The sequence below is a fragment of the Chrysemys picta genome, chromosome 3 (genome assembly GCF_011386835.1).
Source record: "Chrysemys picta bellii isolate R12L10 chromosome 3, ASM1138683v2, whole genome shotgun sequence".
Lineage (NCBI taxonomy): Eukaryota > Metazoa > Chordata > Testudines > Emydidae > Chrysemys > Chrysemys picta.
The window spans coordinates 202,353,876-202,414,823 of NC_088793.1; the positions used below are offsets into that span (position 1 = coordinate 202,353,876).

The window sequence follows — 60,948 nt, forward strand, 5'->3', positions numbered from 1 at the left end:
AAGTGAGGGAAGTACCAAGTGGTGGCCTTGTGAGTCACGGATGGGAACAAAGTAACTACCTGGAATAAATCAGGGAAGAGACGATATTTAAGGTGGTATATACAAAGACTAGCTGGACTCAACCCAATGACTTGGCAGGAATGCGTGTGGGAAATTTGGGCTTGGGAGCTTCTCAGGCAGGTGATACACATATTCATTAATTATAATAGAGGTGATTTGTGATGATCTCGCCTTTCTCCTTGTATCTTATTTTGATCAGTTCAAGGTGTGTCATTCTTGTTGGCCTTGGAGAGAAATTCAGGATCCAACCCTGCAGCAGGAAAATCAACAGTGAAATGTTGTTTCGCAAAAGCCAATGGGAGCTGCTGGAAGCGGCGGCCAGTAAGTCCCTTGGCCCGCGCCGCTTCCAGCAAGCTCCCATTGGCCTGGAGCAGCGAACCGCGGCCAGTGGGAGCCGCGATTGGGACCTGCGGATGCGGCAGGTAAACAAACCGGCCCGGCCCGCCAGGGGCTTTCCCTACACAAGCGGCGACCCCAGTTTGAGAAACACTGTTCTTTAGGTTTATAAAATAGGAAGAGGCTCCTGTCTGAACACTCTTAGCAACTCTGACAAATGCTTAAAAACACGAGTCAAAGCAACAGCACCATAAAATAAAAATAGGTATCCAGACAGCACACACACAAAGCAAATCCCCCATTTATCTCTAAACATCCCCCCCAACAATGATCCCAATTCAGCAAAGCACGCAAGACCATGCTTAATGTTAAATATACGAGTAGTCCCATCGACTCCAGTGTGCTTAAAGTTAAGCGTGTGCTTAAGTGCTTCCCTGAATACAGGGCGATGGTTGCTCTTTCAGCAGGGTGTGGAGGTGGTGCTTGGGACCCTGGATGAGAGGGGAGATCATCAGTGAGATAATTTCTCTATTAATATGTGGTCCGTGCCAGGAACACACTTGAGAACCCCGCATTATACGCTGTTCATTTGCAGTGAAAAATAAAACTACCATTATCGGGTAACAGAACAAATTAAAGCAAATCCCTTCAGATACACTTAATCAACGGCTGGGAAGTGCCCCTGGGCATTGCAAAATCAACCAGATATTCCCATTACACTGAGACATTCCAGAAGGAGCTGCCTTCTTCTTGTCCTGTTTTGCCATTGCAACGAGTCCAGCCCGAAGAACCGAGCATTGCTCAAGGCCTTGGCGATGCATAGTTATCTTTCCACATGTTATCATTCAAAGATCTCTTACTTAGGCAAATACAAGTACCGCATTCCCTTTTATTCTAACAGTCCTGGGTAGGCCAGGACTGTTGTAATTCCCCCTAATCTATTCTTCCAACTAGTACTTCGGGTGGATCTTTTCACATACTAGCTAGAGAAAAGCCAGCCATAGCATTGCCAAACAATCGAATCACTCACTGTGATTTCATGCCTAATTAGCACAGTAACCTGGCAGTCACCACAGATGAAAGAGAGGCATGTCTTGACTGGAGTTCATTAGCTTGGCTCACTTGGCGGCTACTAAACCTGGGAAAATGTATCAAGCCAAGGCTTCAAACCTTATTTGCATTTGTGCTGGTGCATCTTTGCAAGCAACAGTCACCTGAGTGAACAGTTTCTGTCGGCTGCATAAACGTCGTCATTCAGGATTTCAAGCTTTGTGCAGGTCGTGGGCACAGGGGTGAATTTCACCCGCACTGAAAGCAGGCAAGCACAAGAGCGAAAGGATGATCCAGTGGGCAGGGTGCTCGCTAGGGACTTGGGATGGCCTGGGTTTATTTCCTTAGTGTGATCTTGGACACGTCGCTGTGAGTATGTCTACACTGCAATAAAAGACCTGTGGTTGGCCCAGGTCAGCTGACTTGGCTTCATGGGGCTCAGGCTGTCCAACTATAAAACTGCAGTGTAGACGTTTGGACTGGAACTGGAGCCCAAGCGCGGAGACCCTTCCCCCTCACGGGGTCTCTGAGCCCAGGCTCCAGCCTGAGCCCGAATGTCTTACACTGCAATTGTATAGCCCTGCAGTCCAAGTCCCGCAAGCCTGAGTCAATTGACCTCGGCTCTGAGACTCGGTATCATGGGGTTTTTATTGCAGTGTAGATGCACCCTTGAGTTCTATTAACCCTGGGCTTACAGTGCAGTGTAGACACACCCTTAGCGTCTTGCATCTGAAGAAGTGAGGTTCTTACCCACGAAAGCTTATGCTCCCAATACTTCTGTTAGTCTTAAAGGTGCCACAGGACCCTCTGTTGCTTTTTAGCTTCTTTGTGTCTCAGTTCCCCATCTGTAAAATGGGGATAATAGCCCTGCCCTACTTCACAGGAGTGTTGTGAGGCTAAATACAGTACAGATTGTGAGGTGCTTTACTTAGGTACTTAGGCCTTGGCTACACTGGCAATTCACAGCGCTGCACTTGCTGCGCTCAGGGGTGTGAAAAAACACACCCCCCCCCCCCTGAGTGCAGCGAGTGCAGCGCTGTAAAGCGCCAGTGTAATCAGCACCTGCAGTGCTGCACTATTCCCCTCGGAGAGGTGGAGTAGTTGCAGCACTGCGAGTGGTAATACACCCACACTAGATAATACACCCACACTAAGGTGTATTAACCTGGTGTCCTGGCTAAATTCCAATGTGAGTGACTGAATTCCACTTTCCTAAATCTCCCTCTTCAGAACCAAGTAGAGCATTATCGTTTTTATTTTTGTTTCTCCTCCTAAACTTTACTGTGTTGGGTTGCTAGCTGCATCAGCATATCAGTGGGTAGGGGCTCCCAAATACACAAATGCCATGGGACCGTAGTTAATCTCATTCCCTTGCTTTCCTTTCTAAAATGCTCTCAGCTAAAATTTGCTTGGTCTGTAAGAAATTGTGTTGAGATCCTGTTATCAAACTATTAATACGCTACTCAGCCCATTCAATATAGCATGGTCAGCAAACGTAACCCATCAGTTTTAAACCATATCACTGAACTTTCATATATAAGAAACAGATTGGGGAAAGCAATCACTATTGTAATAAACGTTTGGGACAAATGGCTGTGTAACAAAAGTTAATATTAGCTGGATTAAACATTTATATGAAATGACATTGACTTTTCTCCATATGCTTCTGATTCTTTCATCATTCAGGTCAGCTGTTCGTTTCAAAGATGGTGTCGGCTTTTAATTCTTGATCAGATGGTTGTAAATATATTTTACCAAAGATTCAGCAAAATATACACATGATAAGTGGGATTTTCAAGAATACCTGTGTAATTTGGGGGCACACATGCCATTGAAAATCAGTGGCACTCCTCCTAAATAACTTAGGTTCTTCTGGAAATCTCACCTGATTAGTTTATGATGCGTTGTTAATCACTATGGGCCTCAGTATATGCCAATATGGTAAATGAATCCAACTACTGCAGCAAAACACAGAGTCTGAAATCTAAAGTAGATAGTAAGAACTCAGTTGAAATTCTGTATCCACCCCGTTTACTGGTTGGTTGCTCTGTAGCATTTGTCCAAACTATTATTATTTGTATGATGGTAGCACACAGGTGCTCCAGCTGAGACTGGGGCTGCATTGTGCTAGGCATTGTACACACACATAGCAAGAGACAGTCCTGGCCTCCAAATAAACAAATCTAAATAGACAAGACAGACAAAGGATTGGAGAAATGAAATATTATTGGCCTAATTTCACTGATGGGGGACCTGAGGCAAGTGTTGAAGTGCCTTGCTCAAGATCAGACAGGGTGCCTGCAGCGGAACTGGGAAGCCAGATCTCCTGACTCCCGGTCCAGTGCCTTAACCAAAAGGCCATCCGTCCTCTCTGACAGAGGAAGATTCAGAGCCCCATGGAGCATTTTGCAGTTCAATGCGTTTAGCTCATTTCATTTGCAATTTATCTGTGAACAGACTTAAGGTGAATTCCTGGCCCTGTTGAAGTTAATGGCAAAACTCCTACCGATGCCAACGGGCCAGGATTTCACCCTTAATATTTTAGGCTTTTATTCCTAACTCAAAAGTATTCACACATTTCACCCTACGTATTGTTCCAATTGTTTGCTGCACCTATTGCTTCCAGGATTTTTCTACATAATTAGCAACGTGTGGCGTGTGGTAGTTCACCTAAGTGGCACATGGTGCTGTTTTTGCTCTAGCTGGATGACTCGCATAACCCCACAGGGTTTTCCAGATGACTGTGTGAATACCTCTACAGTGACCGTTTCTGCCAACACCCTATTTTGACAAGGTTTCACAACGCTTTCCCTTTCCACTAGCATCTTTGCAAACAGAAAGGTGCCCCCGTGCAGCGTTGCTAACTCTGGCAATTTTCTCATGAGCCCTATAATATTTAGTGTTTTTCTTAAAGCCCCCAGCTCCTTTAGTCAGGTCATTTTGTGAAAATATATCAGCTTTCAAGGAAGTTTCATGGTGGTGAAGGAAAGCTTGCAATGTGACCCAGGTAGTTCCTATTGGCTCAAAAACCAAAACAAACAACCCTCCCTCCACCACCAAACGGAACATAAATAAAAAGTGTGACATTGCCCTCTATATGATTTTATGAAAGTATGTTGATGAGTGTGAATATAATGTAACTAAAATGTGCTTCATGCAAAAGGTCTCTTGTAAGGTCTCATTACAAAGCGTATAATATACGGAGTGTGGTCATCCTATTTGTATAAATGTATCACTCTTGTATCTGAAACTAGAAATATGAAATATAACTCTGAGGGCCATTAATGGTGGTCTGGAATTTTAATGGCTCCCATTAACCAGGACAATTGACTGTAGATGGCTCTGTTTTATTTGTAAGTCTTCCTGTATATGTGTGTGCTGGCAAGTGCGTAATGAAGTCTTACACACCAAAATCGCTAGGGACGGCCCTGAGCCCAGCATTCCCATTGATTTCAACACTGCTGCATGCCTGCCTTGCACCATCCAGAATTCAGGATACTCTTAAGGGGATGCCTCCAGCTTCCGCTGTTATTCCTACAAAGTCTGGATTTTTGGACTATCGGCGCGAACAGCAAGAGCTGTCTGTTTACTCAGGCCTTTCCTGAGTGAGCAGCATACGTTTCTTGTGGAGGCTGGAGACTCCTATTCCAAGTTGATTTTTGTCAGCTATTGTTGCTGCTGTTACATGGGGGTGATTTATTGCAAATTCAGCTAGAGATGGGCACATGCTCTTTACAAAAATAATAATGATTACATAAAAAGTCGTCTCAGGAAAGCAAAGAATGGGCCCCAGGCTAGAGATAGCGGTAGGGCCAGAGCCGTAGCTGGTGTAAGTCGCTGTAGTGCCGTCAACTTTAATGGAGCGCTGCTGAGTTTCACCAACTGAGGATCGGCATTTGGAATATAGTTCATGATTTTCAAACATAACAAGTGGCTGGCAGGATGAGTGTAGATGCAAGGAAATAGATCAGGGGTCGTGAAATGGGGCTGTCTCGTGGGAAGGAGTGGGCAAAATAGCTGAATGCCCACTGAAGCCCCTTTCCAAAATCCTTGTGCTGTGCATGCATCTAAAACCTGCATGCTGGCCCTTAGCCTCACCCTGGTGTGAGCTCATTTCCAGCCGGCTTGAGTGCCCACACAAATAAACACCATCCGGTGCATGCAGAAGGAGTGGGCATTGGTCTGTTATTAATTCGGATAAAACTAAGTTCCTGGACATTACCAGCAAACAGTCTCCAGCTCCAGACTACAATCGGCTCAGTATTAACTTGTCCAAAAGGGACATGGAGCAGGTGGCAGCTGTCACGTATTTGGGCAGCATCATACACAGTGCTGGAGGGTATTCGAGAGATGTGGACATAGTGCAGCAGTAGCTGCTGTCACGGTTCACACCCTTTAGTGGCCTCTGTGGGGACACTGGAACATCAAGCTTGCTACAAAGCTGCGTCTCACAGTTATACCAACTGGAAATGAAACGTGGCTGCTGAGGAAGGCTGAAGAATGCCTGATTGAGGTTTTTGATGCTCTTGGTTCCGTCAGCTTCTCCATATCAAGAGGCATGATAAGATCAGAAACAAGGATGGTTGAAGCAGAACCCAGCAACCACCTCTCAGCACTGGTTCGGGTTCGGTGGCTTTCTTGGTATAGGCATATTACAGTGGAAGAGTAACAAATATGGAAGCGTTTGTACTGCAGAAGGCTTCTATGCAGTCGGCGATCATATGGTTGCTAAAACCAACAAGATTGCCAGCAATGGACGTGAGCTGGATATACAATCAGACCACCTTAAGCACCTTGCCAGAGATGGAGCCAAGCGGTGCTTGATTTGCAAGGAGGCCATGTCTGTTTGGAATTTGCCATGGTGCTGACGAGTGCATGCAGAAAAATGCATACACAAAAGATTTACTGTGCCCAGGCACGTTTCTCTGGAAATGAAACCTTGAGTTTTAGCCAGGATCAAACCGGAAGCTTCCATGACATATGGAATCACAGCAAAGAGGAAAAGAGTCCTGTGGCACCTTATAGACTAACAGATGTATTGGAGCATGAGCTTTCGTGGGTGAATACCCACTTCATCGGATGCATGTAGTGGGAATTTCCAGACAAAGCAAAGAGGAGGCGTTTATTAACAAAAAACAGCTATTGACCCTAGACAAACAAACAAATTTCCATACAGCGTGAGTTCCTGCTTGGTCTTTCTTGTTTGCCATGCTGTGTTGGACCTCCATATAGCACGTCTAGTGACTGAATAATGTGCTGCAAGTAAGCATTATGCAGGAGGAACTATAGCTTGGAAAGTATTGCTCTTATGCAATGCAGTTGGTTTGCTCCACTTAGCAGATGTTTCTGCTGCCGTGTACTCTGTCAAGTGTGGCCTGTGGGGCAGCTCAGAGTAGAACACATGAGAGTCCGCTCTAGCTTCAAGGTCTTTTCCAACTCCAATTTCTGTTGGCTGGAGGCTGATCCCCTTGTCCACATTGGGTAGCATCTTATTCTTCAAGTAGTCCTGTTGAAGCCAATGGGATTCCTCATCGGATTAAGGTGCTGCTTGCTGTAACTACAGGTAACGGGATTTGGCCCTATAATTCATTGTTGTTAGCAAAGGTCCAGAAGCAGTCCCTCTCTGCCAGAAGTCTGGCGACTAGCCCTCTGCCGAGCAGTATGCTTTACTTTGAAGGAGCCTGATTACTGACCACTCTGACCTAAACTTGGAAACGGGTGTCCTTGTCTGACCAACAAAAACATGTGTTATCCATTATGATAGCTGCTCCTAAAGCACTATGCATCAGCTTCTTCCTGAGTGTGAGCTCACTAATGTGAGCTCACTAATGGCTGTGAGCTCACTAATGTCCAGGCACATTCAGAAGCCGAGCGTGCCTGTCACTGATTTCTTCAAAATCGTACTCAGAAAGTCAATTGACAGCATCCCAGAAGTCCAGCAGGCTGGGAGTGGGACATGATGACGGCATATGATTCAAACTCCCCTCCCATATCTAACACAGGGGTTAAGGGATGTGTGACGCATCTGGGTAATGACAATATCCTAGCTGGCATAATGGGCAGGGTGTCTCAGTGCCCGCACAGGCAGATGACAGTAGTTTGTTGGAAATGGTCCTGGAAACAGAAGCCCTGCCGAGTGATCTTGGTGGCTTGGGAAACAGACTTAGAACATCTTCCTCGGATCCCTCTGTTAGGCCACCAGCTCCGTGTCTGTGTGTGGAGAGGGACCTGTCCCCACAGAAGAGGGGTGAAGTATGAAGTCCCCTGGCTTTCCCCTGCCCAGGGTGCTCTGTGGATTTACAGCTCTGTGCAGCTGGAAGGGGAGGCAAGCCAGGGGCCAGATGGGCATGAGGTTCTATGAACCTGTGCTGCTTTCTGCTCAGTAGTGTGGAACGCTCTTTAAGGGAGCAAAGAAGGTAGGGGAAGCCCAGGAGATGGCCCCTTACTCGATGAAAAGTCCTGCTGGGCCAGATAGCGGGCCCTTACTCAGCCTGGTGGCCATGAATACTACTTATGTGGTGTGACTAATTGCAGACTAAGTGTGTGTAAGGGCTCCACGGTCTGGCTCGTTGACTTCAGTGGGGCCTGATTTGGCAACCCTTACTCACGCTGAATAGTAGCCTACTCCCTTGAGTAGTCTCACTGATATCAGTAAGGCTGCTCCTGGAGTAAGGTGCGAAGTTAGCACCAATGGGAGCAGGTCACCATGACCCGGAGACAGTTCCGCTGACTCACTGACATGGCTTCCATTTTGTCTGCTTGTGCTTCAGTCACCTTGCTCTCATCCAGGGCCGGCTCTGGCTTTTTTGCCGCCCCAGGCAAAAAAGCCTCCCGCCGCCCCCCGCCCCACCCAGCGCGGCAGGGGAGGGCACCGAGCCCGGCCGGGGGCCGCTCTCCCCGACCAGAGCGCCGGGTGGAGGGCGGCGAGCCCAGTTGCGGCCCTGCCCTCTCCCCGGCGGCCAGAGCGCCGGGGGGGAGGGCGGACAACCCGCCGCGGCTCCGCTCTCCCCGGCAGTCAGAGCGGCAGGGGGACGGCGGAGTGCCGGCCGGGGCTCCGCTCTCCCCGGCGGCCAGAGCGCCGGGGGGAGGGCGGAGTGCCGGCCGGGGCTCTGCTCTCCCCGGCGGCCAGAGCCCCGGGGGGAGGGTGGCGAGCCCGGCTGGGGCTCCGCTCTCCCCGGCGGCCGGAGTCGCCCCTCTCCAGGTGCCGCCCCAAGCACAAGCTTGGTGGGCTGGTGCCTGGAGCCGGCCCTGCTCTCATCCAAGCCACTATCTCGTTCTGGCACTGAGAAAGCAAACAGCGCCCCTGAGTCACAGGGATGCCATCCCTCCAGAATTGTCCTGGGGTCCCCAGGAATGAAAGATTCATCTTGAATTAAACCACAACATGTGAGGAAACCTCCAGGAAAAAGCTGGCAACCCTGCCCTGAGAGGGTGCATCAGAGCAAGGAGGCCAACAGAGAGAAGAAGGAATCCCTCATGGTTAGTGCGCTAGACTGGGGCTTGGGAGGCTCAGGTTCAATTCCCTGCTGTCTCACTTCCAGTGTGACCCTGGGCAAGTCACTGACCACCCTGTGCCTCAGTTCTCCATCTGTACAATGGGGAGAATAGCACAAGGGGGTGTTGTGAGGATAAATACATTGCAAGATTGCGAGGGGCTCAGATACTGTAGTCATGGGGGCTGCGTAGGTGTGTTTGTACAGCACCTCGCACAGTGGGCTCCTGGTCCACGACACGGGCTACGGTAATACAAATAATAATAAAAGTAATACCTCAGGAGAAAAACATTTATCTTTGTGGGGGAGGGCCTGATTCTGATCTCATTACTCCATCTTGAACCTAGCGTACCTCCACTGGCTTCAGTAGGATTACTCATGATTTATATCGCTGCACAATCATATTCACAACCTCTATGAATAATATAAATCATGGCATAATGAAATCCGATCACAAAACGTTTGAGGTCAGAGCCTCCCCTGGGGTCAGCTGATGTACTCCGTTAATCTCGTCCTTCAGCCTTAACTGCAAATGTAAGACTACCACCAACCAAAAAGGACAGGAGTCATTTTGTCCTACTCACAGCAGATCTAAATGACTTGTTTTGGTAATGCAGTGCTGCCGGTGCATTCTGTCTACACGTAATGGTGATGCATGGGTGTGCGAGGGAATCCTTTGGCTCGGACCAGGATTTCATAGAGTGGCTGGATTTTATTTTGTTTATGAGAATGGCTGTTTAGTTTGTGAAGAGCAAAAGGAGCTCAAATCAATATTCTGCCCCCTATGCTGACATTGAGTAGGACTGTAATTGGCAAACAGCCCCATTGCAATCAATGAGGCTACTTGCAGAGAAAGGTGCTAGTCAGCATGAGGAAGGTTCTCAGAGTCTGTCCCTAAACTGAAAATTATTCAGGCCTTTTGCAAAACAAAAGCCCACGTACGTCATACGAACACTGGAACTGTCTGACTGATCAGACCCAAAGTCCCGGTAGTCCACTGTCTCTAACAGAGACCAGCGCCAGATGCTTCAGAGAAACATGTAAGCGGATGTTGGGTAATCTGCCCCCACCTTAGGGCTCACCCTGATCACGAATAAAAAAAGATTGGTTTAAGTCCTGAAGCATGAGGTTTAAAATCCCTTCCACAATTGTTATCATTAACAATATTGACTCGGGATATTCTTGTTATCCTTAGAAGCGTCCAATCCCCCACCCTTCTGTCTTTTAAATGTCAGAATATTAAAGTGACAGTGCTACGTTGTAAAAAGCAACAGAGAGTCCTGTGGCACCTTTAAGACTAACAGATGTATTGGAGCATAAGCTTTCGTGGGTGAATGCCCACTTCGTCGGATGCATGGCAAAGTGGGCATTTACCCACGAAAGCCTATGCTCCAATACATCTGTTAGTCTTAAAGGTGCCACAGGACTCTCTGTTGCTTTTTACAGATCCAGACTAACACGGCTACCCCTCTGATACAGTGCTACGTTGTGTTGATCTTAAACGAACAGAATACCGAGGTGGGAAATGATTTCTCCTTCTGTTACTCATCTATCATCTATTACTCTTCAACCAGGCAGATTTTGGCTTATACTAGCAAATGAAATGCCATCACCATCCAATTACACTGGTATAGCATGTCTAAATTTAGCACGTATTTACTTCAGTAGGGATAGGGTGGAACTGCCAGGTGTGTGTGCTATTATTTGAATTACATTTAAAGGGGCTCTGCAGGTTGAAATCTAGGTAATTAAAAAAAAAAAGAGTTGAAATAACATCTGGTTCTACACCTGGCCCTAAACTGTCCTCCTGCTGTGTGTAGTTTTACAAATCACATTTTCTTATTTTAAAAAGTGTTTCTCTGTCTCCCAAAACTATGGGACAGACACACACAAGCCACAGGGAAACTGAACAATGCTACGGGGCAACAGAGAGCTGTCATATGTAAAAAAAAAAAAAAAAAAAAAAAGTGTACAAACTAAAAAATAATACAGTGTTTTCCCCCTCAAACCTTTTTCAGTAGTCGTCCCCTAAGGTGTTACTTGTAATAATAGGAGGTACAAAAATTGCTGACGTAAATGTGATTTTTAAGTTGATGGTCACTTAGGACAGATCTTTTGGGTAACATGCAAATGCAAACAATTCTCAGGACTTTTCACGTAATGGGCCTAATGCAGAGCTAGCCGAATCAGCAGGTACATCTTCATTGAAGTCACCAGCAGTGCACTTGTCTGGGAGGCAGTGCTGGCTAGTGGCTATGGGCAATGACCAAGACTCTAGAAAGCTGGGTTCTGCTCCTGGCTCTCAGGTGACCTGCTGGTAACCTTGGACAACTCACTTCTGTACCTCAGTTTCCCCATCTGGAGATAGTGACATGCATTTCTTTGTAAAGCACTTCAAGATCTACTGATGACATTGTTATTTTATATCAGATCTAAATTTGACCCAATTACTTTATATTAATTTCAAGCTTGCAAGGACCAAATAAAGCGGAGGACTGTACACACACATTCTTGCTGATTTATCCCCGATGAGCTCAGCTCTTTTGCAACCTAGACTCCCTGGCTAGGAGGAGTGCTGGACTCTAACTTAGACTCCTTTGGAAATTCCCAACATAAATCTCTTCCCAGAAGTTAATGTCAAGTTATTTCTGGTCTACGACACCCAAGTTCTCATAATCCTAGTGCTGTTTACTCTATCACACTTTTCTTTCTGAATGTATGAATCAAATTCTGGGCCTCATCCTGCAGTCATCATTCAGGCAAAACTTTCGCTGCCTTGTTCGGTGTCGGTGAGGAGTTACTGCGCAGATTCACACCAGCTGAAGATCTGGCCCCTTATGTTTATGTAGCCATTCGCTTACACGATTACCCAGTGTGTACATACGACCATGGCACCTACGTGTGCAAATCAGACAAACAACTGCGGGCATATTCTTGCATGTTTGATTGCATGTGCATGTTAGTTTCATTGTCCAGATGAAATTTGGATTGCAAAAAGTGCTGCTTATTTAGGGCCCAGTCCATAAGCCCTCACTCACCAACCTAGTGACCCATTGGAGACAAGAGGCGGATTCATGGGAGTAAGAGTTTGCAGAGTTTTGCCTGAGCAATGAATGCAGAATTAGGCCCTGAGTTTTGAAGGGACCGATCCTGAAAACCTCTATTGTCTTGCACTGTGTGTTAGTCCTTTGCACCTGTGCAATGAAGGGATTAAACGTTACCGATCAGAAGAGTAGTGTTTTATACCCATTTTACACTAGCGTAAATGACTACTCATGGTACAAGGCAATGTGTTTTAAAAGGATGTGTTTAAAAACTATGGCCCAAATTCCTCCCAGGAAGTGAATGAATAGAGTGAATTGAGGACGATTTTATCTGAGGACTAAATCCATGCCGGGAATGGAAAGCCAACGTTGATGGGGATACATTGACTTCAGCGACATACACGGGGACGCGGCTGCTAGTCCAGCTAGGGGGACAGACTGGCAGTCCCAAAGGATGCGCTGTAGGCCTGTGTTCAGCCTCAGTTGGGAGTGGTAGAATCCATTTAAGGCAGTGGTCTCCAAACTGTGGGGCGCACCCCGCTAGGGGGGCATGGCTGGGCCTGGGCCAGCCCCCACAGGGGGCAGGGAGGGAGCACCACGCTGGCTGTGCCCTAGCATCTGGCTGCAGCTGTGGCTCCAGCCCCACTCCCAGTTGCTGGCCTGTGGCCCTGTTCCCGGCCGCAGCTCATCTGAGGCTCAGCCCCCAACCAGCTATGCTCCCAGCCCTGGCCCCGCTCCGAGCCCCAGCCCTGGCTCAGCTCCCGGAACCTGGCTGCGGCTCAGCCCCCACTCTCCATCCCCAGCTATGGGCCCGCTCCCCGGCCCCTGCTGCGACTCCAGCCATTGACCCGGCCTCCAGCCCCATTCCTGGCCCCCAGCTGCAGCTCGGCCGCCAGCCCGCAGCCCTTCTCCCGGTCCCTGTCCGCGGCTTGTGGCTCAGACCCTGGCCACAGCTTGGACCCAGCCCCGCTCTCTGCCATGGCCCCAGCCCCTGGCCCCACTCCCAGCCCCCAGCCCAGGGAGGAACAGACACATTCCATTACTGGTAAGGGGGAGCGCGAAAGGAAAAGTTTGGGCACCACTGATCTAAGGTGACTATTTAGCATTGATGTTGTTTTTCAGTTTCTCTAGTATCATTTGAAAGAAGCCGGCCAACTTGTGAAATCGAACAGTGCCAACCCCCATTTCTAGGAGAGTCAGTAGTTAGCAAACAAGAAAATTAACTCGGGAGCTGTCATTTCTCTGGGATCTGATGCTGAGTTATTTGTGGTCCCAGTGGCAGAGCTAGCACAGGAAATTGTGTTTTTCTGCCTTTCCCGAGTTTTCAGTGATTGAGTAATACAATTCTTTGACCCTTTACCATCTGGCAGAGGTGCCGATGAAGCTTGGTTAATTTAACACAGGTTTTGTAAAATGTTTCAGTAACACGCCCACATTTTCTGATTCTAGAACAAGCACTTTTCCTTATGCCTGTTTCACAGTAATCAATTGAATCCAGTGTATTCAGAAGGAAACACATATCTGATCAACAAACAATTAATATTGCCTAGCTACTGTAAATGCCTGACTTAGTGCATGCAAAATCCTGAATATTTATTTCAGTTTTTGCCATCGCCTGGTCTTCCTAACAAGAATCATTTCAGATGAGAAATTATTCCAACGTGTCTTTTATGTTTTTCCAAAGAGTGGAATCAAAATGTATTGTTATTGGTTTATCCAGCAAGAAGTGACAAGAGTTTCCTGAAGCATCCAGAGATCAAGTTGTGAGATTTTACTACCTCAGTCAAGTTCTTGGGCAATCTTATTATTTATGAAGTTGTTTTATTAGCAAAGAAAAGCCACGTGTCCTTTTGCAGTTTAAAAAAAAGGCAATGTGCATAAATGATTTGGATCACATTTTACAAACATTTGAGGCTAGAGCAGTGTGTATTAATTGTCTGTTCTCTGGCCATACCCATTTTTTTTTAATTTATTTAGTTTTGGGTCAATACAAAATGAAAGTTTTTCAGTGAACCATAGAATAAAAGGATTTTGATCAATTTGATCCGAAACAAAACTTTTTGTTTCTGAGGCATTTGTTTTCCTCGTTAAAAATGTTCTAAAATAAGTGAAGTAAAAATTGCAAAACAAAAGGTTCTTTCAAATTTTAAACGTTTCATTTTGAAAATGTTGCAACATTTTGATTTTTTTTTTAATTTCGACCAAGATATTTCAACAAATTGGACACAAGTATGCAAAATGTTTCAGTTGACCCAAATCTGCATTTTTTTTCAGGGGGGAAAAAAGAGTTTCAGCTGAAAAATTTCACCCAGCTCTATTTTGGACCACATCTTGCATGCCACCAAAACAACATGAACAAATTCCTTTGAGGTTGCATTGTGATGCAAAAGTGACATTGATTCTTGCTTGCATATCCTTTCTCCGGGAGAGAAAGATATTTCTCCCCTAAGCCACTAGGATACCAAGAGCACTGCATTTTTCAGGACTGGTATTCCTTTGTTCCCAAGATCAGCCTGTTCTTCATGAGGAGAATTGAAAGTAACAATGAAATGTACTTAGCCAGCAATGAGCAATTCTTCCGGTGGAAGCCCACAATAAAGAGGGACTTGCATCATCGCAGTTATGCAAGGCAGAAAGTGATGAAAACGTCCTTTGAAAAGTGAATTGAGGGCTAGATTGTCCCAGCCTGACTCTGCTTGGTGAGCACTTGGCGCCGTTCATTTCAAAGGGACTACTTGTGTGAGGAAGTGTTCACCAGCATGAACAAGGCTTGCCCACTCCATCTCCTACTGCTGCTGACTAATGCCAGACTAAGAGCCGTGGAGAGTGCAAGCCATCCTGTATCTACAGAACAGGGGGATGGCACAAACAGGGCCAGTGCAATGGATGCCACCCCTGCGACTCAACCAGGGATGTCCACTCCTAAAAGCTTGAGCTGTTACAGCTTGAGAATCACTGCTCTATAGCTAGGGGCTGTAACAACTCATATAGATCAGCACAGAGCAGGACCTTTAACACACACTCCCTCTCCTAGGGGCATCATGGGGATAAATAAGTTAAAAAGATCATGAGACACTCAGATACTACAGTAATGAGGGCCATGTAAGTACCGTAGTTAGAATACGTGTACAGTATGTAGGAGTTTATGTGGCTGTCTTTTTTTTTTAAATTTGTTGTAATTGGAAATGTGATATTATATGTGTGTTGCTGACTCCAGCCTTTTGCAAATGCTGCTGTCAGAAATCGGAAATTCTTTTGGGGATTATATCAGTCCAGATCTGAATCTGGGCAATATTTGTATTAAGACAAGGTTAAAGAACTGAAAACGTAGGATGAAGTAGTTTTACATCCGCAATGTGAGCTTGCTGCGTGAAGCCAATGACCTCAGCTACTACTTGGAAACCCCACTCACTTTTCAATTCCTGGAATTGTCAGTAACCATAAAGAGCTGTGAGGATTCACTGGGTTTCAAAGATGTGCACAAGCTTCGGAAAGAGCAGAGACTCTCAGAAGAGGCCTGTATGATAGCTACATTTTATGGTCATAATTCATGTCTTAAGGTCATATTATATTTATATAAGGCCTGACTTACTCCCCACAGGAATGTTATAAGTCTCTGAATTAATCTTTATACGACACTTCGAAGATGAAAAGCACAGCTTTGGCGCTAAGAAGTATTATTATTCATCCGGAAGTGTTATAAAGGGCTCCACGTACTGTATAGATAAGAAATACCTCAACCACCTCTGAAATGTGGCCAGGAGGCAGTCAGGCAGAAGGCAGCAATGACGAAATAATCAATTGCACAAATACGAAATGGAAAATGACTTCCTAAGAAGGCGAACTGCAGAAAAGATCCGGGGGTAAGAGTGGATCACAAACTAAATACGAGTCAACAATGTGATACTGAGATTTAGGCATTAAGAAAAACTTCCTAACTGTCAGGGTAGTTAAACACTGAAACAAATTGCCCAGGGAGGTTGTGGAATCTCCATCAATGGAGATTTTTAAGAACAGGTTAGACAAACACCTGTCAGGAATGATCTAAATAATACTTAATCCTGCCTCTGTGCAGAGGACTGGACTTGATGACCTATTGAGGTCCCTTCCAGTCCTACTTTTCTAAATAGGCAAGATGATCACTCAGGTTGGAGTTTGACCAGGATACATGAAGTAGATGACTTTGCTATCAGCAATACTAAATGTATACAATTTGTATCTTTGTCTAGCACAAAATCTTCCCTTACATGCAGGGCACAAAAAGGTAGACTCCATGGCCAGATCTTGGCCCCCATTGGGTACGTCTACACTGCAAAGAAAAACCTGTGGCTGGTTCATGCCAGCTGACTCGGACTCGTGGGGCTCGGGCTGGGGGGCTGTTTCATTGCTGTGTAGATTTATGGGCTTCGGATGCAGCTCGAGCTCTGGGACCCTCCCACCTTGCAGGGTCCCAGAGCCAAGGCTGCGGCCTGAGCCCAGATGTCTACGTAGCAGCGAAACAGCCCCCCAGCCCGAGCCCTGCGAGCCAGAGTTGGTTGGTATTGGCCAGAAGTGGGTGACACTTTGCTGTGTAGACATATCTTCTAAGTCCTCTTTATGCCATTCCAGTGGCACAATGGTGTCTTAAAATGACCTTGAGGCAGCAGCAAACCTTTTAACTGACTCTATACCAGCACCCTCTACCTCTTAGGCACAGGAGGACATGGGATGGGCTGGAAGCAAGAACGGACAGGACTGGAGCATGGTGCAGTCTGATGATCTTGGCCTGCAAAGCATCTGCTTGAAACCCACTATCTCCCAATGCAAGTAAGAGCAGCCCTGGGGCTGCTCTAGGCTATGTTGAGGGACAGGTTGGCCCCCAGCAGTCCCCAGGATCAGGGGAGTGAAAAGTTGGGATAACGCTGCCTACAACGCACCCACCTGCTCACCCAAGATGTGCCAATGCCGCTCTGGTGCCACTGGAGACTTAGTCCCAAATGCCCAGATTTTGACTAAATCAGTATGAAACCCATTCACCTCCCAGCACATTTTCCATACAGTTTGCTGGTGTCTGGCTCTCACAACAGTTGCTGGCTCGTGATCGCGTCTAAGGCAGCCAGTCAGCAGTTTTACCGCCGCAGCTCACTGGTCTGATCTGTCTGATTTGGAGTAAGTCCAGAGCACATGCCACCACGCACCTCCTTCAGTTCTGCCCCCTCCTGCATACAGAAGACAAGTCTGACAGCCGCCTTGACAAACTCATTGCAGTGTAGGAGCCTGACCCTTAGCTGGTATCAATCAGCAGAACCCCCTTTACTTCAGTGGAGCTATGCTGATTTACCCCAGGTAAGGGCTTGGCCTAGTATGTTCTGCGGAGACATAACAAATGAAAGGCAATAAAAGAAATTGCTGGCCTCTGACCAATAGGTCATCTGCCCTTTGCTCCTTAATTTTGGCAATCCCATGGGTTGTTTGGGGCACTGTGTTGTATGGCAGAGAGATAAATGTATCTATCCCCAGCATAGCTCACTCACTAGAGATTTGTAGTGACTTATGATCTCTTCATAAAGGTTGGGGAGAGGAGCAGCTGGAGAGATACCAACACAGAGCGACTCCCTCCCTACAAACCAATCAGGCCCCACAACCGTGCCGCCTCAACCCTTCCCTTCCTTGGTTTCTGCTGCAGGGTTGGCGCTGATTCTCTGGCAGCCTCCCTGAGCTGGCTGAAGCTCAATCCAAAGCTGTAGTGCTTGAGTCCATGAAAGCATGCCATGTGGAAAGTCGGTTGAAACAGAAAGATGTGCGGAGCAGCTGCCATTACTGTGTAAGGACGTGAAGGGCGACGGCACAGACCAAAGATCAGCCTCTGATGCAGCAGGGGGCAGATCTGTGCCAAGTAATGTTTGAATAAAAACAACATTGTTGTTCAGGACCAGCTCCCCATGCCGTAACAAGAACCCACCGCAAGCGGGAGGTCTCACCAAACTCATCCAGGAGGAGGAGAACTGTAGGGGAAACTTCTTGCCTCAGGCAGGGAGAGGAGGGGAAGCTCCCCTCTTTCTTAGCTGAGTGGGGGAGCTGTGTTCCTCTCCTCCCCCTCCCTTTCCTGCTCCCCCTTAATTTAACCCCTGAACATTTGGATAGTACAAATACATTTAAGATTAGCAGCCAAATTTGGATGTTAATCTGAATCAAGATTGAAAAGAACCTCTTTGATGCTCTCCTGTTGCTCTATTATAAATAAAAACAAAAGTAACTGCTCAGTCATATGTTTAAATATTATAATAATTGCAAATGAATAGTAATTAACTCCTGTGGGGCCAGCTCATCAGCTGGGGTAAGTTAGCCTGGCTCCCTTGAATTCAAGGGGGTTATATCAGTGGGGGATCTGTGCCCTTACTGCATTCTGTTTAGTGCCCATTATTTAGTTCAGTATCTTCTCAGGGTTCACTCGCAGTGAGTTAGACCCCACCCAATGGCCTACATTGTAATTCTATACTTACACTATGATGGACACGCTCAAGAACCAAATGTGGAAGTGTAATGGCTTCAATCTTCATCCACCCACTGAGGAGTGAACCAGGGACTTCCAGAATTAAAAAGCATAAGTTCCTACAGCTTCAGCTAAAGTGCCAAGGCACTAAATATGTGGCCTGTACAACTGATAGCTTCTGTGAATTGGCCCAGCGGGACCTGTAACACATACTCACCAATGGGTTACAAAAGCAACTACCTGAAAAGGTACATATCTGAATGTCAGATGAACTGGGAAGTGAACATATGGCCAATTCAGGGTAAAAAAAAATGGTTAAACCAAACTAAACATATTGGAATAGCAGAGCCACAACACACACATACACACAAAATGTGATTTGCGGGAAACGTTATGTATTTAATCATAGTCATGCTCTAAAGAAAAAATCTTGAAATAACTGGTGATGTTGTTACAAATGGCAGTGTGTGTATGTGTGTCTGCTTAAAGTGGACTGATATGTGGGTCACATATTTGTAACTAATTCTGTGTTCTCTGGGACCACTGGCTGTCTGTTTCAGCTACACAACGGTTCAGTAGCTCTCAGTTACATCACTGTTTTCATTAGCTGTTAACCTCAAGGTCATCCTGAGCTCCCATTTGTGCCATCTGATATGGACAACAGTGATAAACTCAGGTGACCGGGACAAAGTGTGACAGTGTTTTACTAGGTGTATCTTTTGAGAGCATAAGAAAGGAAGAAAGGAAGGGAAATGTTAATTTATAATAGCAGTCAAACACTTCGCTCCTTGGGAAGTCCTTCGGATGGATTATGCAGTGAAAAGCAAACAGAGACATGTTTAGACGGGCAGTAGAAGATGACAGGGAGAGAGATTATGTGCGTCAGTAGTTCCGTTCACTAAACTGAAACTGAACATTGTGATTTGTATTTAGAACATAGATCCTGGTGTAAATCAGCATTGCTCACACCACACCCACTAAGGATCTGGATTTTTATGGCATTATTTTTACTTTTTTCATTTGCTAATGTGATTGAAGAATAAATAGTTTGAGGGAGGATCTGAAGTATAGAATTTCAGCCTGATGGTATTATTTCCTCTGACCTATCCCTCCCTTTCCCAAACATGACAAACGTGAGTCTCTCAGCAAGGTAGAAGGGAGGCACTGGATGTAGATAGTTACTTAGATTGTAAGCCCTTTTTGTGCTGTGTTTGTACAGTGCCTAGCACAAGAGGGCCTGATCAATGGCAGAAGCTCCGAGGTTCTACTACATAAATACTAATAATTAATAATTAACAAAGAAGTAGGTTTCCACTACATGTTTGTGAAGCACGGAGAACAATGGGACCCTAATCCCTCTTTGCAGCCTGTAAGTGCGACTTAATGCAAATAATAAATAACAATAATTACTTCGTCAGACTTTATAGTAAGGTTCCATTTATAAATGGTTTATGAAGCTGTGACACATGGCTACAAAGGGTTAAACATCCTGCAAAATAAATAACCCTCAAAAGACATGTGGGGAGATAATTGTGTTTTTGTGTATTTACATATGTATGAGTAGGGTCGACAATGTAGTCAACAGTCCCTGTCTATGCTGTATTCTGATATCATTTAAATGAATTGTAAACACGGGATAGCTTGGTATTCATCGCTCTTTGAAATGTACTGTGAATGGCGGAGGAACAAGCAAATGGCCTTATGTTAATTCGTATAGCTAAGTACCGGTGATGGACCTCCTTCAAAATCATCCTAATTACCTTTTGTTTCCAGAGGAAATCCCAACTTGTCAAAGAGGACATAAAATTGTATAAAAGATCCTTGGGGCCTGATTTTGTCATCTCAGTTGTGCTGAGGCTTCATCAGGGGAAGTTTGAGTCGCAAAGACTGAGGTCCCAGTTATGCTGGGACGCCCTGAATATGAGATTGGACTATGACCTATGAACTATTTCTGAAAGAACTCTTTGCAACTACAAAGCTCACCATCTCTGCAATGAATCTGCATCTCAATGAATTGAACTCATGTCTGTATGTATATTGATCTTTTAACCATACTCTCTTTTGTTTTTTAATAAATTTTAGTTTAGTTAATAAGAGTTGGCTGTAGCCTGTATTTGGCTAAGATCTGAAACATTCATTAACCTGGGAGGTAATGTGTCCGATCCTTTGGGATTGGTAGGACCTTTTCTTTTATATGATGAAATGAGAGTTACAGAAATTGTCATATTTGACGTGGGTACCTGGATGGAGGCCTGAGGCTGGATCACTTTAAGGGAACTGTGTTGTTTGGACGTCCGAGTAACCAGTAAGGTAATAAAGAAGCTGGTTTATGCTGGCTTGGTGAATCCAAGTATTGGAATATCCACCAGCTTTGGGGATTGTCTGCCCCATTCTTTGCAGTTCACCCTAATTGAGTGACCACAGCAGGCTCCCCACTAGGACCCCAGTGACAGTGGCGTAGTCGTGCTTGGATGCACATTACCACAAGTTAATTGGGTTTTTGGATCAGAACCACACGCTTGTCAAAATTTAATTTTGACATTGGAGAGTTTAAGGGTTAAAAATCAATTATTGTGAATGACCCAGGATCAAGATCCTGACCGAAAAAGCCTGGAAGAATGGTGCTTACAGAGAGGGTTGTATTTTAAGCAAAAGGCCCCAGAGCAGGAACTGAAAAATTTGTTAATTGCCAGTGATAAGGAAGCAGACCCAGCGAAAATGCTTACAGTGAGAAACCAGCATCTAGAACTTGAACAAAAGCAAAACATAGCTGATATGAAAGGAGAAGTTGCTGAAAGAGAACGCCTGTGGTTTGAACATGGACAAAAAATGGCTTATATTCGATTGTAGGAACTAGAAGCTAAGGCAAATGTGGACAGACTTAAGCTCCAACTTGAGAATAAAGGAACAAGAAGAACTGTATCATCCTGAAAAACCAGTTCCTCTCAACAACAAAGATGGGGATAGAATCTATGCAGTTTGTAACAATGTTGGTGTGTTGTTGGACTCTAAGCAGTGGTCTGTGTGTAACCAAATTTACCCCAACACAGCCACCTTTTATGAAGAGGCTTTTACTGTGAGCTCGGGTGACGGTAATCCCAAAACTCTCAGCTCTGTATATTTTGGATATGTCTTGTAGTCTCTTGGGTGGACTTGACATCTGATTCCATGTGGAAGCCGAGGTTGGTAATGGAAGGACAAAAGAACCTTGAGTCTAACATGGGTGGCAAGACAGATTACGCAAGGGAACTGTCTGTAATTCCATGTTCAGGCTGTCATAGTGCCTGAGGAGTTTACACGTGATAATTGGCTGGTGACATCTAAATATAGAACTCAGCACCAATTTGGAGTTTGTGCCCTGGTTCCTAACAGTCTGCCCTGAGGTTGGTCCTCAGGCTCAAGTCACTATCAGACAGCTTGACAGTCTCCCTACAATGGCTGTGTTATGCTATATTTAGAAAGACTCTTTCCTCTTGCCTATCCTATATTGTATATACGGTAAGCACTATCCGGATCCTTGCTAGAGACAGGATGGGATAGGAAGAGTTATAGAACTGCAGAGAAGTGGCTCCACCTTTATCTGTAAATATCCTATTTTTGCTTATGAATGTTGCTCTGTGTTTAAACAATCCTTTGAGGGCAGGATCTCCCTGCGTGCTATTGCCTCTTTACTGGCCCTGCTGGTAGCTCTTATTAAGAAGGACTGATCTGTTAAAAGTCATTGACTCATAGACTTTAAGGCCAGAAGGGACCATCATGATCATCTAGATTAACCTCCTGCTGAGCATACAGCAGGCCAGGTGATTGCTCTCCTGCCCCTCTGCCTTTTCCTGGCGGGAGAAACGAGTTTGTCTTCAGTTTTAAAAGAATGTCTAAAGGTGAAATTCTTATGAGGCTAAGGAAAGACCCCATCTTTCCTCTTTACTCACGTGGCCTGATCCAGGGGTCGGAAATCTTTCAGAAGTGATGTGCTGAGTCTTCGGGTACGTCCAGACTACCCGCCAGATCGGCGGATAGCGATCGATCTATCGGGGATCGATATATTGTGTCTTGTCTAGACGCGATATATCGATCCCCGAACGCGCTCCTGTCGACTCTGGAACTCCACCAGGTGAGTGGCGGTAGCGGAGTCGATGGGGGAGCCGCGGCCATCGATCCCGCGCCGTGAGGATGGGAGAAGTCAAAATAAGATACGTCGACTTCAGCTACGCTATTCCCGTAGCTGAAGTTGCGTATCTTACATCGACCTCTCCCCCCCAGTGTAGACCAGCCCTTCATTTATTCACTCTAATTTAAGGTTTCGCGTGCCAGTAATACATTTAAACATTTTTAGAAGGTCTCTTTCTATAAGTCTATAATATATAACTAAACTATTGTTGTATGCAAAGTAAATAAGGTTTTTAAAATGTTTAAAAAGATTCATTTAAAATTAAATTAAAATGCAGAGCCCCTCGGACCAGTGGCCAGGACCTGGGCAGTGTGAGTGCCATTGAAAATCAGCTCGCGTGCCGCCTTTGGCACGCATGCCAGAGGTTGCCTACCCCAGCCTGATCCATAGCTGCTGTAATCAGGAGTGGAGCCAGGCTGCTGAAATAATGGAGCCCGGCTAACTTTCACAGCTGAGGCTCTGTCCCATTGTGTAGAACGTTTCTTCCAACGTTATCTCATTTTTATAGCTTGTTCCTATTGAAACCAATAGGGCTTTTTTGGAGCAAGCTACAACTCAATGTGAATAAGGATACGTCTACACTAGAGCTGGATGTGTGAGCAGACATACCCCCCACTAGCTCTCACTGAGCGGGTGGGCTAAGAATAGCAGTATAGCTGTGCTGGCACAAGTGGTTAGCCGCCCCACGTGCAATCCGGTCCAAAACCATTGGGACACGCTCAGGGTTGCGCACACAGTGGCTACACTTCCATCAGTCAGACCTAGCCTGGGTATGTCTCCCCAGCCAGCAGTTTATCCCTTCCAGCTCTTGCAGAGACATCCCCTAAGGGTGGTCGAGCGGAGCCTCTGGTGCTCTTGTTTGAGCAAATGGCCCCGTTGTGGCCCCATGTCTACCAGTGATTCTGACCTAGTGAGAATGCAGTTTCCTGACCCTGTGTCTAAGTCATAGTTACAGGCCCAGATCAGCGGGCGGTGTAATCAGTGTAATTTATACGCGCTGAGGAGCTGGCCCATGCACGTAACAAAACTGTGTGGCCACTTAGAACTTTACACGTGCCGCTTATGCTGCTTACGCTCGGGCTCCTTGGTGTGTTTTGGAAGCAACAGGGCTAGCACCCAGATTTCCCTGGTGTAAAAACAGCACAGGTTAGCACTACATGAGCTCAACACGTCTCCCCGTGACCAGTACAGGGCCAATGACTCATTATTGAGCAGTTCGGATTCCCTCCAGCAGAGGGCAGTGGGACATACAGCCTACATTACATGCCTAAACATTGTAAAGACTGTATAGTTGGGGAATTTGATCCCTAAGGGGATACGATATGTTGTGATTGTTTCCATATGAAAACAAAGCGATAAAGATAAATTATCCCCAACCTATTACATTACGGTGGATGGTTTTACCAGATTCCAGGGATTTATCGTTAACATGCCTCTGCCCATTTAGCTGTTTTGTTAATTTCCCTTAAAATTACTCCCTTTTTTTGGCAAAGGATTCCAACCCAGTAGTAGCCGGCCACAATGCATTGCTCCCGGCATTCCAAGCGGCTTATGTTTTACGTTGTGATGGGACAGTTTACAGTTACCCTGCGCTTACAATAATGCTCTTGTCATCGTGCCAAATTTCCTCTCTTTGTGGCACTCAGTTTGGGTAGTAAAATGTTTTGTTTTTCCTTTTTTAATTCCAAACACACGGAGTCAGAGTATATAGCCATTATATAAGCAGTAAGAAGAGGCACAGAGTGCTAACCCTTTATGACTGCTACTCTGCTACTCTGAAACCTTTATGACTGACCCTGCTTTCTGAGTACTATCAAAACACCGCAGTGCTGGTTGGTTTCTTTCCTTAACTATTGAGCAATAAACACCCTGATGTTCAGTGAGTATCAGAACAGCCGCTGTCATTGAAATGAAGGACTGTATGCATTAGGAAACAATTAAAAGCCCCTTCCTCACCATCAAAACGGAAAAGATTGAGTTCAGCTAAAAAAAACCCCAAATCCTGCTAGGTAATAGTACACATTCCAGTGCTGGGAATTCAAATAGCAGTTATCAAGAATATCGATCTGCTTATGTACAGAAAATGGAGCTTTAGTGGCAAAAGTCTCCTAAGTTAGGTGCTGCAATTTTTTGTCTGATGGGCCAACCTCCCTTTTCTGACTCGGGGATATTGAGTTACATCTTATGTTTTCTAAACAGCTCTTGATGACTGTGGAACTATGACAGAGCTGTCAGAAATGCATAAAACATTCCATGTAAGAAGACTGCTGTGGCAGCATATAGCCCTGGCGCGCATTCACGTGCATAAATCTGTCTTCATCGTTACTGCTATAAGCTCAGAGATATCCCTTTCCTTCCTCATATCTAAGGCTACAGTTATGTCATGGAGGTCACGGAAGCCGTGACTTCTAGAGACCCCGGTGACATTTTCGGCTCCTAGCTGCTGGGCAGCAGGGGGACTCCGGAGCTCCAAGCCCTTGCGGGCAGCAGGGGGACCCCGGAGCTCCCAGCCCTCGTGGGAAGCAGGGGGACCCCGGAGCTCCCAGCTGCCACAGGTGAGTGGGCCCCCCACAGCTGGCTAGCTACAGTGGTGGTGAGGGGACCTCGTTGCTGCCCAACCGCAGCAGGCAGTGAGGGGACCCCAGAGTCCCCAGCCGCTGTGGGTGCTGGACCCTCCTCCCTCCCCATTTTGTCAGGGATATTTCTAGTAAAAATCATGGACAGGTCACTGCCTTCCGTGAATTTTTGTTTATTGCCCATGACGTGTCCGTGATTTTTACTAAAAATATCCCTGACAAACTCTGAGCCTGACTCATATCTGATACAATGGAAGTTTCCGCTGGTTCCCAAACAGAAGAGAAACCTTAGATTCCAGCTGGCCTAAAAGAGGAGGCACAGTTGCTTTGCTGAGGAGTCTTTCAGATATGCACCCTCAGGCCCTTATCTGCAGACACTTTGCTTGAACTGTCTCATCGGACTGGGGACATGCATAAAGTTACGCCTACGTGTAACTGTTTGCAAGATTGGGGCCTTAAGGAAAGACAGTGGGAGTCTTTCCATTGGCATCCATGGGCTTTGGATCAGAACCTTAGGGAAAATATAGGGAAAAGAAGGCAGGCCCTGAAAGAGACCAAACGGGCAAAGGGAGGGAGCAGAATGGGGCTGGCCAGGTGTTAGTCACAAGAACCATCGTACCAAACAGCAGCAGGCAACACAGTTCGGGGTGGGCAGCCCTACCATTCGGCAGGGTTTCCCGCTTGTGTGGGAGCCGTGGATGCCCCCAGGTAGCGGAGTCTGCACTAGTTAGCTTGAGGGTCAGGCCACGCTGCCTCGTCAGACCAGACTGGTTTGGGACTGTGCTTTTTGGGCTGGTGTGGGAACGGTTTCCCCTCCTTCGTGTTTTCTACAGCCCACCCCTGAATTTTGCCTGGCTGCACAGGGTAGGAAGAGGGGAAGGAAGAGAACAAGAAGTTTGCTAATCCCTTTTCCAGCACTGGAGCAGCTGCACAGCACAGAGATTATTAGCCTGCTGGCTCCATACAGATAAAAAGACAGGGGCCCTGCGCAAATGATCTTGTGCTGTCAAGCCCTGGTCCTGCAAAGAGCTCCAGGCAGGCATCAGAGTCCCACGCCTGCTGCAAAGGGCATAACTGAACAACAGCGAGGGGTTGAAGAACTGCGGCAACAGCAGTAAAATCACATGGTTACTCAGGCTGTGTCTACACTACAGATCGCACAGTTGTACCGGTGCAGCCACCGCTGTAACGTCTCCCGCGTAGCGGCTCTATACTGACGGGAGAGAGCAATCCAACCGGCATAATTACACCACCCCCAACGAGCAGCGGTAGCTGTGTTGGCGGGAGACTGTCTCCTGTCCACATAGCGCTGTCCACACTGGCACTTTTGTCGGTGAAACTTAGGTAGGTCGGGGCGGGGGGGTTTCACACCCCTGGCTGACAAAAGTGCTAGTCATAGCCGCAGAGTAGCCACAGGGGCCGTGTGGTTTTAGTTTTGTGGTACATAACCAACACCTTAATGCATTTGATTATTTTTCTTTGCATCTGATTAGTTTGCTGCTTTCCAGCAGTAAAGCCATTGCAAAGGCATTGTACATAGTTTGGCGGTCAAATTCTTCTTGTGCAACTCAATTGAGGGAAGGTATTTTCCACCCCAGTTTTTAAGGACGGTGTTGTGGCTAAGGCACTGGATGGGCACTCAGGAGATCTGCATTCAACTCCCAGCTCTGCCGCAGACCCCCTGTGTGAGTTTGGGCAATTCACTTAACATAAGAATGACCATATGAGGTCCGACCAATGGTCCATCTCGCCCAGTATCCTGTCTTCCGAAAGTGGGCAATGCCAGGTGCCCCAGAGGGAATGAACTTAATCTCTCTGGGCCTCGTTCCCCACCTATCAATGGGACAATAATCCTTCCTTGTCTATTTAGATTGGAAACCCTTCCAGACAGGGTCTGGTGTATGTATAGCACCTAGAACAATGGAGCCTAAACCCAGGTCGGAGCCTTTTGGTGCAACTGTACTATTAATAAATAAATAAATAGCTGCTAGAAGTGGGTAACCGAATACAGTCACAAGTATCCAATCATTTCAAAATCTTATGACTAACGAACCATGAGTAGCCAAGTGAAATATAATTGTCTTCCGTGACAGTGGATAACTGGATGCTAATAATTATGGGAACAATGTTAAGTTGCAACCAACTAACTGGCGCTTGACTCCAGCAAGGACGAGGACCAGATGTTTTCATGGCACATCTCCACAGCTCAGGATAATTCCTTTGGGGATGTAGCCTTTTATGCAAACTGCCTGCCCTCAACCGTCACGCCCGTGGTTTCAGTTACAGAGACAGGACCATTAGACAGTAACCGCTCCCTGGAAACATGCAAGGAAAAATAATTGAAATGAAACCATCCCCATGCCAACTACTATGCGCAGCAGAGTTGGAAAGTAACAGAATTTGGAGCAGATTAAAGAAAAAACAAATTCAGACACAAAGTGACATTTTCCTCATGTAGATCAAAGGGCTGAATAGAACCTGGAATGATTTTAAATTTGATCAGTCCTAAAGCTGCTGCCATACAGTGCAGGGGAGAACCTCCTTCGTGCAACATGCCCCAGCTGTGTGCTGGGGATCTGGCTTTATCTATGGATTTCCAGTCACCCTTCCAACAGACAAGAAGACTAACATGCATCCAGGGTCTGATCCAAACCCCACTGACGTCAATGGGAAACAACAACCCCATCTTTCTTCAACTGAGCTCCATGGCAGCTTTACCGTGGGCCAGCAGGGTTGGGCCTCAAATCGCAGACACAGTAAAGCAAGGACAGTGCGGGAAGAGGCAGACTCCTCTCAGCGTCGGGTTTGAAACGAAGAGAGATTTATCTGGAGAACAGACATCTGGAAAAGAACTTCTCAGTGTACTTACCCAATAGCCAGGAAAGTCATACACCCATTTTACATTGAAAACCAAGTGATTAATAGCCATTAAATGAATGGTTTCAATAAAAAGAAAAGTCCAAAGGGGTAGGCTTTAAGGGACTGGATCTCACTCTTTTTTCTTGATCTCTTGCCCTATCCATACGTGTCTTAATTCCCCTCCTCCCCTATATTGTATGTTTTTTTATTCTCAGGGAGACAAAACAATCAGATCTTTTCACTGCCACTGCCAATGGAAGGAGGATAAATAGAATCATAGAAATGGAGGGGTGGGAAGGGACGTCGAGAGGTCATCAAGTCCAACCCCTACGCTGAGGCAGGACCAAGTATACCTGGACCATCCCTGACAAGTGTTTGCCTACCCCGTTCTTACAAACCCTCCAAGGGTGGGGTTTACAAAACTTATTCCAGTACTTAATGATCCTTATGGTTAGAAAGCTTTTCCTGAGATCTAACCTAAATCTCCCTTGCTGCAGATTAAGCTGATTATTTCTTATCCTACCGTCAGTGGACACAGAGAAAATTATAAATACATTAATGGAGATATCCTATCTCCTAGACCTGGAAGGGACCTTGAAAGGTCATCGAGTCCAGCCCCCTGCCTTCATTAGCAGGACCAAGTACTGATTTTGCCCCAGATCCCTAAGTGGCCCCCTCAAGGATTGAACTCACAACCCGGGCTTTAACAGGCCAATGCTCAAACCACTGAGCTATCCCTCCCCCAAATTGATCACAGTCCTCTTTATAACAGCTCTTAACATATTTGGAGACTGTTACCAGGTCCCCCTCTGTCTTTTTTTCTCCCAACAGTAAACATGTCCAGTTTTTTTTAACCTTTCCTCATAGGCCAGGTTCCTAACCATTCTATCATTTTTGTTGCTCTCCTCTGGGCTATCTCCAATTTGTGCACATCCTCCTTAAAGTGTGGCACCCAGAACCGGTCACAGTACTCCAGCTGAGGCCTCACCAGTGCTGAGTAGAGCAGGACAGTTCCTTACATATGACGCTCCTGTTAATTCACCCCAGAATGATATTTGCCTTTTTTTGCAACTGCATCGTAGTGTTGGCTCATATTCCCTCTGTGAGCCTCTATAATCCCCAGATCCTTTTTCAGCAGTACTATCCCCTAGCCAGGTACTCTGCACTTTTCTTTTATTAAATTTCATCTTGTTGATTTCAGACCAATTCTCCAGTTTGTCAAGATTGTTTTGAATTCGAATCCTGTTCTTCAGAGTGCTTGCAACCCCTCCCAGCTTGGTGTCATGTGCAAATTTTATAAGCATACGCTCCACTCCATTATCCAAGTCATTAATGAAAATATGACTAGGATCGGAACCAGAACAGGACTCCACTCAATACGCCTTCCCCCTCCCCTCACGTCCCAGTTTGACAATGAACCACTGATAACTACTCTTTGAGTACAGTCTTTCAACCAGTTATGCACCCACCTTATCATAATTTCACCTCGACCACATTTCCCTAGTTTGTTTATGACACTGCCATGTGGGACTGCGGCAAAGCCTTACTAAAATCAAGACACACACATTAAACTTAACAGCTTTCGGGGGCAAATTCCAAACTGATTCACCCTGTGCAATCCCGTTGCCTATCACAGCATTGCATGGGGTTTAAGTCAGCACAGAATACAGCACCTAAGAGAACTAAGGGACACATACTGTAGGTCACAAATGAATGATGACAGAATGACAGCTTGTGACCTCCACCCCCCGGGGAGTCACTCTGCACTGGAAGAATTCCTGGGTAGCTGCTGAAGCCAGCATAATGTGCAGAGCAGCACAAAAGGGCCATGAAGATGGATCCAACATGAAGAGGAACATCACAGTGTCAGCAAATCCGTGCCTTGTCAATAGCCTTCTATAATGTCAGAAGCACGGAATCCCACGCGCGAGGTTGGCAATATTGGGAACGATAGGAGACAACACCTTGCAATAGCCTGTTGAGTTCAGTAGCAGGATGGGTACCAAAATTTTACTGAAAAATGACCCTCTAGGCCAAGATTTTCAGAAGTAGGAGTCTCTAGACAGGCTGCTAAATCCTGCTTTATGCCTCTAAGTGGCCTGGTTTTCAAAAGTGCAGAGCAGCTTTTCTCCATTTGGCACTCTGGCAGAAACAATCACTGGCCATGGGTTTCAGTTAGCCAGCTCTGAGCTCCAGGCTTTTCAGACACAGTATGGTCTCCATTGACAAAGTGGGCAATCATATGCCATGTCATTTGCATCAAGCAGTGGTTTCTTAAGCACTGGTTGGACGATTGCCTGTGATAGAGGGGGCTGTAGATTTCCTTCTTCAAAGAAAGAAGAGGTGATCTCCATTACCAGGAGTCCCAGGATCAAATACAGCAGCCAGAAAGGGTATGGATCAGTCACAAGTGGTGACATGGGTTTCTTGCTGAGTGATTGGGTCAAACTGCGGACCAGATGCAATGCCCACTGAAGTCAATGGGAGCCTTTCTATTGATTTCAGGGCCTAATCTAAAGCCTGCTATGATATTAATGGACCAGCATTTGCCAGGCAATTCCTCAGAGGCGATCTCAGTGTGAGGCCCTCCATGCAGTAGGCCAATGGTTCCTTGCAGAACCGGATTCTGCAGAACAACAGAGACTTGCTGATGCAAGCCCCATTCCTCGATATAGCAGAGTGCAGTGTTTTCTAACACTAGTAAAATAATCCTAGCTCAGCAGCTCATTAGAAAGAAAAGGGAAAAAAGATCAGTAATATTGGTCATATAGGGGGAGCCTTCTCTAAACAAACTGTTGTGTTTGCTCCTGAAAACTACAACCTATTTAACCAAGGGAGATAGGAAAGGACACCACACAGAAACACACAATCATACTACTTGGATCCTGGTAATAATGGCAAAAAAAGACATAAGGGAAAAATCTAGCTCTGCATTAGAAAAGGAAATAAATGCATCTTTTAGACCAGGGGTAGGCAACCTATGGCACGTGTGCCGAAGGCGGCACGCGAGCTGATTTTCAGTGGCACTCACACTGCCCGGGTCCTGGCCACTGCTCCGGGGAGCTCTGCATTTTAATTTAATTTTAAATGAATCTTCTTAAACATTTTAAAAACCTTATTTACTTTACATACAACAATAGTTTAGTTCTATATTATAGACTTATAGAAAGAGACCTTCTAAAAATGTTCAAATGTATTACGGGAACGCGAAACCTTAAATTAGAGTGAATAAATGAAGACTCGGCACAGCACTTCTGAAAGGTTGCCGACCCCTGTTTTAGACTAAGCTCCTCAAGGCAAAGCTCTGTCTTTACTTGTGTCTGATACATTGCCAAGCACAGCATCAGCACTTCACGACTACAGAATAATGGAATCCTAATATTTAATAACTGAAGAATCCTCCTTCTACAATGCCCATTTCAACTGCACAAAATAAGAATGGTGGGATACATCCTTAGTAGATATACATTGACTTCAATGGAGCGAACACCAATTAACACAAACTGAGGATCTAGCCCATAGCTTCACAGTATTTCTAGTTGGGATTTCCGGTAGATAAATATTCAGAGTCCAGATATCCTCTTCCTCATCTAACAAGTCAATCAGGGGAGATTTTGATTTTTCTTAAACTGAACTTCTAAAGACCTTCCTAGCATCTCCTGCAACAAAATAAATAAAAGTCTCTCGCTGAAAGTTAACATGGTACATAAATCACCCGGACGCCGGATTGATATTGTACAGTTTTCCAGAAGGCAGAACTTAAATGTATAAAGTGTATCCTTTAAAAGAGTTCTGGAAAATGAGAATGATCCTTAAAACAAATAAAACAACCACCGAATCCAACCCAAAAGGAAGCTTAGAACAGTCATCATTCAAATGATTCTTCTTCACAGCAGTAGATATCCTCCACACAATCCAAAAAGCTAGTATAAATATAAAAAGGCTGTGGCTTTCACATGCCCCAATCTTTCAAGATAATCTCTGTGGGCAGACCGTTTCATACAAATAGACTGCTGTAGGCTCTTTGGGACAGGGACCATCATTTTGTTCTGTGTTTGTACAGCACCTAGCACAATGGAATCCTCGGCCATGACCAGGGCTCCAAGGTGCTACCACAATACAAATAGATCAATAATATTATTACACAGGCGCCTGCCTGTGGGGATCATCTTGCAGAATTGGACCCTTTGATACGAGTCTCACTCTAAATATCATTTTCTGTCTTTACACAGGGAAATTAAGGAAAGAATCTGATCATATGATCACTGGACCGTGATAACCAGTATGAGGAGGGGGGAAAAATCAGTTTCCACTATATCCTTAAGAAAAGTCCCAGCAAGATGTCCAATACAGTATACAAGTCTCTATAGGACGCTCAACATTCCATTATGGATTTTGTTAGCATTTCTAAATTCACTATTCCTAATAGACCTCAACCCAATTTTCACCCTTTGCCCTGGTAGCTTAATTGCCAAGATTTTCCTCCTCTTTGAGTAAAACATCAGTTCCTTCACTTTGCCCCCCAAATGTCCCATTTCTTAGCTATCTCAAATGTGGCTTTAATTTCTTTCGCATCTGAGAGGGTGGGAATTTGCAGTGCCTTGGTGCGGTAGTTCTATTATCCTACTCTAACACTTCAGCCACATCCTGAGCGGGTGTAAATCAAAAAAGCACCATTGACTTCAATGGAAAGCAACACAGAATCCAGTAATCCAGGGCAGGCAGGGAAAGATGCTGGCTAAATGTATAGGGCAGAATGGCACTGGTCAGACACCAACACCCCTTGTCTTCACTGCTGGTACCTTTGCTTAAACCTCATCATCCTCATTCAGAATCCATTGTAGTCGGTGCAAAAATGCCCATTCACATCACTCAGCCTTGGAAGGGCCCTCATGTTAAGGAATCATTCTCTTTGACCCTTCTCATGGTTAGATACGTGTAAGATTCCACCTACCCTCCCAATCCTCTTTATCTAGAATAGTTCTCTCAGGTCGAAATGCTCAGCCTCAATTTGAGATTATATGAAGCACAAAGGAAAGGGAGGAACCAACCCCTGGAACCGAAAGAACAATGTCAATTCAATCCTTTGGTGATAACATCTATGATTTGTTGCTTCTCCATTGTGCGGCTACAATAAGCTATGGAAAGATCAGCAGTAAAGGGAAGCATTTTTCACAGCTGGTTTTTTTTTCATGGGGCTACTGATACAGAAGAGATTTTTTTTTTAATCTCTGCCTTGCAAGAGCATCATAATCACCAGGCTCTCTGCCGGTTTACAGAGCCAGGTGAAGGAACACCATTCCTCAGATGTTGGATCCCCTGATGTTTAGGCCCAGTTGACCAGGGACCTTAGACTACCTCTGGTCCACCAGCTTTTCTGCATGACATGGCAATCAGGTCTCACAGTAGCTGTCTGATTTACTGGTGTTGTTAGGAAAAGGCACTTGCCGATAGAGTTCAATCTCACTTGGCCCCCTGCTCTCTCCAAAGTCACCCACGGTAGGGTCCAATTTGGTTTGTAGGAAGTTGGCCTTCCTGTGTCTGTGTTGGTTCACTGCCCTTCCTCAGCCCCGCTGTCCTTTTTGATAGCGACTTGTGGGTTTGCTTGCAGTAGTATGCCTAACATCCCAGTGGAGAACATAACCGGGGTTACCATGTCATGAACATTCCTCGTTTTCCTACCAAAGAAAACAAGATAAAAATATACCTTTCCCACTACTACCATGCCAAATATCCCAAGCCTTGTCTTGGTTCTTATGTTTACTTTAAAAATCTAATAAGGAACTTTAAAATTTTTAAACGAAAGAGTATGAAATAGTTCCATGCAGTCCCTTATGGGCCAGATTCTGTTACCTTTCCTTACAGTGAGTACTACCTTATTCTGCATGAAGTCCCACTGAAGTCAGGCGACTGCTTGTGGAGCATGGTACTTCTCAATATGAATAAGAGCATAGGATCTACCCCAAGTAAATAATATTTAAAATTTAAAAGCAACGTAATAACTCAGTAGGATGACAATTTTATACAAAGTAGAAGACGTGTTCGCAAATAAAATGTGGCACCAGTCAACACTTACAGAAGTATGCTTTGTTATAAATGTGAATTGCACAAGCTCTATAAAACAGCATTTTGCTGACCCAAAATCCATTCTTGGGGTGTGATACCTAATGCGGTGGATCACCCTCTTACTTCATCTGCCTATAGGAGATGATGAATTTGGGGGCAGGGAGAAAAAAAATGAAAAATCTTACAAATGGATCCCCTTAGGGGGTGCAATCTCATTCATTATTACCCCAGGCGTGTGGATCTGCTTTCCATTAGCAAGCCCTGGCAGGTGTGTGTGTGTGAGTCTGTACTGAGTTTCCTGATGCAGTCAGAAATCTGTGTTATGCCAGTGTAGTCCTTTTTTTGTCTTCAGTGCTGTTTGCTTTTGCACTTCCTTCCAGGCATTCTGAATCATTCCCAGGGCCTCCAGCCGCTTGGCTAAAGATGTTGTTTGTGACTTCTGTTATTTGTCTCACGGGAGGTTTTACAGACGAGCATCAGTTTGTGCTGTTAAAAAAGTAAAGCTGAGACCCAGCTTGTGGGGCTAAGCAAGGGAGTATAATTGCAACTCCTGACTCCCCTCCCAGACGTTTGTGCCAGAAATGTTAGCTTTGCCGAAGGAGTGGAGCGCATAAATGCAAATGTATTTATTAGTAGTACAAGTGGGAAGAAGAGTTTATTTGCGGGGTCTGATCCTGAGAAACTCCTGGATTTCCTGAGCCTCTTCAGGTCCCATTGATTTAACTGGAGTTAGGGATACCTGGTATCTCCAGAGAGGCTCAGCACCTTGCAGGATCATGTCCTGAAGGAGTTCCGTGCTGCTTAAAGGTGCTGGATGGACCACCCCAGAGAATGAAGTCCTTAGTTTATCCAAAGCACGGGCATAACACAAGCCGTGGGATCGCAGGCATCCACACAACACATGTCCACCGTGCATCAGTTGTGGTTTACAGGGACTCCTTTTTGGAGTGAGGCTAATTCAGCCCCTATGCTCATTCCATTCAGCTATTGATCTGTCTGGTGAGATGATCAGCAGTGGTGTCACTTAATGCCAATGGCTATGGTGGTCATCCTCTTCCCATCAATGAGTGGGAAGTAGTTCCTTTCTGACCCCCTAAATCATGAGGTTTGAATGCTCATTCTTTCCCTGACCTTGTAGAGTGACAAGAGTTATGGATTATCCTAAAGTCATCTAGACCTCCATTTTACAAAAAACGAAGCCATGCTATGTCTCAGTGATTTCCTAGGGCAATGAATAATACAGTTTGACTAAGTGCTGTGTAAAGAAAGATGTCCTTTTGTTTGTGCTAAATCCATAGCTCCTTCATGTCATCAGGCTTCCCTCTGTTCTTACAGAGCTCTATCCTGCAAGCTGCTGAATACTTCGGAGAAGTGCGGAGACCTGCTACTGCCGATGTCAAGCTATGGAGTTCCCCGATGGACCTCGTTCCACACGTAGGACCTTCTACAACCGCTGAGCTCTTCGGGAGTACTGTGACACAACATTCCCTGAATGCACATGTAACCGTCACAAGAATTCAGCTTTTGAGAGTTGGAGAAGGATTTTTCAATGTGTGGCCCACAGATAGGTGACCATCTACAGGACAAAGTGCAAAACCTAACTCTGCCGAAAAGAACCACTTCATTTCTTTTCATTCAAGATGCTAAGATTCCACAGTGATGAGCGCAGTATAAATGTATAGCTAGACAGATAAAGGGTTAAATGGATAGACAGATAAATATTAGAGAATACTGCCTTTGGAGCCCATCTGTTATATGAGAACTTTAAAGATATTTTTCACCCATGTGCCAATTATCCAAAAAAAGTTTAATCTGCTATCACTGTAACAATGGCATATTGTTCCATGTACAAACGAAATAAAGAAATGCCATATCTGGAGGGGGAAACATTTTTGCTGAACACTTTTCTTTGATTTTGTCATAGAAACATGCTGATTCTCATTTAGCTAATCTGTAAATCCAGTAATACTCCTCAGAAACTGATGGTTAAACTCCACCCCTCAGAAGGTGCAGTGGAAGAGTATTGTAGTGAGATTGCATATTACTAAGACTTTACTACTTTTAAAAAGATACCTTACAGTCCACTAATTAGTATGCAATGAGGTGGATTGTAAATCATTAAAACTAAACTACACTTGTCAAAACAGATGAAAAAGTTCAGTTGGTGAGGCAGAACCCTGGATTTTTTTTTTTTTTTAATTCAGGTTTGTTCACTTACTCAGTACTTCACAAAACTCAGTAATCTGCCACGGATTAGTACCAGTCATTAGTGCAAATTAGCAAGGCTCCATTATAGTCTGATTTGCAAACGAGCGCATGGATGTACAATTTTAAAAGCCCTACAAATGCAAGTTGCCTTTGGCTTTGGGTCAGATTCTGATCCCGCTGAAGTCAACAGCAAAACTCCCATTGATTTCAGTTGCAGATAATCAAACACCATAGTGATGGGCCCGGTATAAGATCACGAAAATTGTAAGCTCTTTGGTGCAGAGTTATTCTTTTCATTATGTGTGTATACGTCTAGTGCAGTGGGGCCTTGATCTTTACTGGGGCCGCTTGCTGCAACTGTGATAAAAATATTAAAAAGTAATAACGATAAAGAAATAGAATGACATGGTATGTCGTGACGTGGGAGAAGAAGCAAGAACTTGTTTGATGGCACTATCGTAAAGCAACACAGATTCATACACAGCCTGGAACTGGGCCGTCAGTGCATTGGCTAGTAATGCATGCAAAGTATAAAACATAGGGGGAAACGTCTCAAAAGTTATATGAAGTATGAACACAGAAATAAGAGATAGGACCATAGGAATTGCCATTCTGGATCAGACCTGAAGTCCGTCTAGTCCAGTATCATGCCTCAGACAGTGCCAGCACCAGATAAGCAAGCAATCAGGAGCAAAGAAATAATTGGAGTACATACAATTACAATAGTATGCACATACTGCATATGGACGCTATCACATACAGAGGACCGTATGGTAGAGACAACTGACTCTTCATTGACATCATCGATTGACAAAAATTGCCTAGTCTCTCATCTCCCTTGACTTATATACACAACACATAAACTATTGCAAATAATAGCATTGTGCAGACCTTACATTTTTACAACGTGGTAACTGAAGTTTGCAGTGAGCATCTCAACACTGCAGGGCCAGATCCAAAACTGGCATAAATCAGTTTAGCTCCATTGAACAGAGCAATGTCCATTTACACTCACTGTCTGGCCACTTTACTGTATATGGAGATTGTGTAGTTTCAGACATCCCCAGAGAAGGCATGAGTTCCTTCTGTTCTTCTAGAGCATGATCTTTCTGCTATTATTTATGCAGGTGTTACATTATGCCTTTTGCATGCTATTGTCCATTGTTCCAACCCTGATTCTTTCTTTGGGAATTGTTGACTTCAAACAGATCTTCTACATTTCCTTCTTCTGCCTTTGGTAACAGTTTTATAATTAATCCTTTTGATAATATGATATGTTTTTATATAGATTGAGCCCTACTTGGCAGGAGATCCAGTCTTCCTAGGGCAATTTGCGGTTGATTGTGATCTGAAACATCAGTTCATCTATACAAGTGTTAAATCGCTTATTAAAAATAACAAAAACATGTAATTTATTGTGGGCACTTTTATCGCTATTTATTGGCAGGATAATTATTTGGATCTTTTTATTTTCAAGTGAGATCATGTCTATAGAGGGGGAAATTAAATTAAATTAAATGGGTTATTTGATATAGGCAATAGAAGTATGCTTGTATCTTTAGGGGTTGCTATAAATTATTCTCTGAACAATTTGGGTAAAGATAAATAAACTTGATAGATGGAGTTCTTTTAAAAAAATACAATCTACTGTTACTTATCTACTTTCAGACGTTCATAAATAGCTCTAGTGGTAGTGTTAAATTTTCAGTATTTATTTAAAAAATGTTGAAAGCTAGAAAATGCCAGTGACGCTACTTGCTAAACTTTTAAAGTATGTAGTGAATCAACAGGGCCAGATACAGCAATCCTTAAACAGAATTCTATTCAATCGGGATTTTGGCTGGAAATAAACACTACTGGATTAATGTACTTAATATACCAAAAGGAAAAATACCAACATGAGCTCACCACCAAGTGTGACTGTCTTAATGTGCCTTTGAAAAATCTTTCTGAGTTGCAAATTTAAGAGTATGTTATGTGTTTGGTCATTGCCATATAAAATGACCCAGAAGTAAAGATAAATTAATAATGCATTGTGGGACTGATCAAAATACTTCTATTTTGTTAGGAGCCACAGTTGTTTACAGGTTCAACGTTGGAGGTAAAGTTAGTGGGGAGAGTAGTTTGACTTCTATATTTTGGGGGCAGCTCCAATCAGGTCAACAGGGACACGCATGGGGGGGAGAAATTCCACGCCTGATCGAGGCTTGCAGTTTGACAGGGCAACCCCCCGACCCCCGTCCCTCTCCCCCCAATTAGGCCCACGGGAGTGAGCCAAATCTATCATTGTCATGTCTACACCAAGAGGCACCAGCAAAACTTGGTGAGCTTTCCATCCAAATCCTTCACTTCCACATAGTGACAGAGGCGGTCTGGAGAGATTGTAGTACTTCAGAGGGCGATGAGGGGCTTATATTAAACTTCCTCCTCTCTTGATCCATTTCTCTCACCTGTCAGTTTGCCCTGTCGTCCAACCCTTGCTCCCTCCCTCATCACCACTGTCAATAACTTCTGATGTGCAGAGGCCTGTACTCTAAGGTATCCAAGGAAACAAAAATCCAACTCAGTCTGTTATGTAAAATTGTTCGTAAAAGTCAGCAAAAGCTGGAGACCGATCAACTGGGACAAACTGGATTGTTTAGGTTAATTGAAGAGGAAAGATCTTCAGTGCTCCTGGTTGACATGACAACAAGCTGAAAAATTCTAAAAATGGGTGGCAATGTGTTTTAATTAGTTAATATTAATAGGATGAGGTTGCCACCCCTTCTTGAACATTGTTTACTTGGGGGACACTAGAGGGGAGCAGCAGGATGGGTAGACTGGAAGAAGCGAGCTTTACCATCATGGGACCCTAGCAACCAACCTGACACTCTTGGGCCTTCATCGTCCTGACCCTAAAAGATCTCCTGACCAGACCAGGCCATGACATCTCCACCTTCAGCTAACTCCTGAACACCAGGAATGTGAGAGTGGAGTTCCTGCAGTCACTCACTACACATCTGTCATTTTCCTTCCTACTGTATTTCTTCTCTTTCCTCCCTCCCTCTCTGTTTGCCTTGGTCTGTCTCTGGCCAACAAGACGTCTACACCTCTTGCAACACTGCTCTGAGCCTGTGACCAAGAAACACAGGTGAAAGCAATGCCTTAAGCATGATGCAGATAAAAGTTTGCCAGGGCTTGGAGTGGATAAGACCCTGTGCTGGGCTTGTGTTTCCTCAGCAGCAAGATCACAAATGAGAGTCAGCACCAGAGACAGAAGTTGCATTTTCTATGTTTATTGATCTCTTTTTTCTCCTCTTTTGTGCGTGTTTGTCTTGTTTTGTCTTAAAGAAAACAGGACTGGACTCCAATAACAAGAGATCCAGACCGACTGAACTAACTTTTCTCTTTTCTCCTCCCCAAAAAGACAGTTAATATCATCTTTAACACCATCTAAAGATAGTCATGGAGAGGTTTCTCTCTTCAAAAGGCTCTCTACAGCTAAAGGGAAAGGGAATATGGGATATTGTGAAAATGAAAGCCTGACTTACTACTTTACATTTTAAAGGCCGTAACTGCTTTTTCTTGTGTCTTTAATTAAAAATTTAAAACATTTTATGGTAGTTTTCCCAATGGGAGTCACCAGCAATAATATGAAACAAAACCTCAGACCATACTGCACTGTTTAATGTTGTAACATTGTCCACAGGTGTGACGGGTTGGATCACAGAAACCTCCTTGGGAGCTGCCACCCAATGTACCAAGACTACCCCTGTTGCTGTTTTCCCTGCCAGCTCAGGACTCCAGCACCCTGTCTTGCTGAGCCAGACACTCCCGTCTGCTCCAACACAGACCCAGGGTCTGAATCACTTGCCCCAAAGCTGCAAGTTTACCTGAAAACAGCTCACAGAAGTGTGCTTGTCTTTAGCACTCAGATGCCCAACTCCCAATGGAGTCTAAACCCAAATCAATCCGTTTTACCCTGCATAAAGCTTATGCAGGGCAAACTCATAAATTGTTCGCCCTCTATAACACTGATAGAGAGATATGCACAGTTGTTTGCTCCCCCAGGTATTAATACATACTCTGAGTAAATTACTAAATAAAAAGTGATTTTATTAAATACAGAAAATAGGATTTAAGTGGTTCCAAGTAGTAACAGACAGAACAAAGTAAGTCACCAAGCAAAATAAAATAAAATGTGCAAATCTATGTCTAATCAAACTGAATACAGATAATCTCACCCTCAGAGATGCTTGAGTAAGCTTTTTCTCAGACTGGACACCTTCCAGGCCTGGGCACAATTCTTTCCCCTGGTACAGCTCTTGTTCCAGCTTAGGTGATAGCTAGGGGATTCTTCATGATGGCTCCTCCCTCCCTTTGTTCTCTTCCACCCCTTTATATATCTTTTGCATAAGGCGGGAACCCTTTGTCCCTCTGGGTTTCCACCCCCCCCTCACTGGAAAAGCACCAGGTTAAAGATGGATTCCAGTTCAGGTGACATGATCACATGTCACTGCAAGACTTCATTGCCCACTTGCCAGCACACACATATACAGGAAGACTCACAGGTAAACACAGCCATCTGCAGACAATGGTCCTGGTTAATGGGAATCATCAAGATTCCAAACCATCATTAATGGCCCACACTTTACATAATTACAATAGGCCCTCAGAGTTATATTTTATATTTCTAGTTTTAGATACAAGAGTGATACAGTTCTACAAATAGGATGACCACACTCAGTAGATTATGAGCTTTGTAATGATACCTTACAAGAGACCTTTTGCACAAAGCATATCCCAGTTGCATTATATTCACTTAGCAAATCTTTATAAAACTATCCCAGTTACATTATATTCACTTATTATCATGTTTTTATAAAACCATATAGACTGCACAACGTCACAACGGGTTTCAGCAACGTCTTATCTCTTGTTGGGCCCCAAACACCCTCTGATCAATACAACACTCCTTTTTCTCTAATTCTTCCCCCAATGCTCCACAACCTACCACTGTTCCTGAGCCAAATTCAAACACAGTGTGAACAGGTACAGTTCCATCGACTTCTGATTTAAATCAATCGACTTGGGCCTGCTTCTTTACACCCCAGCTCAGAATTTAGTCCCCTCTGTTTAAAAAAGCTCTCCCATGACCCTGAAGCTATCTATTGGCCCATCCCTATTTCCCCTTTCTCAAAGTTTTTGCAAAAGTAACTTCCTCCTTCATCACTCCAACCACCTTTCCCACAATAATACGCTGGGCTAATTTCTCTTTGAGTATTGGTCTGGCCATAGCAAAGAAATCATTCTTCTGCAGAGAGTTAATAAACTTTTCCCTACTGACGATGGCTCCCTCTGCTTTCTCAGTCTCCTTGACCACACAGGCTTCTCTACACTGCAGACACAGTTCTGTCCTCTTGGACCAACTCTGTAGATGTGAAGACATCTCTGGCTTGCTGTTATTCATTCCATTTTTGTCTCTCAACAGAGCTGTCCCTTGGGTAGGTCAAATTGGGGAGACCACCCTGGGCTCCACACTTTGGGGGGCCCGCACCTTGATAAAATCGGCACTGTCCCGATATTTGATCCTTTGTTCCGCGTCCCGACTGATGTACGACCGGGACGCCATTTGTCCCGATATTCAGGTGAGAAGGTGGGAGGGCAAGTGGTCTGAAGAGGCGAACGGGGCGGCGAGCATCAGGTAGGCAGGCAGGAGGGGGGTGAGGAGGCAGGCAGGTGGGTGGACGGCAAGGAGGAGAGCAGTGGTCGGGCGGATGGGGAGGGCGCGCTGGATGGATGGTGAGGAGACTAGTGGGAAGGCTGATTTGTCCTGGGCCCCGCACTCCCCTAGGGACGGCCCTGCCTATCAACCTGTTCTTTCTGTATCTCTGGCAATGGTTGACCCTTGTGCCAAGATGTCCCACCTGGGCTCATTCTCTAGAATCTGCTCTCTAGTCTCTCGCTTGGTTACCGTTTTTCATCCTTTAACATTGCCACAGTTACTCGGATGACTGTACAAATGAACCGTCTGTACAGTACATTGTCTTGTGACAACTGAAATGACTCTGCCTACCTTGACCAAGTTAACTGTTTTCACCTAAATGTCTCAAAGGCAAGAAGTAGGAAGAAAAGAAGCATCCTGTCTTTTATCTCTCTCCCTTCCTTGAGTCCATTCCATTTGCCTTCACGGTCCATAATCCTGGCACTATCCTGGACTCTGTATGGGCTCCACAAACTGTGCACAGTGGGTTTGCACTGAAGTGCAACTTGCACCTAAAGAGCGGGACATATACACCAAAGTGAATTCCCAGATCCATGGGCATACTTACATATTCATTAGTGCACCTATGTTTGCACATACAGGCCTTACTGGACATCCGCATCAGACATTTGGACACATAAATATATATTTAGATGCCTTCATTTCATCTATTCAGTTTATGCACACAATTGCAGTAAGTGTGCACTCAAAAGCAAGCACATGAATGCACAGGCAGAAAATGTGCATGGATCTAGGACCTCATTGTATAAAGAAAATCTGACCTTTAACCTCTCTGCATCTCATGCAAATCCCCATCTGCAAAATAATAGTTGTAAATAATTACACCTCAGTAAACGTGAGTTTTAATTAACATCAGTAAAACACTTTCTGATTCTCAAATGAAGTATTTCTACTTTATTACAAAGAGGTCAATCAACTCAGTATCAATTGTGCTTTGTGTAAAAGTTGCTAGCCCCAGAAAAAGGGACTTTTGGGGCCTGAAGGCTTGTGCATTTTTAATGCATTTGTTCATCCAGTAAAATTTATCACAGTAACTACTTTGCCCTTTCTTTAAGGTTCCTATTGATTTCACTGGATTTGGATCAAGCTGCAACTGAATTAATGATACAACTGATCACTGATCTTCTGTAAATTCTCCAAAACCATTAACTTGGACTATCATTGGGCTGGTGCTCGAAAGTCCCCGGAGTAAGCAGCTGCAGTTCAGTGCTTTTCTGTTTGAAGTGACTGGTTCTGGACAACGGATTACTGACTAAGTGGGCTGCATTTAGAAAACTCCCCACTGTAGACTGAGTTGGATTGGTGTCCTTAAACAACTTGGCTTAGTGCATGGAGCTCAGACATTCTCACGACCCAATCCCTATTTAAGGACTTTTCCATCTATTTAAAGTGCAAGAATGAAGGGGGAAAAAGTGCTTGAAATTAATTGTGTGGATGACATATATGCACCAAGTATTCCATTTCTTCTAGAAGATGAAATGTTAACTATGCTTAGGATCATAATCAGAGATTCCATGCCTTTTTTTCTTCTCTCCAATAGATACTGGAAAACTAGAACTCCCTATTGGGGGTTACAAAAAGTCACTGACGCGTAAGTAGTTTAAGTCCTTTAAAAATAAAACAAGAAAGCAGCATTCCAGCAAGTTTCTCATACAAGGGGAGGGGAGCACTGGGCCAAAATAAAGAAAGCCCTTTAATGGTAAATCTTTTTTTAAACTTGCATAAAACCACTTCGCTTAAAGGAAGGTGAAGAAAAGCAGTTGAATATCTTGATTGTTATCCACAAACCACGAGGATGAAGCCACCAGTAACTAAAATACAGGAAATTCTAGTCTCCGGTGATAAATAAGAGTCACAACAGCACAGGATGCATGCAGGGCAGCTCCTTGGGCCACAGGGATCTGAAAGGCAAACAGCTTCAGCTCTTTTGTTCTAATATCTGATGTGTGTCCCCTGCAGGTCCCATCTGTGCATCTGGTGCCTGGGACAGCAACAGCACCGATCCTGCCGCTCTCTGCCAGACCAGACCAAAGCAAGCATGGGAATTGCCCTTTTCTACCTAGGCCAGGTGTTACTTTGGGGGGTGCCCTCGTGGGCGAGTGAGGAGGCAGAGGCCCTGTGCGCCCAGACCGCCTGCTACACCATCCACTGGGGCAAGCATAATTGGATGGACGCCCAGGAGAAGTGCAAGAGCAACGGAGGCAACCTGGTGACCATGAAGAGCCAGGAAGAGGCCTTGCATGTCCAGGATCTGCTAGCCAAGCTGCCCAGAAGGGAGGCCGGGCCAGAGGGGCAGGTGAGGCTTTGGATCGGGCTCCATCGGGAGAAGGGCAAGTGTTACCAGCAGCACCAGCGCCTCAAGGGCTTCAGCTGGGCCTCCGGAGGGGAGGAGACCGACTACGCCAGCTGGCTCCGGGAGCCCCGAGAGACTTGCACGGGCCGGCGCTGCGTGAGCCTGCACTGGAACCCCACCGCCCCCGGCTCTTCGTGGCTGGGCTGGGCCGACGGGCCCTGCAACGTCTCCTCCGCCAGGCCCCAGGGCTACCTCTGCAAGTTCAGCTTCCAGGGCATGTGCCGCCAGCTGGCGCTGGCCGGGCCCGGCAGCGTCACCTACACCACCCCCTTCGGCTTGGACAGCGCCTCCCTGGCGGCCGTGCCCTTCGGCTCCCAGGCCGCTGTGTCGTGCCAAGGCCAGGCGCCGGGACCCTTCCTGGTGTGCAGGGCGCAGGCGGGCGGCGGGTTCGAGTGGAGCAGCCCGGGCCCCCTGTGCGCCTCGCCCCGCTACGGCTGCGCCTACAGCAACGGGGGCTGCCAGCACCAGTGCCTGGAGCTGGCGGGCGGCTCTTTCCGCTGCGCCTGCCGCGCGGGCTACCTGCTGGGCGGGGACCTGCTGTCCTGCTCGCCCGTGGACTACTGCGGCGCCCAGCCGTGCCGGGGGCCGGCCGAGTGCCGGGGCCGGCCGGGGGGCTTCGAGTGCCGCTGCCCCGCGGGCTACGAGCTGGCCGGGGACCAGGTGAGCTGCGCGGACGTGGACGAGTGCTTGGGGGAGCCCTGCCAGGGCGGCTGCGTCAACACGGCGGGGAGCTTCGCCTGCACCTGCCCGCCGGGCTACGAGCCCGCGGGGCCCGGCGGCCGCCGGTGCCGGGACGTGGATGAGTGCGCCCAGGGCGCGCCCTGCGCCCAGCTCTGCACCAACACGCCGGGCTCCTTCCTCTGCGCCTGCCGGCCGGGCTACCAGCGGGACAGCGACGGGGCCAGCTGCCGGGACGTGGACGAGTGCCTGGGGGAGCCCTGCCAGGAGCGCTGCGTCAACCAGCCCGGCAGCTACCAGTGCCTCTGCCCGCCGGGCTGGGCGCTGGCCCCCAACGGCGTCTCCTGCCTCTCGGGCTCCAGCCCCACCACCCCCGGCAGCGCGGCCCCGTCCCTGCGCCCCCCAGGAGAAGAGGAGCCGGCGGCTGGGGGTGGACACCCGCCGGGCACCCACCCTGCTACCGAGAGCCCAGCCCCGCGCTCTGATCCAACCCTCCGAGCCCAGGCAGGCGGAGCAGAGCCCAGCACCCTCCAGCCAGCTGCCGTCAGCAGCGCGGCAGGGCCTGGGGAACCCATGATGGAACCCGACGCTGACCAGGCCACCGATGGCCCCAAACTGCTCCTGTACTATATCCTGGGTAGCGTGGTGGTTATCCTGCTGCTGATGGCTTTTGCCCTGGGCTTGCTCATCTATAGGAAGAGGAAAGCCAAGGAGGAAAAGAAGAAAGCCAGGAGTGCCACAGACAACTACTGCTGGGTGCTTGAGCAGGCAGAGAAAAAAGCAGTAGACAATGACTACAGGTAAAGGCAGGAGTCTGCAGAGAGGGTAACCCGCTTGCAGGGATTACGGTAGCATCAGGGTTCTCTGGAGAGAGGGAACACTAAACTAAGGGTAATTGTGTGCAGCAGAGAATATTTCCCATATGATGTAAAACGATGCTTTCATTATGTGACTTAACTTTTGTTTCCACATTCGAACCTGGGGTTTGGCATTGTCTAAGTGTCAGCGGAACAGCCAGTCTGCCACTTAGATCAAGATCCCCATACTGTTCCCACTGAAATCAGTATCAAAACTCCCACTGATTTTAATAGGACAAGGATTAGGCCCGGCGTGATATGTTGCTTTTGAAAAATAAAAGCAATCACACCGAAGAGCTCATTGGAACTTTCAAAAAGTTAAACATCTTTACAATCAGAATAATCATGGCCCTGATCTTGCAAACACTTGTGTACGTGACAGGTTTCAGAGTGGTACCCGTGTTAGTCTGCATCAGCAGAAAAAACGAGGAGTCTTTGTGGCACCTTAAAGACTAACAAATTTATTTGGGCATAAGCTTTCGTGGGCTAAAACCTACTTCATCGGATGGATGGAGTGGAAAATACAGTAGGCAGGTATAAATGCACAGCACATGAAAAGATGGGAGTTGCCTTACCAAGTGGGGAGGGGGGTCAGTGCTAATGAGCCAATTGAATTAAGGTGGAAGTGGGCTATTCTCAACAGTTGACAAGAAGGTGTGAGTATCAGCAGGGGAAAATTAGTTTTTGTAGTGACCCATCCACTCCCAGTCTTTATTCAGGCCTAATTTGATGGTGTCCAGGTGAGAAAGCATAAGAGGATGCAAGATCAAGAAGTTAGGAAAAGGTATTTGAGGAGGAGTTGCCCATCTATTGTCACTTAGGATAGAAAATAATCCCCTTTGTCAAAATACAGTAATATCAGAACCCAAACCATGCCTGTTTTCCAGTTTTGCCATTTACTTCAATGGAGCAGCACCATGCCTATACAGAGTACAAAAGGTGCTCAAGAGGAATATGGATCTGGTTATAAGGGTACATATTTTTCCTGAAATACCCACCACCTTTATATTCTTGCAGCTTTTCTTGTATACTTGAGGCCACATTGGCCAGAAATGTGAACTTAACACAAAAGAGTTAGCTGTGAGCCTCACAGCTACATCCTGTTCTTTTTAGTGTGTGGAGGAAAACCCTTTCCTGCTGTTTTTCTTCTCCAGTTATCCATTGTACAAATCAAGAAAACAGGAAAATGTAGCTTCTAGCAGCTGTAAATGTTTTGAATAGTTTGTATATGCTTCCATTTCTCTGGACAGTAGTTGAAAGAAGCAGGGTACTCATCCCTGGTTTGTTGGGATGACCTGCAGAAAATTCATACCATTTCTTTGTTATGACAGCAATCTAGTCAAGTATTTAAGCACGTGAGTAACTTTAAGCATCTTTGTAATCCCAACAATAGGACTAAAATTAAAGTTATGCATGTGTTTAAATGCTGTGCTGGTCAGGGCCTGTATGAACAGTCACACCAACAAACTTTAAGATTCTGAGATTATTAGCTTTGCTTTGTGTCATTTTCAAAATGTTTATAATCCTCAGTCTTTCCCCATTCATTTTATGGGGGAGGGTATCCAGGTGTTTCCATGTTCACTCTATTCACCCAAAATGAATGGGAAACGAGAAAGTATAGGTGTGAAATCATAAAGCCAGTGTAAAATCTCACATATTCAGAAAGGTTAATCCATAATCCTGAGTTTTTAGTACTATATAAATTTTGTGTATTCTGGTGTGTCTCACAGGATTATGAGTAAAAAATTCTAATCAGTTAAAGCCACCAAAAACATTGATTTGCTGTGTATGTAAGGTTAGCTTTAACTGCCCCTCATTTTACCTTGAGGCCAGTTTCATCTCAGTGGAATTACACCAGTGATGAATTGAGCCCTCACTTGCTTTTTGCCATGAATCAGTTTCCTTGATTCAGGTCTCAATGCAAAGCCGATTGAAGTCAGTGGAAAGACTCCCATAGATTTCATTGGGCTATGGATCAAGCCTTGAAGTGAGTAGGAATGGCAAAGAAACAGATGATGACATCTAAATGAAGAGTCAGGAGATCCTAAATGTTAATGTGGGCTCTGTATGTATTTGCTCTGTGGCACTGGGCAAGTATCTTCAGTTTCCTCATCTGGAAATGGGGAATAATAGTGTTTATCTGGTAACCTCATGTGGGCATTGCGAGGACTGATTTGCTAACACGTGTGAAATGCTTTAAACACAGCAAGTGCTTTGTATGTGTTATTATATTCCTGTTATGCTGGGGTTGTATGCACAGACCTTCTCAGTGCTAATGGGAATTACCAGTGCTTAAAGTGCACCAGGTTTAAACATGTTACAGGCCCAGGAAATACAATTGCTAAGAAGCCAGCCAGCTTGCTGAGATGCTCAGATTTTTAGTACCACCTGAGGAACATCCTTCTTGTTGGCGGCTTTCCCCATTTGCCCACCTTTGGTGAAGAGCAGCTAATATGAGCAGCTAGAGAAAGCAGACAAGAGTCTTCTCCTCTTTCCCTTAGCAACCCAGTACCAATCTCACAGGATGCACAAGGGGAGCGGAAAGACTCCAGCAGCTCAGAGCAGCTCTGATCCTTCCTTCCCCCGCCCCTCCTGTGAACAATGGGGCAGCTCCTCCCCATCCCAACACCACCAGGCCTGGGAAGGGATACAAGAGGCTCTCACTGCAGCACCTCCCTCTCCTTTCCTCCAGACCAGGGTGAAGAATTCCAGGAGATGCAGGAGGAACAGAGGTGAGGCTGGATGGGCAGAACTACTGGGGGAAGGCAGATGTGGGGAGATAAGACCTCCCCACTTTTTCAGATCCTTTTAATCACTGGTAATTCCATGCGGCTGCCCACATGTTGAAATAATACATGCCAAAAAATTTCTGTTCATCACAGGTGCATCAATGTTACCTTTGTGTATGATGATATTACAAGTGTTCTCAAACAGTGTTTTCCTTTTTTAACTTTAACCCTGTAAATAGCATTACCTCAGTGGATACATTGCGATTCTGATGGAAGCATGTACAAATAAAATCCAAATGAAATGTGTCATTGATGCTTTGAAATAAACATGATGTTAATACTTATTGATGCAATACATGATACATCGTTTTATTTGTGATGTTTCAAATAATTCGCTTAAAACTGCCTCCAAACCAAGCACTTTTTTGTACTAAAACTGACACATTTTTGTTTTTTTAGGAAAGCAGATCCCCTGTGTGAAAAATGTCATTTAGTTAAAAAAAACTGACAGAAACCTAGGTTTTGAGGGAAAATTTTTGACTAGCTCACTGATAAATTGTCCTTGCTGGTCAAGATTAAGCAGGGCAGTGCTGGAAAACTATCTGCGTTGTCACTGCTATGGTGTATCTGTTCTGTACAGAGAACTTTGGTTTCTGGAGCTGTCAGTCAGGTAACTTTCATCTAATAATGATTTAATATGTATATTAATGAAGTGTTTAGAGGCCTCAGGCAAAATCAGGGCCCTTTTGTTCTAGGCAATGTACAGAGGGGGCAGGGGTCTATTCATGTTGCTCTCACTGCAGGATCAAGGCACAGAACACTAAGTCCTTTAAAACAGCAAAATATTAATCATTTGGGGTTACCAAGATAGATCTGCTCAGCAGATGAAAGATTTATCTAGGAAAAATTGAAACAAGCAAAAATTTGAACGAGCCTCACTGACCAGACCCCTCTAAAGATTCTCATTTCTACAGCGCCCGTGTCCTCCTACCAATCACAGAGGTTTTCGTTAAGTGGTATATAAAAAAAAAGATGTTTTCTAACAGCAGCTGGACCTTAGATAAATGGGCATTTCCAAAACAGGAAACGCTTTTCTAGATTCATTTTGGCTAGTATCAGTATCTGCCATAGGAAGAGATGACTAAGATTAGGTACCATTGTGATGCACATAGTCTCAATATCTATACAGGGAAGTGAAATAGGTAGGTCATGCGCTCCCGCTACCTAATTTAGGCTGGTGATCTGGGGAAGAAAACAGAAATGTGATTATGTCAGACAGAAGTGCAATATGGTGGAAATGAACTGCTGATTTTGTAGCATAGTCATTGCTATAACATGGGCCCAACCAAGATTGTGCTAGGCATTATATAAGCCCAGTGTAATAGCATTCTCTGTCCTGAAGAGCTTATAATCCAAACAGGATGGATAGGGGAAAGAGATACAAAAATCATAGTTTGTCCATTCTTTCAGTCAGTCTACATTCAGACCTACCATTTAGTGCCGTGGGATTTCTCAACCAAGAGCCTGAAGTCAATGGAAAGACTTCCACTGATTTCAGTGGCCTTTGGATCAGGCCCGTATTAGTTATTTTGGCCCTTACTTGTCACAGGTGCAGTAGGTCGCAAATGAACTGGGACACTGTCAGGGTAAGCCAGGGTATCACACTGCCAGGGGACTGTCAGGCCCTGGGACCAGTGCTGAGATACAAAATCTCCACAAAGATAGTTCTGGGCCTCTGAAGTTTCCCCCAGGATCTGCAGACCCTCTTTTTTCTGTGGGGCAGGGAGTATGGAAAGATTTGGAGGAGAAGGTGCCAAACAACATTCAAATATGATGTACTCTGCAAGGATTAACACCGCTCCCTCACATCTACCGTGTTCCCTAAAGAGTCTCACACTGCAAAAACAAGTTATTTAAAATGCCTTTTTTCATTTCCCTTGTAGAAGAGTGACTCACCGGCCAATGCGCCCCCTCATGGCTGGGCATAGCTTAGTAGGCTCTCCTCTGCTGCCACCCCTTGCTGACAGCCACTGTGGCCCTGCCAGCGTCTGCCTCTTCTTAATACTTGACCCTCCAGCCAAGACACATTCAGTCCCTTTCGGGGGTAACAGAGTCCCACAAACTATGGTCCAATGGGGTCTTCAGCCCATCTCTGGGCTCAATAGTCCATACACCTCGTATATCAGGGGGACTTTCACAAACTTAGGCCCTCCCTGTACTTTGGGTTCCAGTCTACAGGCCCTGTAACAAGCAACTAAGGTCTGCACCCTCAGCTCCCTTTCTGCTTCCCTAGACTACTTCTTACCTCAGCCTGTTTCTATGCCCTGTTCCCAAGCCTCTTTCTGGGGTCACTCTTCCACAAACTCTTCTCCCATTCCCAGTCTCCACAGAGGTCTTTCCCGCTACTGTGAAGAGTGACACCTCATAGATGATTCCTCCCTACCGGTTCAATACTCTGTCTCTGAAGCCCCAGCCCTGGGCTGGCTCAGGGGTGTCTCTTACCAAGGCCTATCACAAGAGCTTTCTTCACTCTGGTCCTTACCAGAGGCTCCTATCCCAGAAGAGAATCCCTAAGACTTCTACTGTCCTGGAATCCTTCCTCTATTAGTTACCCTACTTCTACTGGGACTGATCCTTAATTAGGTCTGGCCCTTCTTTCTGGTGCAACCGGATCAGCTAATTGCTCTCTGGCTCCAATTAGCTATTTCTATACCAGTGTAGCGTATGTACCCCATCACATACTCTCCCCCTCTAGACTGTGCCCGTTTTCATTATTCTTCTCTTTTAGTCATTTCTTGGCATTTGACTCTCTGAGGTCCCTTCAAAGTCAGTAGGTGACCTTCATGCCTAGCCAAGTACATTGCAGTGCTGTTGCCCGATCTTTAGATTGTGTATTAATTATATCGGTTACTTAAGAATCCCCAGTTATCACTTTGAGGGTTGTCAGGCCCTTGCCCCAAGATCAGGCCCAGTATTATTCAAATTAATACATTGGTGGGAACCCTGATGTGCACAGTTGCAACACTCACACTATAGGAACTCTTATATTTACAAATATAGTTTATTCATACATTTAGCACAGTCACAAACACCCCAACTCAGTAATGGTAGATAGAGATACTACAGAATGTCCATTTGCACATCCAGATACTCACACCATCTCCTGTAGAACAACCTGAAATGTTAGCCATCATCTTCCTCATCACCATCACCTTCCTCATCCTCACCAGTGGCCATCATCCTGGCATCTCCCAGGCAGGGCCAGCTCCAGGCACCAGCATTGCAAGCGGGTGCTTGGGGCGGCAATCTGCAAGAGGCGGCAGTCCGTGTGTTTTTGCCGCTCCAAGCAGCGCGCCGAATTGCCGCCGCGGACAGCGGGGGCAGTCCGTGTGCCGTTAGGGTGGCACGCGCGTTTCCGCGACGGCGGCAATTCGGCGGCAGCTTCTATGTTCAGCTGCCCTCGGTGGCTTCTGTCTTCCGGCTGAAGATAGAAGGTGCCGCCGAATTGCTGCCGCCGCCGAAACACGCGTGTTGCCCTAACGGCACACGGACTGCCCCCGCCATCGGCGGTGGCAATTCGGTGTGCTGCCTCAGGCAGCAAAAACAGTAGAGCCAGCCCTGCTCCCAAGGACTACATCTCTCTCTCCTATCGCCCCTAGGCTGGGATGCCACTTTTGTAATATGTTACACTGACACCGTTGTGTTCGATGCATATTCAGTAGGGGATTTTCCCCCCTTCCTTATTTGTATTTCCTCACCTTGCTAATGTTGGAGTGTCTTTTTCCGATAGGTTAGTATATCAATGATCTCAACTTATTATCATATATGTGCATTCGTTACCATGGCCCTTTTGTGGTTAGGATCACATTTGTTATTTCTGTCCTAACCATTTTTTTCGGTTCATTCCAAGTTCCAAGTTGTGGTGTACTGATAAGTTTAAAAGGGCAGGAACTTAGGAAAGCCCCTATGCCAACCTGCTTAACACATCCTCTATGTTAAAGGTCGCAGCCATATATGGACCTTATGCTTTAGCTCATCACCATCTATCTGGGTGAAAGGTCCCAGACATATGTATGCTAACTTTGCCTTAGTTCACCATACAGGATGTGGCTTCCAGGTCCCTTGTGTTACAAACAAAATATACTCTAATATAGACCTATAAACCTATTATAATAAAATAATCAAACCCATAAGAAAATAAAAAACGTATAAGAAAAGATATATAGGCAAGCAAGCAGGCTATCCTTAAACGTATCTCATGTACCTGTTATGTACATCAGTCCGTTGCCAGGACACTTCTGTGGTTGAATTATTTTTTTGTGGTCAGAACTTCCCCTTAAACTCTATTTTCCGCTCCCCAAATACTTGAGCTGGTTATCTATGCAAAGTTTATCTGTTTAAAGTGTATAGGTCTCAAGCCTTATGCTAACTTGCTGAAGCTAATGTCTTACAGGATACAGGCCTGTAGGTTTCTTGCATTACTGCTGAATATAATGCTGGGCTACAGTGCTACAGGTGACAATGTGACCGAAGGAAGGATCCAGATTGCTAGGAAGACAAGAATGAACTTTTTAAAAAGATGAACCCAGAAAATTTCCCAGGTTAGGAATCTGCTGTTCTCCCGTATGTCTCAGAGGATGCTAGAGTCAACAGAGAGATTGTGAGAAGGAATAACAGTCTGACCTCCCTGAATGTGCAGGACTTGAAGCTTTCCTTCTCCATATCCCCAAAAATAGTGGGGCGCAGACAAGTTCAAACACCTGTATCCATTGTAGGTACAATTATACCACAGCCACCACTGTTCCATCTGAAGCATATACCTGTAATGGGGCACTGGTCTTTTATGGCCAAAGGAGGTAGTTTGAGAGACCAATCACCCTGCTGCCTGTGTCCTGGGAAATAAATGCAGCGGTCATTAGAATAAAGGAAGTTGGTTCCCGGGGAACAGTTAATGTCTGGTAGGGGGAAGGTATGGGGAAAACTCAGATTTCTGTTCCTTTAAGGGCCCAGGAGCCTGGAGTCTGGGTGGGGCAAGCCTCCTCTCTCTTCCTGCCAGTCCAGACAGATGGTTGGGGTTATTACACCCAGCTGGGAAGATTAAGGGAGTGGTAGAACGACTCCGCGGGCCTCTCAAAATGAGGCTTCAAGCCCAGGCCAGCAAGAGCTGCTAAGAGCCTAGGAAGAGGGTTGTGAGAATCTCATCTAAAGGGGTGAGTTTGGGGGCTGGGAGACCAGAACTTGAACCATTCAATCTCAGAAGGCAGGCTATAAAAACCCTGATAGAAAGGGAGCTTGCTTAAGAGCTAAACTATGCTGAATCAATTAGATCCCAGGAGAGGGGGAACACTGTTCTAAAGACTTTTGCTGTGAGTGGGTTATTTCTGGGAACTCAAAGGGAAACCGAGGCAGGGTGTCTGCAGAGCCACCCCTAGGTCATGCGGAGGTGCCCTGGGATGGCACCTGTCCACAATGCTAATTATTTTTCTAAAATGGATTAGGATGGCAGTACGAGAAACAAAAGATGCACAGTACAGGTCCCAGATCCTCACTGGTATAGCTCTCTTGTTTCAATGGTGCTGTGTTAGTTTACATGGCCTCTCCTATTGTAGAAGATGTTTTTCTTCTGCTGTGCTTTTTCTCTTTTTTGCTGTGTTTCTTGGTTTCCCCCTCATGCTATGGCACTGGTGATTAGTGTTTATAGTTGTATGTAGTCACCAGATAATTAAATCAAGTGCAGAACTTCTAGCAATCCCTTTTGGGAGGCACATGGGTGAACTGGATTTCAAATGTTACTTCTCTAAGGCCTGATTCAAACCCCACTGAAGTCAACGGGAGTGTTCCCATTGATGTAAGTAGGTTTTGGATTGAGAACCTACTGATTTGTCTATTTGGTCCTTTTCCCCCAAATGAAATCCCAGAACTGCCTGTTAGCTGAGCAAGATGTCAGTCCTTCATTTCTCTAGGCAACTTCTGTATGTGCTCAAAACCACAATGAAATGGCAGAGCTGTCAACTGATCCACATTGTAACGCCCTCCATAGAAGAACTAATAGAAATGTAACATAATTCTAAATAAAAATACAAAAGTAATCTGCCTGGTGGTGTATGAGTCAGAGCTTCTGTCATCATGGATAGGGATCCACCCTCACTCACAGACATCTGCTTTCATATCAAGAGGATTAAAAATGTTTTCATTTGCAGTTACCACCCCGTTCTTCTGCATTTAACCTTTGCTTCTAGCCGGGACAGCTCATTGCCTTGCCATGGGCCCCTGGAGCAAGTTCACTGTTTTTCTGTGATGCTAAACCTCAAGTGTGACTCGAGACCTCTGGAGTGAGTAGAGTGGGAGGAAACTGGGTGACTGTAGAAAATCTACCCCCGAGGGTATGTCTTTCACTGCAGAATTAACTGGAGTGCAGATCCTTGGAGTTATTTCTCTTCTGTTTGTTCGAGGGGAAGCAGCTGCATTGTAAAATTACACTCAAGCTGCTGTGTCCACACTGATGCTGTACTCACTAGTGTGTAGAGCTGGGTGAAATTTTTTGATTGAAACTGTTTTTGGCAAAAAATATGTGGATGTAGCAACATGGAAATACTTCCCCAGTGTATGTTGATTTTGCTGAATTGTTTCAGTCAGGAAAACCTGAACCAATTCCTGAAAACCTAACCGTTTGTTTTGACACTTTCTGAAAGAAGCATTTTGATTTTTCAATTTGAAACGACTTTGTTTTGAAATTTCCTTTTAATTTTATTTTTAAAATGTTTCAAGTTAAAAAAAATCCCTCCAAATCAAAACAAAACATTTCATTGGATCCCCAAGGTGGTTTTTTTTTATTCACCAAAAATTTCAAAAAACTCATTTCAAATCAAACTCAAAACAAAAAGACCCCTCCCCCCTGGAATTTCCAGTCAACTCAAATCAGCTATTTACCCAGCTCTACTAGTGTGGGGCTCTAAGATTTCTGGGGGCCCATTGCACGGTTCTCAGCTGAGCTGCTCTGTGAATTATTTGGCTGTGTATCGTGGGAGAACTTGTCTGTTCTTCCTGGCTACATAGTTGAGAACTCGTTCAAGTAAACCACTTGCGGCTTGGTGCATTTCCATTTTGTCTGTGGCCTCTGTTCTAACCGGTGACAAGGCACGGATCCAGCTTGGAGGAAAGACCTGTACTAAATGTGGGCACTACTGTAGCTGTCACTTGATAGATGGCCCAAGATATAGTGGCAGCTCCTCCTCTATCGTCTGAGTTTTCACAGAGAATGAGAATATACTTTGGCGTCTTATTTTCGGGGATGAGCAATCCATGCTAACGAGTGTGATCATCACGTGGTATGCATCCATTTGTAGGGAAAACGGGCAGCATTTTCTCTTACTCGTTTTAGTAAAAAATAATGCACACAAATATTGTTGATGTCCTGTGTCCTGAGAAGTAAAATTTACTCTCAATATTACATCACCTCCATATTCTTGTCATGCATGAGGGTTTTTTTTTTTAAAGAGTATTTCCATCACCCATGTCAGAAATGTTGGGAGCCCCTTATGTAGGCAAAACCCCCATAGTTGTAGGTTATTTTAATAGGGTGCCCATTAAACCTGCTCACCGCAGAGCTAACCAACAAGTCAATTACATTCACACCTGCCTTTAAAGCCCCTTTACCCTGCCAGAGATGTGTAAAAAGGCACCTATGTAAATGAGATTCAGACCCATAATAACTAAATTGTAGTCAGCCAATTGGACTCTGACTTCAAAGGCCCTAGTTGAAAGAGATCTAGCGTGTTTTAACTTCCAAAACAGGCTAACTGAGAATCCAAGTTTAATTTCCCAATAGGAAATTCTTGGAATGATGAATCTTTATTGTCCACGTGTTAACAGCACATGGATTATATAACTCTTGCAGCTGGGAGACCACGTGTGAAAGGGAGTCCACCCCACACAAGTCCTGAAGGGGTAAATTAGACCAGTTAACCTATAAGCCAATGGTTCTCAACCTTTTTCTTTACCACCCCCCACGCTAAAAACTCCCTGGCCCACCTCCACCACCACAGCTGTTTTTCTACATATCCAGTAGATTAAAAGCTGTATTTGATTGATCGTTATACAGTTAAACACAAAGGCACACGTCTATAATATAAAAAAGAAAAGGATAACACAAGTACGAAAATAAACGGAATATGATTTTTGTTTTACTTACTCAGTGTGGAACTTGTTGCTGGCGCTGACCCACAGGCTGGGGGGCCTGCTGAGGTGAGCCGGGGGTGGAGGTGGTCCTCCCTCCCTCAGCCCTGCCGCCCGGGGCTGAAGCCCGAGCCACGCTGCCTGGGGTTGAAGCCCGTTTTATTTTGGCAGACCCTGTTAAAACTGCTCGCGACCCCCAAGCAGGCTGCAGTCCCCTGGTTGAAAACTGCTGTTGTAGGCAGAGGAAAGCCAGAAGGCACTAAGGCCTAATTGGCTGAGGGAGTCCAGCTGCGGGAGGGGCTGGGCTGGGTTTATAAAGCCAGGAAGCTGGCAACAGAGGGAAGTAGTCTGCAGTCAGCTCCCTCCCATAGGTGCCAGGTTTGTATAATTTTTGGTGGTGCCCCAAATGGGTCCAAGCAGAGCCATCTCCTCCGTAGGAGGGACCAAGGCAATCGCCCTGGGCCCCTTGCTTCAGGAGGACATGGGGTACAAGGCAGCCTGGGGAGTTAGTGGGGGGGTTGGCGCCGGCAGCAGCAAGCGACCTGGCCCCAGCCCACTCTGCCCTGTCCCACATGGCCAGCTCCCAGCATTGCTTGAGGGAGGGGAGGAAGACAGAAAGAGGCAGGGCAGGGGTTTGGGGGAAGGGGTGAAATGAGGGGGGGAAGAGGTGGAGCAGAGGCGTGGGGGAAGGGGTGGGGCAGGGTGGGGACCAGGTCGCTCGCTGCTGCCAGTGCCAGGCCCCCCGCTAGCCTCACAGGCTGCCCCCCAAAGTGTGGGGCCCGGGGCGGTTGCCCCAGTCCATCCTATGGACAGGACAGCTCTGAAAATTTAAGCCCAAATATTGGTGGAGCCGGACCCAGGTTCCTGAATATTGGTGGAGCATGGTCACCACGGACCCATATAACTCGCCGCCTATGCTCCCTTCTCCCAGGTAATGTGGTTGGGGCTGTAGTGGCAGATAGCCTACGGTTAATCCCTGGGAGGAGGAAGTTTGGGCTGGCAAACTCAGAGGAGTGGAGAGAGCCAGAAGGTACAGAAGTGGCTCAGGGAAAGGCAGCAAGATTCAGGAGGGAATAGACCTTGGCTGCTGACTAGAGGGTCCCTGAGATGGAACCTTGGGCCCGGGTTCCCCCAGCAGCCACTGTGGAAGTGACACCTCAGGGCAGTGCTACTGCCGGAGTGAGATTGTTTGTGTAGAAGGACTTTGGGATTTCCAGAAGGGGAAACCATGCAGTGACCTGGCCAGGGGGCCGAGTGACGTTGAGGAGGCTGAGAGAGGAGGAAAAGGGGCATTGGCATGACAGAGCTAATCCCCAGAACCGCCAGGAGGCAGCGGCAGCCAGTGGTAAGTCGAGCACCCTGTCACATCACTCTCCTGTGATCACATGGTACAGTATGGAATCGTCACTAGATTGTCCGTTGTACTAAGCCCACTTTACACTGCTCTAGCAGCATAAAGGGGCTATAAAGCCGGCATAAATTACATTGGTATCTATGTAAATGAGAATCTGCCTCTGTTTTTGCCATGTTGGCTTTACGTTTCCTCAGTTGTCTGAGATCTCGCCCTGCCCCAGTGTCTCTTCCTCTGTCTTGCAAAACAAAGTCAGAAGACATCTGAGTTCAGGGGAGAATGTCATTCTGGCTTTTAATAACTTCTTTTTCTCGTAACGACAGCTGTATTTCAATAGCAGCTATTCCCAACAGGAATCCTGGCCGCACTCAAGTCCCACGTTACAGAGGGACCGCTAGAGAACTGAAGATAGACCCCATTGTAGCAAAAGGCATTGGGACTAGAAGTAGTCTTGGGACTTCTAGGGCCTCTTGTGAGTGAGCCTTATCCTCCAAGATGCTGACCTCCTCCTAGGAAGTAGAGAGTGGGAGCTGCATGTGCTGCATATCTCCCAGAAGATGCTTAGCACTTGTTTCTGCACCGCTAAAGGGAATGGGCCTGATTCTCCATTCCCTTGCCCCTTATATAATCCTTTACAAAGCAGGGGTAAAACACAAGCACTGGCATACATGAACAGAGAATGATGATTTGGCAGCATGTTGCACCCACTTGGCATAGGTGTAAATAACTACACAAGGGGTATGGCATTGGAGAATCAGGCCCAATGGGAGTTCTACCACTGAGTTAACGGTGCAGGATTGAGCCCAATATTTAGACTATGAGGCATTGGGCAAACTGGTTTTAAACACTTAGAACGTCCTCAGAAACATGGGCCAGGTTTCTTCAGTGTTGCACGTTCTCTTCTGGAATAGAAACCTGGTAGGTAGGCACAGGGCTCGGGCTTTTATGTAAGAATTTTTACCAAACTACACTCACTACACACAACACCTGTCTGAGGGAGTCTTTTTTTTTTCTCTGACTTCAGTGGGCTTTGGATCAGACCTGAAAATCCGAAAACCCTCATTTCAGCATTTGGTTCGGAAGGCAGCACCCTTGATTTTCACACGTGCTTCTGCACGAGGCTGATTTCATCATCCTCATTATGGCCAAGCTGCTGAACCTTGTGTTGGTCCATTCTACAAGCTCCTCGGGAAGAAAGCCAAAAATGAGCAGAGATTTCATTAGAATAGAGCAGAGAAGCAATCTTGCCCCCGTCTACATAGGAAGCACTTCGAGATCATGGCCTGTTTGACCCAATGAACTGCAAAGACTCCAAAATAGAATTTATGTGCCGTTGTATAAACTCTTCCCAATTTGCAGATGAATGGCTTGATGAAGCATAACAGCGCCATAACACGGGCACTTTCAAAGGGACCTAAGTGATATGCACCCAAATCTATGGCAGGCGGATCCCAGCTCCCTTGGTCTCCTTTCAAAATCCCAACCTTAATATATCTGTAGCAGGTGCATACAAAATGCAAGTAAGGTGGAGTTTTCAGTGGTGTCTAAGTGATTTAGGAGCTCACATTCTTCTGGCTTTCAGTGAAACGTGTGCTTCTAAGTCACTTGGACACATTTGGAAGTCTCACCCTGAGTGCACTAGTTTAAAAATAATGCCCATGATGCTTTTATTTTAAAACTGAGTCACTCTGGATGTGCAATTGCTACTTTTCTACTCAAAATAAATGTGCTAAATGGAATTTTTCTCCCCAAATCCCAGAGTTCCCTTGTCCACATGATAGGCTAATAAGTTTGGATTCTCCCGCTAGAGCAGGAGTTCCCAAACTTTTTGCCAGCATGACCCCATTTTGAGACTTACTTTTTCCTCCAATTTTGCAAAATGGCAGCCTCCCCACAATGTGACCTTGCATACTGAGCAGATCAAAATGGCAGCCTTCTGCTGTGGCATTTGTGGAGAAGGTCCAGACACATTCAGGAGCAGACAGCAGCATCTTGCGGGCCGAATCTGGCCCATTGGCCCTGTGACCCCTCTGCCGATGGCTGTGCAGAGGTAGCTGTGCAAACACCATTTTGCCATTTGCACGATCCTGAGACTTGAATCCAGAAAATCCTTATCTGTGGGCAGCCTCATCAACAGAGCATCCTCTCTGCCTGAGCTGGTAGGAGACTGTGCTAGCCTTTTCTGAGATAGGAACCTGCAGTGGTTTGTAAGCTCCCTAAGCCAGGGCCCGTATCTTTTTTATGCCACCATGAGTACCCTGTTGGCACTTGATAAAGAATCATTGTAAGAAACTGTCTCTACGATGTCCTAATGTCACCACACAGGGCCTTTCTAAGCCCTGGCCTCATTTGTTTAACTCTGAATTCCTCTTTCTGGTTTGTGATAAGAGGCACAATGGACTCATTTTTATGCAGAGTATCTTCTTCAGCCTACCGCAGGGTGTCTCGTGATCAGACTCGTGGTTTGCAAAAGCTGGGGTTAACCAAAGTGGTGGTGTTTTGAACTTGAGGGCTGTGAAAAAGCTTCTCTTTATAAACAGATTGTATTTAAATAAAGTAAAACAAAAAATGTGTGTAGAGAGGACAATCTGGTCCTTTGTGACTAGCACAGTCCTCCTTCCTGAAAATTTCATCCCAGAAATATTTGTAAGAATTACAGATGCATGACATAACCATTCAGAAAATCTCAGGGGCCTATAAACATTGATC

At 45.7% G+C, this 60,948-nt stretch overlaps 1 protein-coding gene across 1 annotated transcript; it reads left to right on the forward strand.

Moving 5' to 3' along the window:
- Positions 1 to 42,307: 42,307 nt before the first annotated feature.
- Positions 42,308 to 49,057, forward strand: CD93 (CD93 molecule). Its single transcript, XM_005287498.4, has one exon. The coding sequence runs from the start codon at positions 44,039 to 44,041 to the stop codon at positions 45,929 to 45,931; it is 1,893 nt and encodes a 630-aa protein (XP_005287555.2). The 5' UTR covers positions 42,308 to 44,038; the 3' UTR covers positions 45,932 to 49,057.
- The last annotated feature ends 11,891 nt before the right edge of the window (positions 49,058 to 60,948 follow it).

Coding starts and splice junctions, on each gene's coding strand:
- CD93 (XM_005287498.4), top strand. CDS start 44,039: ATGTGTGTCCCCTGCAGGTCCCATCTGTGCATCTGGTGCCTGGGACAG.